The sequence below is a fragment of the Monodon monoceros genome, unplaced genomic scaffold, assembly GCF_005190385.1.
Source record: "Monodon monoceros isolate NGI ecotype Baffin Bay Population unplaced genomic scaffold, NGI_Narwhal_1 Super_Scaffold_7, whole genome shotgun sequence".
Classification (NCBI taxonomy): domain Eukaryota; kingdom Metazoa; phylum Chordata; class Mammalia; order Artiodactyla; family Monodontidae; genus Monodon; species Monodon monoceros.
In genome coordinates this window covers 85,102,284-85,169,376 of record NW_021703784.1, presented here as the reverse complement: position 1 = coordinate 85,169,376, position 67,093 = coordinate 85,102,284, and the positions used below count along the sequence as shown (strand labels likewise).

Genomic DNA, 67,093 nt, shown 5'->3' with positions numbered 1-67,093 from the left:
CACCATCATCACCATCATCACCACCACCATCACCATCATCACCACCATCACCATCATCACCATCATCACCATCATAACCACCACCATCACCATCACCACCACCATCACCATCATCACCACCATCATCACCATCATCACCACCACCACCACCATCACCATCATCACCATCATCACCATCATCACCATCATCACCACCACCACCATCATCACCACCACCATCACCATCATCACCACCACCACCACCACTATCACAACCATCACCACCACCATCACCATCACCATCACCACTACCACCACCACCGACATTTGTAGAGGAATTTCACTGTAAGTTGTTTTCAAACTGGGCTGTAGGAAACCCTAAGGACTCTGAGAAGGTAGCTGGCAGGTTCTGCCAACAATGAAAGACATGATGCCAAATAATGAGTATTTAAACTGCCTGTGGTAGCCAGTTATCAATTTTATATATCGATTTTGAAAAAGAACTCCAACTAACCAAAAGTGCAATTTGAAAACCATAACTCTACATGATCATTTTATTTTTATAACCACTCCCAACTTGCAGGTGAGGAAAATGAGATTCAGAGAGTTTACATGACCTACCCAAAGTCACAGACTAGACACGAGCTGCACTTTGGTATAAAACCACAGCATGCTCAGTGCTCTTTCCCTTACAATTCTACTACATTTGAGCACTGATGATGAAACACGTGCTGTAGCAATCTATTGGCCGTGAAGATTGTTTTAGTGAGAATGGGTCAGAGAACAGTTGATAGAAAGTTCTTAGAATTTGGGCTGTTCCAAGAAATTCACCAAAACATCTCCCTCCCTGAGTTATATTCAGCATGTGCTGTTCTGTGCCATGTGACCTGTGGGATCCCAGTTCCCTGACCAGGGATCAAAACCCACGCTCTTAGCAGTGAAAGCATGGAGTCCTAACCACTGGGCCACCAGGGAACTCTCCCAGGGGTTGCTTTAATGGGACATGTTCTCACATCTTCTCCTACAAGACTGCCACACCATCCATACCCTTTGGGTGACACTCAAAAACATCACCTGTAGCAGCCCCTATGGCTGCACCACTGCTGCAAAATAAAAACTTGCGACTTACGAAAACAAGCATTTATTTTCCTTATTCACAGGTCTGCAGATTGGCTAAGGTGACCCTGCTTCAGTCTGGGTTTGGATCTGTTCCATGCGACTAATCGTGGGATCCAGAGAGAAGGGGCACTGGCTATCCAAGTCATGCTCTTCTCATAGTGGTTACAAGGGAAGCCAGACAGTGTAAGCATTATTTAAAGGCTCTGCTAGAGTCATAGCCACTCACATTCCATCGGCTAAAGCAAATCCGTGGCCAAGCCCAAAGTCACTGGGGCAAGAAACATACTATGTCCCAAGCTGCAAGGGAGATGAGTGAAGATTTGCTGAACAAAACTCCAATCTATCACGTTAGCTAAAAGCGTGATTCCCAGGAAGCGAGGTCAAGTACATCTTCCCAAAGCCCTCTAACTCTACAAACTGATAATGTCTTATTAATCAAGTCAGTCCTGTAAGCTACCAAGAGGAGACCATCCCAAAGGGACCTTTCTTGAGAGACCCAAGGGGAATGTGAAATGGCAGTCTCCCAGACTAGAGATCACCAAGGTAGAAAGTATCTAGTTGAACTGGGATATTTTAAAAACCCACTACTTCAGTCCTCATGATCTGCCCTAAATCAAGCTTTCAAGACCCCCCCCTTCAGAGAGCATGGGACCTTCAGGCAGAGAGAAGAGGCAGATGTGGGTGATTCATAAGCTTCACCCTAAATAATCAATGCCTAGCAATGGAAGTCTTGGCCAAGATGCAGAACGGTGCAGTGGCCAGGAATAGAGACTCCTGAGTGTGACAACATAAGCTTGAATCTCTTCTTATGTGGATACTATGGGTTTCCTCACCCAGCTCCCCAACATCCATTTCCCCTTCTGCCTTCCAAGAAGAATCTTAATTTTGCTCAGGGAACTCGCCTCCTCAGGGAACAATGACCCACTTCCAACACAAACCTCAGACTAATTGACTTGGGGTAATTCTATTCCCTTTGCCAGTGATTGGTTTGAGAATAGGTAATGACCTGGAATGGGCCGATGAGACAAACACTGTGCCTGTGGGGAGAGTTTGCTGGAAGGAAAACATGCCTTCACTGTAAGGAGAAAGCCCTAGAAAGAAACTGACCCTCTCTTCTTTCCCTGAACCTTGTTATGTCTAGATGTCACTGCTAGAGCCCTCTGTCTTCCCAAAGATGGAAACAACCGGAAGATGGCAAAGCAGAGAGATGGAAAGAACAAGTGTCCTGAGGACAGCACTGAACTGCTGAATCAACCTCCCATGAATCTGGCCCTAACCATGTCCTCGCTCTTCAATGAGATCATAAAAGATCCCAGTTCCTGACTCTTGACTCACAGCTTAACCAGTATCGACCTCAGCCACTGACCAGCACTGTGTCCTTGGGCAAGTCACTTAACTTCTCTGACTCCATTTTTGCACCAGTACCTATGGCGTAGAATTGTTGTCAGGGTTAAATGACAATGAACATGAAGCATCTGAAAACTTGCAGTGTCTGGTGCCTGGTAAGGGTGCAAATGATTCACAGGCAAGGTTTTTATTATAGGGCTTTGGGATACCATCAAGCAAGAAAGTGCAGGCCTGGGCTAATAACTGCAACTTCTGTACTTCCCAATGTTTACAGTTGTCGCCCTCTGGCTGTTTCTTCTAGAAAGTTACAATAAAACCTGTCTTTAGGATGGACTGATAAATATAAGTTGTCCTACCTGAACCTCTGAAGACTGTGGGGGGTAGAAGTCCCTTGGTGAAGAGTAGAAGGGGGATACTTTTATGTTTTATTTTTTAAACATTATGTAATTAATATATTCTCCTTTTAATATGACAAAATGCAGATAAGCAATATGGGAAAAAGAAAAGAAAATTCACATGTGATCCAGTCACCCAAAGGAAACCACTGTGAACACTGATGCGTGTGTTCTTCCGAACTTCTTGGTGGTGACTTCTTTGAAAAGAAGAAGAAAAGAGAAAAACAGCCATCCTTGTATGCTACTTTTGAGGGTGAATTGGTGAAGACTGTTTTTGGAGGGCAACTTTGCAGAGTCTTTGAAAATTAAAATTTTTTTTAAAATGCACCTACACTTTGGCTTGACAATTCTGCTTCTAGGAATCCATTCCCCAGAAACAACAAGAGTGGTGGATACTTGGATAGAGCTTACAGAATGCCAGGCACTGTTCTCCACATTTTTATGTTATCTCAGTTAATCCTCACAACCCATGAGGGAGATACTATAGTTTTTATAACAGTTCAATTGAGATACAATTCACATACCATACTATTTGCCCACTTAAAGTGTACAACTCAATAGTTTTTAGTATATTCATAGAGTTGTGTAACCATCACCACAATTTCAGAACATTTTCATCACCCCCAAAAGAGACCCTCATTGGTAGTCCTTCCTCACTGCCTCAAGCCTTCAACCCCCCGGCAACCACCAATCTACTTTCTGTTTCTATGGATTTGCCTACGCTGGACATTTCTTAAAAATAAAATCATACAATATATGGTCTTTTTTGACTGGCTTCTTTCAGTTAGCATAATGTTTTCAAGATTCATTCATATTGTAGCTTGTGTCAGAACTTTATATCTTGTTAATGCCAAATAATATTCCATTGTATAGATACACTGCATTGTGTTTATCCATTTATCAGTTGATGGGCATTTGGGTTGTTTCTCTCTTCTTGTTAATATGAATAAAGCTGCTATGAATATTTGTGTACGAGTTTTTGTGTGGACTTGTGTTACTATTTATCATGGGTATATACATCTAAGTAGAATTGTTGGGTCATATGGAAATTCTATGTTTAACCTTTTGAGGAGCTGCCAAACTTTTTTCTAAAGTGGCTGCATCATTTTACATTTCCACCAGCAGTGTACAAGGGTTCCAATTTCTTTATATCCTCACCAACCAACACTTGTTATTATCTGTTTTTTGATTATAGGCATCTGAGTGGATGTGAAGTGGCATCTCACTGTGGTTAATTTGCACTTCCTTGATGAGTAGCGAGAGGTACTATTATTATATTTATTTCATACATGAATACACTGAGGCACAGAGAGGTTAACGATCTTACCCACGGTTACTTAGTAAGTGTGCAGACTCTGGTGGACACAATAGTGTATGCAGAAGAATGTTTACTGCAGCACTGCTTGCTTGGAAAAAAAATTAGAGCAACCTGTATGTCTATCTGTAGGGGTTTATCTCTACAGAAAACCATTATCCAGCTTTCAAAGAACGAGGAAGGCCCCTTTATTCTGACATGAAATAAACTCCAAGACATTTGTTGGTGAAAAGTCCAGTCACAGAATCATGTGTACAACATGAACCTACAGATACAGAACTACAGACATCGATATAGTGACAGATATAAGTGATATAAATATAGATTGGAAGGCTACACACCAAGCTCCTTAGGAAGTAAATTCCAGAAGAGCAGGGCTCTTTTCATTTTGTGCGCTGTTGTATCACCAATGCCCAGAACTGGATGTAGCACATAGTAGCAGTTAAATAAATATTTGCTGTTAAATGAGCAATTCTTTTGGAGAGAGGAATGGAAGGAAGGAGTACACACAGAAGAGCTCATGTTTCACTCTGCAGAGCCATGTCCTCTGGGCATGAATTCATGTAGTAGCTGTATCATTTTTGACACAGGAAAAAAAAAATAACCTGGATAAATATAGGTAGCAGCGCAGGGGTGATCTCTGCTTCCTGTACCTTGACATGCAAAAGGCTCTCCTAATACTCTACATTCAAACTGAAGAGGAAAATTGAAACCTCTAATGTAGCTGCTGTATTTACGAATATTAATGAATAAAAACTGCCTGGATGATTTAAAAAAATTAAAAATTAAAAAAGAATTTTTTTTAATCTGGAATTCTTGGGGCTTTTAGCAAGAAAAAAAAAATAAGGCCCCCAGAGTGTTGGTATGGAACTGATACGCAGCCTCAGTGGCTTGCTGGGATACACGAGGACCTTCCTGGGCCGCAGTGCCCCTCCCTTCAAGTGAATATGGCTCCCTCCCAGTGGCGCTCCATCTCTGGGGCTGATCACCTGCGGGGGATACTGGCTGCTCCTGCCCTGCTTGGTATTCCCTGCCTGGTCAATAAGCCCCTCTTCCAGTTAACAGGAATCCAGTGTCAAGATGCCAGCTGTGAATCTTGTTTTCATGCCTGAGAAGATCTTAAAGATCAATAAGCATTAGAAGGACACAGCCAAGTAATTTTCTTTCTACTGTTTTTCAATATTTGTTTAATTTGTCGGCCCTGTGAGCCCTCTGAAGAGTTCCAAGGGTCAAGGGCTGCTGGTGAAACAGCACAGGCGTTCACATCATTCAAAGGTAACAGCGTGCTGGGTGGGTTAGGAGGCAATTAGGAAACGGACCAGGGGCTGTGGCCTAACTGTGCTGGTAAACTTAGGGTACAGGACTGACCTACAGATTACAACAGTTGCAGATGACAAAATTCAAACAGTGAAAATCTCAAGCTGTACCAAAAAAGATGGTTAGCAGAGTCCAGGGCAAGAGAAATGTGAGTTGGACGTACAGCAGGCTGCTCCTCACAGATGAAGGGGATGTTAGGGGCCTACTGACACCCTCTGCATTATTACGAGAAGGATATCTCTTCTCTGACTACGGGACATCCTCTGTACGTCCCATGGCGCAGGCCAAGAGGGGGCGGGTCCTCAGTGGGGTAGGGTTTGGCACCATCTTGGACTCCCCCTGCACACAACTGTTTCATCACCAAGTCTTGTTGATTTCACTCCAAAATGACTATCCTGTCCATTTTCTCCATCTCCACTGTTACTGTTTTAGTTCAAGTCACCATCACCACATGCCTGGGCGTGTGCAACCACTTCCTAAGCAGACTTCCTGCTTTCCTCCAATTCCTCCTTCACACAGAGAGTGACAGGACTTGAGAGGTAGTACTGCCTAGGGGTTAAGAACATGGACTCTGGGGACCAGGAGATCCTGGCTCCCCCCGGCTCCTCCGGATCTGTGACCTTGGGCAGGTTACTGAACCCTACTGTGCCCCAGTTTGCCTCATCTCTAAAATAGAGATGCTGATTGTGTAGGTCCCTGGAACAGGCACAGTGAGGATTAAGTGAACTAATCTAGACGAAGTGCTTAGAACAGTGGCTGCCACAGGCTAACAGCTCAACACTCATTAGGGACATCTTTCTGAAACGCAACCTCCTTGCTCACACCAGTGTCAGGACAAAATCCAAGCCTTCCTACCGTCCCACAACTCTGCAGGACCAGCTCTCCTTTCCCATCTCACCTCTTGGTGACTCCCTGCTTCTCACGCTATACTCACATTCAATGTCTTTTTGTTCCTCTAGCAAAACAGACTACCAGGCCTTCACACGTGCTATTACGTCCACCTAGAACACTCTCCGGTAAGTTCTCCCCAATCCCCCTTGCCCATCGACAACTCATCTCTCAGGTCTTACATATTTTCTTTGGGAAGCTTCTCTCACCCATCAAATTCAAGTAGGGGCAACTATGGTGAATTGTTATCAGTTGTTGGGAATATATGAGAGTTCATTGTACTCTTGTACTGTTCTTTTGGCTTTTGACTTTTCTGTGTGAAATCTTTCATAATAAAAATTTAAAAATATAAAGTAGCAAGTGCATTGACGGGAAGTAAGGATACTGTGGGAACTCAAAGAAGGGCCCCTACTTGGATTTGACGCTCTCTTGTTTCCAAGTACATTACAGACATCATGACCTTTCAACTCTAAACATTTCAACTTGCACCTTCGAAAAAGAAAAAAAGCTGAGGGCTATTCTCCAACCTAAACTATAATACCATAATAACACCTACAAAAAATGAGTCATTCTCTAATAACTGAATACTTGGTCTGTATCCAAATTTCCCCAGCCTCTCCCTAATTCCCTTCTTCTGTCTTTCTGCTACATTGCATTTGAATTGCTCCTTTCCTTGGGCTGTGAGCTCCGAGAGGAATGGAATGTGTCCCTTTGCTTCCCTCACCCTGGCACTCAGCCCTCAGTAGGTATTTGTTGAGAGGAGTCCCACTTCCTCCTGCTAAGGTCTTCAGCCTCCTGCAGTCCCAGCCCAGCTTTCCCTCTCCACACACATGCACACAGATACAGATACACACACACACACACACACACACACACTCGCTCAGCATGTCTTCAGTGGTCCAAATCAGAAACCAGAGGGGCATTTCTAGAGGCTTTGGTTGACCTCACATGGCTCTCATATTCTCTCGGGCCAAACCCCTTCCCCTTTTCATTCTTTTTTATTTTTATTTTTATTATTTTTTTTTGCGGTACGCAGGCCTCTCACTGTTGTGGCCTCTCCCATTGCGGAGCACAGGCTCCGGACACGCAGGCTCAGCGGCCATGGCTCACGGGCCCAGCCGCTCCGCGGCATGTGGGATCTTCCCGGACCAGGGCACAAACCCATGTCCCCTGCATCGGCAGGCAGACTCCCAACCACTGCACCACCAGGGAAGCCCCCCTTTTCATTCTTGAGGCCAAGGATTCTGTTTGGCCCTTCATGCTGTCTTGCCCGGCTCCCAGAATGCTGACCCCTCCACTGCTCCTGTGCATCCCTGTCCTGCCTCTACAAGGCAAACCCACTTGGGGGCGTCTCTGTTGAAAGCCCTGTTGGGTTCCCACTTGGGCCCTCCCTCTTCAGCCTCAGGTGTAATCTCCCAGCTTCTCCCTTCTCCCTGTCCCTGCTGCTGCACCCTCACCCTTGATCTCTGGCCATTCCAAGGCGTCTGCTGGCCTCCAAGTGCATGATGCTTTTCCATTCCCTCCACCCAAAACACCCTCCTTCTAGCGTTTTGTCTTCCTCTGAGAACCCAGAGAGAAGCTCAGACTTCACTTTTTCCAGGGCCCATTCAATGACCCATCCCTTCCTGGCAGAGTGCCCACAAAGGCCTTGGGCATAATAGTTGTTCATTAAATAATTGCTCAGTGGATGAACAGGAATATCATCCTCTCCTTCCTCCCTGGTCCGAGTCAGCTGCAGCCCCAGCCCATCCCAGTCCAGTCCCCTGGGCCCCCGATGCCACCCAGCCCAGCCCAGCCCAGCCCCAGGCTGCCTCCAATGGACCCTGGACACAGCCTTAGCACGCAACTTCTTTTTTTTTTTAAACATCTTTATTGGGGTATAATTGCTTTACAATGGTGTGTTAGTTTCTGCTTTATAACAAAGTGAATCAGTTATACATATACATATGTTCCAGCACACAACTTCTGAACAGCTGCCAGACACATTTTTCATCCTCCCTTTCCTAGGAAATTGTGCAAGGATGGGCAATGGCAAGCCTGGACTTTTTATATTTAAAGAAAATAATTAAAAGTCTAAACAAACAAAAAAAGGTTTCTTAAAAATAAATTAGGAGTTTGGGATTAACCTATACACACTACTATATATAAAATAGATAATTGACAAAGACCTACTGTATAGCACAGGGAATTATACTCAATACTCTGTAATAACCTATATGGGAAAAGAATCTGAAAAAGAATGGATATATGTATAACTGAATCACTTTGCTGTACACCTGAAACTAATACAACATTGTAAATCAACTATATTCCAATATAAAATAAAATTTTTAAAAATATTTATATTTTAAGGTCTTTGTTAGGTAGAGTACCTCCTAGGAGACAGAAGGTGAGATGATATGGCCACTTCTGCCTCAAATAAGGTTTTCAGAACACAATATTGCTTTGATGCACTTCTACAAAAAATATATATATTCTACCCACGTCATGGTTCCACTGATTAAGTTATACTGGGGGAAGGGCAAGGGTTTCAAGCAGAGATCTTTTGGTACCTAGAGCTCATCTCACACTGGACCTGTGAACCTTCCTGGTGTACTTGTCACCCCTGGCACCAGCCCCTGCATTACAACTGGAGCACAAACAAGGATTTCACCTTTTTATCTTTATAACATTCTACTTAAAAGGAAATTTTTACCAGCACAGAACAAAATTCGGCAGGTAAAAGCTCTAAGAACCCAGAGTGGTGAAGGCCCAGAGAAGGGTTAGTAAAGTGGGTTAAAGCTGCAATCTACACCCCCTTTTCTCTGCTAGCTGAACAATCTAACGTGGGTAAGTTCCCTAAGCTTTCTGAGCTGCAGATCCTTCTCCTTCAGCTGTACGCGGATAATATTACCTTTCTCATAGGGACCTTTATGAAAATTAAAGGAGATGCTGTATGTGTAGCAGGATGAAAAAAATGATTTTAGTCTCTGTTTCTGCTGAAGCCACAAGACAATGGATGATGCATTCCAAAGTGATCTATGACACCATCATGTAGGACTTGTGAAAGAAAACCCTCTCCCCCTTATCCGACCACCTCCAGCCCACAGAGAAGGGTTGGATGAGGAAAACAGTGGGAGAGCAGAGGAGGAATTTTGGAGTGAGCAGTAGGTACCTTCCAAGTCCCAACTGCCCAGTCGTTACTTCTCAGGAGTGATCTCAAAGGCACTGTGTCCCTGGAGCTTGGATGTCATCAGGGGCTGGTGTCTAAATCATGCCTTAGAAACCGAGGATGCAGGAGAGATGGGTGGCCAGCTGGAGTGGGAGGGGGGACTTTGTTTTGGCCAGGGGAGAGGGGAGTTGAGTATTTTCTATAAGCCAGAGGTGTGCAACAGGCAACCTTGTGTGTTGTGTAGATCCTTTTAAAAGAACCACCAGGAAGAAACTTCCACAGAAAGAAACTGACAGCTAGGAATTCCCTGGCAGTCCAGTGGTTAGGACTCGGCTCAAGGGGGCCCAGGTTCAAACCCTGGTCAGGGAACTAGCATCCAAAAAAAAGAAAAAAGAAAGAAGCTGACAGCATCTGTGATGGCTAAATTGTGTGCCCCCCAAATTCATATGTTGAAGCCCTAATCCCCAGAACCTCAGAATGTAGCTACATTTGCTGACAGGGCTTTAAAGCGGTGATTAAGTTAAAATGAAGCCTGTAGAGTGGGCCCCAGTCCAATCTTTACAACAAGAGGGATTTGGACACACAAAGAGACACCAGGGATGCACATACACTGAGCAAAGGCCACGTGAGGACACAGGGAGAAGATGCCGTCTACAAGCCAAGGAGAGAGGCCTCAGGAGAAACCAGCCCTCCTCACACCTTGATCTCAGACTCCTAGCCCTCAGAACTGTGAGGACATAAATTTGTTGTTTAAGCCACCTAGTTTGTGTTATTTGTTTTGGCAGCCCTAGCTGACTAATACAGACTGCTCAGATTCTGGGAAGCTAAGGAAAGAGTCTTAGGCACCTGCTTCAAGGGACCAGCAGCTTAGAAATCTCCACAGTTAAGGAAGGAGGGTGTTCTCTGAAGTAGCCACAAAATTGTACCAAGAGATAAAGAAGCAGGTTTCACACCCACCAGGCCCAGCCAGTGGGATGCCAGCTTCCCACAGTGTCAACCGGGTAAGAACTTCCTGCTCCTCTCCCTGCCAGGGGCCAGAATCCCCAGTCAGCCAGATGGAAGCACAAGGGGGGAAGCAAGAAACTGACCACAGACCCCCTTTCCCAGCTCCAGGCCCCACTGGAGGAGGATCCACTGGGAATGAAGTTTGAAGGTCTGGGTTATCGCACAGACCTGGATGTATCAATTACTGACCTGAGACAGTGCTGGAACTAGAAAAGTAACCAGAAGAATCAAGGACCTGCCCTAATTTTCATCCCAGGGCAAGGAAAGAGTGGGGCGCCACAAAAAAATTCAGGGGCAGTGATAGACACAAATAAAGTTGGCTTCCTGAATATACCTGGTGACTCCTGCTTATTTAACATCTGTTCTCCTACATACGTGGCAGCTTAGCCTGTCTCTGGCCAGGTAAGCAATGGCATTCATTGAGCAATTATTATCATTCTAAATTCCTTCCCTGTCACCACTGGACAATTCCATCTTCCTCAAGCTCGGCAAATCTAAGGACGACAGGCAAACCATTTAAGAGCTTCTGCGTTCCTGGAGCTGACAACTCAAGTGCTGATGTCCTACAAAGCCACGGTCAGAACACCACCCTCCATACCTCATGACCCAGAGAAGGAAACTAACTCCAAACCAGCCACAGGGCTGGGCAAGCTTTAGAGTCAGCTCCAGAGAAAACCGAGTTCAAATCCTGACTCTGCCACCTGACAGCTGTGTGACCCTGGGCAAGTTACTTAATATCTCTGTTATTTCAATTTCCTCATCTATAAAATGGAGATGATTAAAGTACCCATCCCATAGAGTTATTACGTGGAATAAATGAGGAAATAGATGCAAAACATTTAGGACCTTGCCTGACACGATAGTTAGCATATACATAGTTACACACAGTTAGCATTATAGGTCAGTGCCCCTCAGAGTGAAACCTTGCAATAACCTCGGTTTATTGTAAGGAACATTACACAAGATGCATGGTGATGCAAAGCACAGATTCTAGAACCAGACTGCCTGGGTTTGAATCAACCAAGAACGGAGAGCGCATTGTATAAGTGTTTGCTATAATTGCTAGCGGTACAGTCAGATACGTACAGTCATACATATACATAGACAACACATAGAATAAGAGCTTAATTCCGACAGCTATTAGTAGAGAACTAGTCTTCTCAACAAACCCACATGGACCCTGAAGTTTCTGGTCACCCAGAGACATCAGAGGCATGGAATGGGGGTCAGAGGGGAAGAGTGCTTCCCTACTCGGGAGGTGGCAAAACTTGACCTCAGTTGCTTTTGCTTCTTTATTTGTTTACCAGCAGACAGTGGCTCTCAAGCAAACAGGGTATCTTGAAAGCAGAAACCCATCCTCCTCGGGCCGGACCTTCAGCCATGATCTCCAGCCCCCGCTCCCCGCCAGCAGCTCTCAGCCTCTCTCCTGTTACCTGGTCTGGTTCCTTCCTCCAGGGCAGGCCCCACCTGGCAGGGGAGAGGAGAGGTACCACGGCCTTTCAGCCTTCCGAGAAGGTGACATTTCCACGGTGCCCAGCTGTCCCTGGGGCTGGCTCTCCACTCGGTTCCCACTGCCCTGGGCCCTGAGGACCAGCGGGGGAGCAGATGGAAAAGATGAAAAGCTGACACCCTCCGCAGGAAATCATTGTTTAACTGATTCCAGGACTGAAAAAAACAAGTGTAACGTTGGAGAAAGGAGAGCAACGTGCCATTCAAGGCCATTGTTACAGCCTCCTCTCTGTGTATCCGGAAACAAAGGGGCCCTCTGTGTGTGAGCACAATGCTGTGTGTTACCAGCCACTTCTGTGTTATTCCTGGGGACAGGAGGATGGGAAACGGGAAACGAGGCCACAGTGCCCTCCTGGGTCTGGTGTGCTCTGGACTTTGCTAACACAGTCACCAGGCCAGTCAGAGCTGGGAGAACAACTTCAGACTCCCAGCCCATGGTGTTCTGCAGTGGGGGCCAGGGGCATCCCGTCAGGAGTGAGCTGGGTCCGTGCTAGTCTTCTAGGCATGGCAAACTGCCAAGTGCCCCTCCCCTCTCCCTCTCCTCTTCTCTTACCAGTTTTCAGAGACTCACCACAAGTTAGAGCTGAAAAGAATCACAGCTATCATCTCTTCAAACACTCCAGCTCTCAGCTTTAATGAGGGGGCACCTGGCCTGGACTGATGCCCGGCCACGTGGCATGTCAGCTGCAGTTGGTAAGGCCAGATGAATCGTTATGTGGTAGTATCCATGGGACCCCCTCACAGGCCAGACACTCCGTTATGATCAAGCTCACAAAGTGAGGCTCCTGCCTTTAAATCCTGGTTCCACCACTAATTACTCATAGATTGCGAGGGTTTTTTTTCTCTGAGCCTTAGTTTTCCCACCTGTAAACTGGGATCATCCTTGGATTACTGTGGGGATTAAATGAGTTAATACATGTAAAATTCATAGAACGTTACTTGGCCTGTAAAAATTGCTCAAGAGGCATGAATGACAAATTAGATGCTCATACCTGCGATTTGCTTAGATTCATGAGGAGAGGGTATGGGGATGGCTGGAAACCCAGGATCTCGAATACCCCAATTCAGCCTTGCCACCTACTATGGCCTCCGTTTGCCCCATTAGGTCCCTCACGGAAGCTGGGCACCAATAAATACCCATTGAGCACCCGAGCCAGTGTTTGGGAGCAGCCAGGCCTCAGCTCCGTGCAACTGTGGCAGCGTGGAAATGTGGCAATGGCATGGCCAGGCCTGTCAGTCTTTAAAGCAACCCAGAAACCTGGATTTTTATGTCAGATTTCCCAATTTTGAAACAGTGTTAGTTTCAAGGCACTGTTAGTGCAAAGCGAGCCTTGAATCATGCAGCTTGTGGTGCCTGGTCTGGACACACAGGGCATTCCCAGGCGAGGGCACGCCTGTCGTTTTCAGATCTACTGGCCTCTGTTTGCCTGCAGCCTCCGGTGAGCTGATCAGGCCACTTCACAGCCCTCCTTGAGTTGGAGCAGGCAGTGTAAGACCAAAAATGATGAGCAGCCCGGTCTCCCTGGATACCTGTCCTCACCTCAGTCCACGAAATGGGGGTGAGGAAAAGGGAAACCAGGGAAATGAGGGGGGCTCTCCCTCAAGGACCATGGTCCCTTGGCCAATCCACCCACTGCTGGCATTCCTCTGATAAAGGGCAGACCGAAGGCTTAAGCCCCCATAATCTCCATCAGTCACCTCCAATGAACGTAAGTATAGGTCTAAGTGACCAAAAGTGCTTACCGTGCAAACGCAACTTCAAAACAAGACTGCTTATAATGAGATACCACTTCACACCTACTAGGATGGTATCATCAAAAAGACAGATAATAACAAGTGTTGGTAAGGATGTGGGAAATTGGAACCCGCAGACGTTGCTGATGGGAATGTAAAATGGTGTGACCATGTTGGGAAACAGTCTGGCAAGTCTTCAAAAAGTTAAACACAGAGTTACCATATGACCCAGCAATTTCGCTCCTGGGTATATACCCCAAGAGAAATGAAAACATAAATCTACACAAAAGCTTGTCTGAGGGTGTTCACAGCAGCATTATTCACAATAGCCAAAAGGCAGAAACAACCCAAATATCCATCAAATGATGAATGGATACGCAAACTGTGGCGTTTCCACACAATGGAAATTACTCAACAGTCAGAAGGAATGACGTACTGACACAGGCCATAAGAACATTAGGACAGCCCAGGAAAACATTAGGCTGAGTGGAAGAAATTAATTAAAAGACCACATTTCATAAGATTCCATTTACATGAAATGTCCAGAAATAGGCAAATCTATAGATATAGAAAAGAGATTAAAAGTTGCCTAGGGCTGGGTGTGATGAAGAGAGTTGGCAGGATGGTAGCTAAAGGGTATAGTTTTTCTTTTGGGGGTGATAAAATATGTTCTAAAAGTGGTTATGGTTACATAACTCTGTGAATACACTGAAATCCATTGAATTGTTACACTGTAAGTGGGTAAATTGTATATGTTTTTGTAATGTAATATGAATTACATCTCAGCAAAGTCATTACCAAAGAAAGAACCTCAAAACTAAGATTGCTGCCCTTAATTACCTTCTATTAAAAAGAAACTCTTTATCCACGTCACTCTTTTCACCATAGCCCCACTGGAGAAGACAGGACAAGAGCTCTAAAAGGATGGTTTCCTCAAAGGCACAGGGCTCAAACGAGGGTAACCAACTAGCTTGGTTTACCCAGGACTATCCCACTGTTGGCATGGAAAGTCCCCTGTCCCGGGCAAACTGAGATGGTTGGTTGATCACCCTAATGCCAACTCTTTCCGGGAGCACTGGATAGCTCTACCCTTCAGTGCTGCCAATGGCTAGAACCAAGTCTCGATATAAATAATCCATCCCCATTTTGGGTACAAGTCATCCCTGAGCTCCCTCTAATGGTCAAACGTATTTTTATTATTGTTGCTCCTAACTTACAGATGAGGAAACTGAGGTTCAGCGATGAAATAACTCACCAGAAGTACACAGGAGCCAGAAATTGAACCTTGATCTTTTTCCAAAGCCCAAGTTACGCCTTCCACTCATCATCTTTTCTCTTACCATACCACTGGGTTGATTGTCCAAGAATACCATTAGATTTTTCTTGCCTCCTGGAGAAGGTAGTCAGACATCCAGACAGAAGAAGCATGAGTTTTCAGCTATAGCAAGACAAGGAGACATGTAGAGCTTGGTGGTTAACAGCACAGACTCTGGAACCGAACTGCTCAAGTTTGAACCTGGGCTCTGCCAAAATTTTAGCTGTGTGACCTTGGACAAGTTACTTAACTTCTCTGTGCCTCAGTTTTCCCATATGTAAAATGGGAAAATTATAGTACTGTGTGTGTGTGTGTGTGTGTGTGTGTGTGTGTGAATCACACAGGATTGTTATGGGAAGTAAATAAATCATTAAGTGTAAGAGCCTTAAAATGGAGTGTGGTATATTTATTAAATAAATCTATTTAATACATTTATTTAATAATACAAATTTATTAAATAAATGAAAGCAAGCACAGATCCATATACTCAGAATTGGAAAGAAATCAGACTAGGCCTAACAAAAACCAGGTAGTGAGACCAAATCATGGAAATTAACATTCTGTTCTGTTCTTTCCCACATAAATGTTTATGGATGAGGAATTGCTGGAAGCTCTCCAGGCCATAGACAAACCTTTAGATGCAACATGGCAGTGGCAATGCGGGCAGTCCTAGAACAATGGGATGACCTGATGCAGGGCTGCAGGCCCTGCCTGGCACTGATGGAGCCCAGGGTTTCCTCTCCTTTCATGCCTGCCCTCAAGGGCAAGGAGAGCTGGGTACCCTCCCACTGGGGCAGGTAGGTATGATCAACAGCATTTTTTTGATCAACATCAGCTTCAGTTGAAGTTCAAGAGGCTCAGAGAATTTTCAAGAATTTGTTCAAGGTTAAGTTAATAACATGTAGAGTTACATGTGGGATTCAAACTTAGGTTGAATTCTAAAGCCCCTATGCTTTTCTGCCTACATGAAATAGTTATTATTGCTCTGTAACAAATTACCTCAAAGCTTAGCAACTTAAAACCATGAACACTCATAATCACACAGTTTTTGAAGACCAGAGAGCCAGGAGTGTTTTAGCTGGGTGGTTCTGCCTCAGAATCTCTCATGAGGTTGTAGTCAAGATGTTGGCCAAGGCTACTGTCATCTCAAGGCTCTACCAGGGCTGAAGAATCTGCTTCCAAACTCAGTAATGGGGCCGTTGGCAGGCCTTAGTTTCTTGCTGGCTATTGGCCGGAGGCTTCAGTTTTTCACCACATGGACCTCTCTAGAGGACTGTTCCTAACATGGCAGCTTGTTTTCCCTGGAGCAAGAGATTCAAGAAAAAGAGAGCAGGCGAAAGAGAGTACCCAGAAGCTGCAGTTAACTAATTGCAAAAGTTAAACTAATTAGTTTACAACTAATCTTAGATGTGACATACCACCACTTCTGCCAGCTGCTATTGGTCACAGAGACTAATCCTGGCACAACAAGGGAGGGGACGATACAAGGATGTGAGTACCAGGAGGCAGGGGTCACTGGGAACCATCTTGGAGGCTGGTGACCACTCTGCCCATCTTTCCAAAGTAAGACAAGAAGGCACAGACCTGCAAATAATAAGGTAATATCCCTGCAGAAAAGTCACAGAAAGTAATTTTAGTCTAACCACTTTTGAGGGGTTTTTGTTTATTTAAGAAAACATTTACACCTACTAGAGAATGGACTTGAGGATATGGGGAGGGGGAAGGGTAAGCTGTGACAAAGTGAAAGAGTGGCATGGACATATTATACACTACCAAACGTAAAATAGATAGCTAGTGGGAAGCAGCCGCATGGCACAGGGAGATCAGCTCGGTGCTTTGTGACCACCTAGAGGGGTGGGATAGGGAGGGTGGGAGGGAGGGAGACGCAAGAGGGAGGGGATATGGGAACATATGTATATGTATAATTGATTCACTTTGTTACAAAGCAGAAACAAACACACCATTGTAAAGCAATTATACTCCAATAAAGATGTTAAAAAAAAAAAAGAAAACATTTACTTCAATCAAGGCACTGGGCTGGCCCTATGAATACAGGCAGGAGCAACCCTACGGCTTACAGGGACTTATGGCAGAAAACAAGAATCAAGCCATGTGGTCCTGGAAGAAGAGAAGAGGGAGAGGCCAAGAAAGAGAGCTGGGATCAGGACTTCAGGACAAGGTGGGTCTAAAGTCTTCTAGTCCAGATATGGGTTCATCCTCGGACAACCTGGGTTTATTTTCCTGGGGGGCTGGACAACATCCTCACAGAAAATGGGAGAGAGAAAAGAAGGGGAAGGAGTAGGAGGCAGAAAAACAAATGACCAATTCCCGGACTCGCACAATTAGACATTCTTTCTGTAGCTTGAATTTATCAGAGTCTGTTTCAAGCCAAATTTTGCTAAGGAACTGGGTATGGAAAAAGAAAGAACCAACTAGATCCTAAAGATGCATAGGGGAAATGTCAGAGGCTGGGGTTAGAAGGCAGAGGAGATAGGTTCCGTAAAACCAAGTTCCAGGACTTTACAGTTTGAGTCTGTTCCGAGGTAGGACCTCTGATCACTGGGCAAATCAGAGTCCTGGATTGCTCACTCAAAACCATCTTTACATTCATTATATTTACCTTGTTGAATAAATGAATTAAATCATTTCCATGAACTACCCCTCCCATCCCCACTATAGGTGTCAGAGGAACCTAGCTAGGTAATATCTTTCATTGGATTCCCTTTCTACTCTTTGTCCCAAACACTTCCTCACCTGCTCATCAAAACCGATCTCCCCTTGGACTAGAGAAAGTCATCAACACCCTTTCCTCATCTGGATAAGGTTAATAATACCAGCTCCTACCTACCCCAGAGACACAAAGAAAACGGTACACATAAAATCAATTTTACATTCTTCAAGACAGGCGGGGTTGGGGGTAAATTCCAAGAATTGCAATGATGTGCACAGCTACTTTAATTCTAAGAGGCCAGGTACGAAGATCACTCCAGAACAGCTAAGGCGCTTGTCAAGCCTGCAAATGCATTCCCCAAATTAGCCAGCCCACCCACGAGTCAAGAGAAAATCAGTTTCCCCTGCCCTGGTAAGTAGCCAAGCCAAGCCAAGCCAAGCCAATTTCCTCCCCCGAAAACCATCCAGCACCCGCGTCCTCCAAACCCCACGGTCCTAGAGTCCCCGCGCTGAGCTATCCAGCCTCCGCGCCCTACTCGGCTCCTCCCCATCCCGTAGTGCCAAGAGCCAGGCAGCTCCCGCCACCCTAAAGGACTACAGCCCCCGGCATGCCCCGCGCTGCTGTCGGAGTCTCCCGGCCGCGCTTCTCCGCGTAGCTAGGTCACGTGACTCGGGGAAGATGGCCGCGCTGACGGCGGAGGTCTTTGCAGCTCTCCAGAGCCTACTGAAGGTAAATGAGAGGGGTGGGGACAGCGCGAGGCAGGCCTTTGTCTCCGAGACTTTGCACAGAGCAGGAATTGGGAATAAATGGACCCCGATTTGGAGCCACGACGCTGCCGCTGCCTCTCACTGTGACTCCTAGCAGGTTGTTGCGCTTTTCCGAGCTTTTTGAAAGTACGAACAAAATTAATACCATTTTGACAGGATAGTGAGGAAACAAGACAATGGACCTGAAGGCGCTGTACAAATGTTCCCTACTAATAGCTTCGGGGGCTGGCTTTCGGGGTTGGTGCGTTGGGGTAGTAATCTCTAGATCCGCGTTGCCAGTTCCCCATTTCATCCCGCAGCCCATCTGCGCTCTCCAGTTCTCTCCTCTGCGTCCGCCCCCTGAGTCAAGTGTGCGCTCTATATTCTCCTGAGTCCTGGGTTTGTTTGTTTGTTTTGCGGTACGCGGGACTCTTCCGTTGCGGAGCACAGGCTCCGGACGCGCAGGCTCGGTGGCCGTGGCTCACGGGCCCTGCCGCTCCGCGGCATGTGGGATCTTCCCGGACCGGGGCACGAACCCGTGTCCCCTGCATCGGCAGGCAGACTCTCAACTACTGCGCCACCAGGGAAGCCCTCCTGGGTTTTTCTTATTTGCTGTGACCTGTGTGAGGGCCAAAACACTCTGCTGACAATCATTTGAGAAATTGTGAGGATGGAAGGTATGTATTTCATATGGCTTTGTAGGAGACTGGAATTTTTTGCTTAATTTATGACTTTCCCTATAGAAGAAGCGGCGGCTTTATCGTCCTTCGTAGAACTTGTTACTAGATGATATTATGCACCTGGTTGCCTGTTGTCTCCCTTTCTCACAAGAACGTGAGATACACGAGGGACCTTGTTTTTAAAAAGAACTCCAGACGGGGCTTCCCTGGTGGTGCAGTGGTTGAGAATCCACCTGCCAGTGCAGGGGACACGGGTTCGAGCCCTGGTCTGGGAAGATCCCACATGCCGCGGAATAACTGGACCCTTGAGCCACAACTACTGAGCCTGCGCGTCTGGAGCCTGTGCTCCGCAACGAGAGGCCGCGACAGTGAGAGGCCCGCGCACCGCAATGAAGAGTGGCCCCCGCTCGCCACAACTAGAGAAAGCCCTCGCACAGAAACGAAGACCCAACACAACCAAAAATTAATTAATTAATTAATTTAAAAAAAAAAACTCCAGACGAAGAGGGTTGAGTTGATTACACTCAGCAGTTCATGGCACAGCATCATCATTGGTCCACACAATGGTCCTTCTTTTGTTTTAACCGCCTCCCCAGTGTTCACTTGTATTCTCCAGTCTCTACAGGCATCTACTCTGTTATTCACAAATGTATGCGTAACAAGCGTATCCTCCACACCTGGCATACAGCATGTGCTCAATAAATAGCTGTTCTATGAATTAATAAATGTAGTAAAGCTGGAACTGGAAACCTAGAGCTCTCAACTCCCAACCCAGTGCCTTTTCACCCTTACTGTGGCTGCTCTACCCACAGCCTCCACCCCAACCCCTCTTCATTCTATGGGCTTTTTTCCTTTAATACACTTATAAAAATCATTATTAATGTGTAACACACATACAAAAGAAGTGCACAGATTATAAGTGCACCTTTTAATGATTTATTACCACAACCACAGTCAAACAATGAAATGTTACCATTACGGCAGAAGTCTCTCTGTTTTCCCTTCGTTATTTCCCTCACTCTGCTCCCCAACAGTAACCACTATCTTTACTTCTAATATGTCAATTTAATATTGCTCACATTTGAACTTCACATAAATGGAATAATAGGGCATATTTTTGTGTGTGTGTCTGGCTTCTTTTGTTTGCTATTATGTAGCAGTAGTTCGTTCATTTGCATTCCTATTGTCCTATGTACTTTCTTTTTAAAAAAAATTACATAAACTTTTAATTTTGAGATATAGGTTTACAGGCAGTTGCAAGAAACAATACAGAAAGATCCCATTTATCCATTACTCAGTTTCCCCCAATGGTAACATCTTGCAAAACCATAGTATGATATCACAACCAGGATATGGACATTGATAGTCAAGATTCTCAACATTTTCCAACACCACAGTGTTCTTCATGTTGCCCTTTTATAGCCACACCCCCTTCCCCTCTGCCCTCACCCCTTTTGTAACCTCTGGTATTCACCAATTTGTTCTTCATTTCTGTAATTTTGTCATTTCAAGAATGTTATATAAGTGAGGGACTTCCCCAGTGGCGCAGTGGTTAAGAATCCGCCTGCCAGTGCAGGGGGCACGGGTTCAGTCCTTGGTCTGGGAAGATTCCACATGCTGCAGAGCACCTCAGCTCGTGCACCACAACTACTGAGCCTGTGCTCTAGAGCCTGCGAGCCACAACTCCTGAGCCCACGTACCACAACTACTGAAACCCATGCACCTAGAGCCCGTGCTCCGCAACAAGAGAAGCCACCGCAGTGAGAATCCCGTGCACCACAAGGAAGAATAGACCCCGCTCCCTGCAACTAAAAGTCCACGCACAGCAACGAAGACCCAACACAGCCAAAAACAAAAATACTATAAAATAAAATCAGTTGTTTCTATACACAAACAATGAAACATTCAAAAAAAAAAGTTATATAAGTGAAATCATATAATATGTAACCTTTTGGGACTGGCTTTTTTCACTGAGCCCAATTTTCTGGAGCCATGTTATGTGTTTTAATAGTTCTTTCCTTTTTATTGCTAAGTAGTATTCTATGGTATGACATCTACATTGTTTCCAGTTTTTTGCTATTACAAGTAAACCTGCTATAAACATTTGTAGACAGATTTCTGTATGAACGTAAGTCTTTATTTCTCTGAAATGAATGCCCAGGGGTACAGTTCTGGATCATTTGGTAGTTACACGTTTAGGGTTTTGTTGTTGTTTTTATGAAGCTGCCAGACTGATTTCCAGAGTGGCTGTACTACTTTACATTCCCAACAGCAATGCACGAACGGTCCAGTTTCTCCCCATCCTCGCCAGCATTTATTGGCATCACTATATTTTATTTGAGCTATTCTGATAGGTGTGTATTTATATCTCATTGTGGTTTTAATCCAGAGTTCCCTAATGGTTAATGATGTTGGACATCTTTTCATGTGCTTGTTTACCATCTGTGTATCTTCTTCAGCAGAATATTGCTTTATGTCTTTTGCTCATATTCTAATTTCATTGTTTGCTTTTTTACTTTTGCATTTCTTTATATATTCTAGATAGTGGTCCTTTGTCAGATATGTGGTTTGCACATAGTCCTTCCTAGTATTTAACTGTCTTTTCATCCTCTTCACAAAGGTGTATTAATTTGCTAGGTCTGCTGTAACAACGTACTACAGACTTGGTGGCTGACACAACAGAAATGTATTGTGTCCCAGTTCTGGAGGCCAGAAGTCTGAGATCAAGGTGTCAGCCAAGTTGGTTCCTTCTGAGGGCTTTGAGGGACAAATTGTTCTGTGCCTCTCTCCTAACTTCTGGTGGTTTCTGGTGATATGTAGTGTATCTTGGCTTGTAGATCTCTGCATTGATCTTCATATGAAGTTCTCCCTGTTTGCATCTTTGTGTCTAAACTATCCCTTTTAATTAGGACATTGGTCATATTGGATTAGGGTCCACCCTATGACCTCATCTTTATGTTTTTTGTCATATATTTTTATATGACTATTTATAGTCATATAAATATGACTGTATCTGCAATAATCCTATTTCTAAATGAGATCACATTTTCAGATAGTGGGGGTTATGACTTCAATATATGACTTTTAGGGTGGACACAGTTCAACCCATAACAGGATCTTTAGCAGAGCAAAAAATGTTTTAATTTTGATGAAATACAGTTTTTCAAAAATTTTTCCTTTTATGAACTGTGATTTTTTTAATGAATTACGCTTTTGGTGTAAAGTTTAAGAACTCTTTGTGAAGCCATAGCTCTCCAAATTTTCCCCTCTTTTTATCTAAAAGTTTTATAGTTTACATTTGTATAACATTTTAAAAATATTTATTTTATTTTTGGCTGCGTTGGGTCTTCGTTGCTGCGCGCAGGCTTTCTCTAGTTGCGGCGAGTGGGGGCTACTCTTCTTCGCGGTGCGTGGGCTTCTCATTGCGGTGGCTTCTCTTGTTAAGGAGCATGGGCTCTAGGCACGCGGGCTTCAGTAGTTGTGGCTCGCGGGCTCTAGAGTGCAGGCTCAGTAGTTGTGGCGCACAGGCTTAGTTGCTCTGCGGCATGTGGGATCTTCCCAGACCAGGGCTCTAACCTGTGTCCCCTGCATTGGCAGGCGGATTCTTAACCACTGTGCCACCAGGGAAGTCCCTACATTTATATAACATTTAAGTCCATGATTGATTTTGCATTAATTTTGTATAAGGTGTGTGGAAAAGTTTGAGAATTTTTTTTTTTGGCCTGTGAATGTCCCCTTGTTCCAATATCATTTGTTGAAAAGGGCTTTCTTTCCTCCATTGAATTGCTTTTGCAACTTTGTCAAGAATCAATTGGGCATATTTACTGGGTCTACTTCAGGGTTCTTTAGTTTGTTCCATTGATCTATTTGTTTATCCCTCTGAGAATACCATACAGTCTTGATTATTGTAGCTATATAATGTCTTGAAATCAGATAGATGGATTCCTCCTACTTCATTCTTTATCAGAATTGTTTTAGCTATTCTAGTTTCTTTGCCTTCCTGTATAAATTTTAGAATGATCTTGGATATATCTTAAAAAAAAAAACTTGCTGAGATTTTCATAGGAATTGGGTTAAATCTGTACATCATTTAGGAGCAAATTGATGTCTTAATGTGTTGGATCATCCAATCCATGATCATGATGTGTCTCCCCATTGATTTAGATCCTTGATTTCTTTTATCTGTATTGTATAATTTTCAGTATACAAGTCCTGTACATGTTTTGTTAGATTTATACCTAAGTATTTCTCTCTTTTTTTTTTGAGCAATTGCAAATGATACTGTACTTTTAATTCCAGTGTCCACATGTTCATTGCTAGTGTGTAGAAATACATCTGATTTTAGTAGGTGTATCTTGGATCTGCAAACTGCTGAACTCACTTATTCTAATAATTTTTTTGTACATTTCTTGGGACTTTCTCATAGACAGTCATGTCCCTGCACATAGGGACAGTTTTATTTCTTCCTTTCTGATCTGCAGACCTTTTATTTCTTTCTCTTGCCTTATTTCAGTGGCTAGAATTTTCAGCACAATGTGGAATAACAGTGGTGAGAGCCCACATCCTTGCCTTGTTCCCAACTTTAGTCTTTCATCATTAAGTATGTTTTCTCTAGGTTTTTTGGTAGATGCTCTATGTCAAGTTATGGAAGTTCCCCTCTATTCCTAATTTTATGAGAGTTTTCATCAAGAATGGATGTTGAATTTTGTCAACTGCTCTTTCTGCATTGATTGATATCCAGTGATTTTCTCCTTGAGCCTGGTAATATGGTGGATCACATAGATTTTCAAATACTGAACTGGCCTAGCATCCCTGGAATAAATTCCACCTAGTTATAGTGAATAATCCTTTTTATATATTGCTGAATTCTGTTTGTTAGTATGTTAAGGATCTTTGCCTCTATTTTTATGAGGGACATTGGTCTGTAGTTGTTTTTTTGTTTTGTTTTATACAGTCTCTGTCTGATTTGGGTATCAGGGTAATCCTAGCTTTGTGAAATGAATTGGGAAGTGTTTCCTCCTTTTCTGTTTTCTAGAAGAGATTGTGTAGAATTAGTTAATTCTTTCTTTAAATGTGTGTTAGAATTCTCTGGTGAAACCATCTGGGTCTGGTGATTTCTTTTCTGGGGGTTTTAAAATTACAAATTCTATTTCCTTAACAGTTATAGCACTACTCACGTTTTCAATTTTATATTGGGAGAGTTATGGTAGTTTGTGTTTTTCGAGAAATTGATCCACTTCATTTAAACTGTCACATTTGTGTGTATAGAGTTGCTTGTAGTTATTCTCTTATTTTCTTTTTGAAATCTGCAGAGCCTGTAGTGATATGCCCTGCTTCATTCCTGATATTGGTAATTTGTGTCTCCTTTCTTTTTAATTTTGTCAGTCTTGCTAAAAGTTTGTTAATTTTATTGATATTTTCGAAGAACTAGTTCTTTGTTCCATTGATTTCTCCTTTTTTATGTTTTCAGTTTCTTTGGTGTCTGCCCTTTGTTGTTTCCTTCCTTATTCCTTTGGGTTTATTATGCTCTTGTTTTTCTAGGTTCTTGAGATGAGGACTTAGATTATTTATTTGAGACTTCTCCTCTTTTCTATTTATGCATTTAATGCTGTAAATTTCCCTCTCAGCACCATCTTGGCCGTATTCCCAGAATTTTGGTGTTGTTTTTCATTTTCATTCATTCAGTGTAATTTTTTTAACTTTCCTTTTAATCTGTGGATTATTTAGAAGTGTGTTGTTTAAGTTTCCAAATGTTTGGACATGTTCTTGTTATCTTATTGATTTCTAATGTGATTCCATTGTGATCACTGAGAACAAACTCTGTATGATTTAGTTCTTTTAAGTTTGTTAAGGTTTGTTTCTTGGCTCAGAATATCCTCTATCTGGTATGTGTTCAGTGAGCTTTTGAAAAGAGTGTGTATTCTGTTGTTACTGGGTAGTGTTCCATAAATGTCAATTAGATTGATTGATGGTGTTGTGGAGTTCTTCTGTGTCCTTGTTGAATCCTGTCTAGTTGTTCTATCAATTGTTGAAAGAGGGGTGTTGAAGACTCCAACTGTATTTATAGATTTGTCGATTTCTCCTTTCAGTTCTGTTTGGTTTTGCTTCACATATTTTGCAGCTCTCTTGCTGAGGGCATGCACATTCAGGATGTCTTCTGGTCGACAGAAGCTTTTACCTTTACCTAATGTCCCTCTCTGTCTCTGGTAATTTTCTCTGCTGTGAAGTCTACTTTATCTGATATTAAAGTAGCCACCCTTGCTTTCCTGATTAATGTTTGCATGATCTATCTTTTTCCATTCTTTTCCTTTTAATCTGTCTCTGTCATTATGTTTGAAGGGAGTTTCTTGTAGATAGCATTTAACTGAATCATATTTTTTAATCCACTCAGCCAATTTCTCTTTTAATTGGTATATTTAGACCACTTACAGCCAATGTAATTATTGAAATATTAGAACTTAAGTTTGCCATTTTATTTTTTGTTTTCTATTTGTTCTTTTATTTTTTGTTCTTTACTTTTACTGCCTTCCTGTGAGTTATTTGATCAATTGAACATTTTTTGGAATTCCATTTTGATTTATCTGTAGTGTTTTAAAATTCATTTCTCTTTATCACTCTTATAGTGGTTGTTCAACTTATTACATTTATTTACTATAACATCACAATCTCAGTGACATATCAGTGTCATCATTTTACCAGTTAGAGTGAAGTCATCCCTTTATAGTCCTACCCTTATTTATAATATAATTGTCTTAAATATTTCCTCTATATACATTTACAGCCACATCGGACAGTGGCTTTTCTTTTTGTTCATATATCCCAGACTTCGAGCTGAAGAAGGGGGCCACCCAGAACGCCAGTGGGTGAAAACAAACTCCAACAAATACTTGCTCTCTCTAGCCAAAGACCAAGAAAGGGGCGGCTTAGGAAGACAGAAGACTTTTAGACAATAACTGCTCTACTCCACCAAAACACCACTGAAAAAACTGTGTCCCCACTCCACTGTACATCAACAAAGTCTGAGAGCGAACACCCCCATCAGGGCGGTGTCAGAGGAGGTCAAGTAGGGAGCTGGACCTCCATCCCCACGAGCTGGTAACAAGTTCCACCACCCCACAGTATTAGTGGAAACTACTGGAGCCAGAACTTCCACCCCTGCCCAGTAGCTACAAGGAACCCCTACTTTTGGGTGTGAGCAGGAACCAAGTAGGGGAGCTGGACTTCTGTCTTCATTTGGTAGTAATGAAGCAACAACCCCCAGCCCTACCGTGCTCGTCCTGCCGCCTGAGCAGTGTCAGAGAAAGCCAGCTAAAATAGAAGATTTAAATAAGTTCCAGAGGCTCAGAACGTAATATGGCCATGTCATTCCTTTGTCATGAGGTCCCTAGCAGGTCTGTCTTCTCTTCTCCCCTTTAAGAGTCGTCTTACATTTGTTTTGTATAAAGTGCCCAGGGAATGTAGTTGTGTTTAGCAGGAAAAATAGGGAAAAGTACATCTATGTCATCTTCACAGAACTGGAAGTGTCCTATGCACCTCTTAGGTGTCACACCATGACGGAGACAGTATTACGTTCTAAAAAAAATGTATTTTCAGAGTCTGAGTTTGTTGCTTGTTTTGTTTTTTTCCAGGCCTCCTCGAAAGATGTTGTCAGACAGCTGTGCCAAGAGAGCTTTTCCAGTTCAGCCCTTGGCTCGAAAAAGCTCTTGGATGTTACGTGTTCCAGCTTGTCTGTGACCCAGGAGGAGGCAAAACAAGTAAGTGGGGTCAGAAATGACCTCTGGCCGCTGGCTTCGCGGCTCATTAGTCTCTTCCTTGACTTCCCAGTTGTTGCCACGTCCAAGAGAATTTTTCCCCTGAAGTGTCTGTTGACGTTATAGCAAACTTAAAATAGATGCTTTTTTCTTTTTTAATGTTAGTGAACTTAAAAGCCATTGTCTTTGAACCTTCACTTCCTTGTGATAAGTGAGGCGTGGATGGGAAAAGTATACCCAGAGTCGGAGCTCCTGACCATTTCCTCTTCAGACTTGTCACCTAGACATGGACAAGAGCCAACCTTGCTATGATTTTCTTTCCCAACCTGTAACTTAATAGTGCTGATGAATTGTTGGCTGGATAGCTTAGGCAGACTTTTCAGGGATGGTTGGGCAGAAACTCTGAGGCCTGAGTATGATTAGGGAGGATGTACTGCTGGACCTCACCTGATCTCAGGTGGCCAAGAGGACAAGGATGGTTATGTAGCACTCACAGCCTTATCTTTCCATGGCAGCTGTGTTTCCAAAACAGTAATTCATCCAAGCAGACCTATGTTGTTGTTGTTATTTTTTAATCTGGAGCTTGGCTCATTGAAGTGAGAGGCAGCAGCAAGGTTATGAAAGTGAGTTGGAGTCTTAGTTTGGGTTCCTCAAAAGTAGACCCTGAGGCAACGACCTGGCTGCTGGTAGTTACTTGGGAGGTGATTCCAGAAAGCATAAAGGAGGGAGTGAGGAAAATCAGACCGGGAAGAGAGACAAGCCAGGAGAAGGATATGTTAGGGAGCGGTCAGTGCTGCGGGGTCTGCAGTTGGGATCCTGTAAGAAACCATGTGGGTAAATGCCCCAGCACTGTCATCCTGGAAGGCAGGGAGGGTGGGGCGTTTATCCACTCACTCCCACCCTTCACCAGTAGAGGCTTACTGTCCCCTCGCCTCTGGGTTGTGTTTTTTTGAGCTGAGCAACCTCCCGTGGCATCCGGGGAAGTCCTAAAGCGGAGAAAGTTACCTCCAGAGTCCTGTTCTGTTCCGCTGAGCAGCAGATTCACTTGGAAGGACACAGGGTAGAACCCAGCGTCCTAGCGGGGCAGCGCCAGGCATTCCTTCCACAGGGAGGTCCGCGCAGCCGGCCTGGAGCTGTTTGTTTGCCTGGCTCGCCCCACCAGGTGACAGCCTAGGGGCGAGGACGGGACAGTCCAGCCAGCCTGGATGAGAAGCCCCAACTCCCCAGGAGCCAGGAGCTGTGCCAGCGATTCAGGAAGCACGGCTTTGGGTGCTGGCACAGACGGCGCAGCCACACTCAGGGAAGCCCAAGCCGCGGGCCCCGGTGTTTCTGCAGCCCTCGCGGTCCAGAGGCAGGGGGCTGGCGCGGCGTTGTCTAGTGACACCGCTGACTTTCCGCTTCTCTCACATTAAGAGGGGAACAGGCTAGAGAGTTAGCTTAAGGTCAGAGTCCGTGCACAGGGAAGGGGATTTATTAACCCTTTGCCCACAAGCAGAGACTTTCTGGCAGGTTGACAGCATCCTCGGTCAGGCAGCTACATGTCTTCTAAGCAACAGCTGAGCTTGGAGGTGGGCCGAGGCGCGTGAGCATCAGCGTCTGCACCAGGGGCCTCCGGACTCCTGGGATTCAGCTTGAATGACGGTGGCGGTTTGTGGCAGGCCCTCTTCCCAGCAGGGGAGATAGAGCCCTGTCCCCTGTCCCCCTGCCCCTCACCGCCCAGGGCTCCCCGTCTGTCCTGCAGCTGCTCCAGGCTCTGCACCGCCTCACCAGGCTAGTGGTGTTCCGTGACCTGTCCTCCGCCGAGGCAGTTCTGGCACTCTTTCCTGAAAATTTCCACCAAAACCTCAAAAACCTGCTGACAAAAATCATCCTAGAACACGCGTAAGTGCTTATTTCTTGGGAGTTTCTTGTAATGCTTGTATCTTTTATTCCTGTTCTGGAAAAAATATGCTTATTCTTGAAAAGCAAGCACAGGTAAGCAAAAAGAAGGAAACCGTAATCCCACCACCCAGAGGGTTAGTAGTGTTAATTCCTTAACGGGAAACCTTTTAAGACTGGTTTATTTTTTCCATTTACACATAGAGGGTTGGTTTTGCTTTTGTTTTTAACACAATGGGATCATGCCGTTTTATAACTTGCTTGTTTTCATTTAATAGAATTAACATTAATGATATTTCAGGTCGATAAATATTTACCTTCAGTATCATTCTTAATGGGTAAATATATTCCATTACATGAAGAAATTATGTGTAATTTAGTTAATAAATTCCTTAGGGTTGGACATTTAGGCTATTGGCAGTTTTCACTGCAGTGAACAATTTATTGTGGAACCTTTGCCCACATTGTGCTTCATTATTTCCTTACTGGTAAATGGTGGTATTGAGGCTTTGGCTTTTTATTATCAAGTCTGCCATCGGAAAGATTGCACCAACTACTCCTCCACCAGGAGGACGTTGATGTGCCACTCTCCCGACACCATCACCAGCACTGAGGGTGTTTTGTTTTGTTTTTTTACTTTTGATTCCCAGTTTCACAAATGGCAAATGGTACCTCATTTCAGTTTATATCTTTGGTACTAGTGATGTCAAATATCTTTTTCATGTTATTGGTCACTTTTATTCTTTTGTGAATTTTCTGTACATTTTCTAGCTGGGCAGATCCTTTTAGACGCATACAATTCAAGCAGAACTGATTAACTCCTGGTTAGCAGCAGGCTTGAAGAGACCTCTCTGATAGTAATACCTGATAATGCTTACTTCCCAAGGGTTTTGTTGTTTATTTAGAAACTTTCTCTTGCGTGACCACAGTTTACTATGACTCTGCTCAGCATCTCACTATGGCGTGACTTGTGTAGCATCAGACACGTCTGTTAGTGTTTGCATAAGACACGTCTTATGTGTTTGCATAAGATGCCATACTTTGCATAGTAGATGCTCAGTAAAAAGAGGATAAGTTGACCTTTTCTGCTTTGTCTCTGAGAACAATAGCACAGTTACAGTGCATTTAGCCTTTTCTTTTCCTAAGCCATGAAAACTAACAGCATCTATGGCCTTAACATCACTCAGTTCTGTAAAACAAGCAAACAAAAAACTGCTCCTTGGAGGGAGGCATTTCTGTGGTCCTTTCCTGTCAGGAGGTGATTATAGGTTTTAAGATCACAGAAGGAGCAGAGGCCCAGGCCCATGGGCCTCATTATCAGAAGACTCAATTCGCATCCCTTTTCCATTATATTTTTCTTATCTTTCCGTCTTACACAGATCTACTTGGAGAGCTGAAGCCCAAACAAATCAGAGTGAGTACCAAGAAACCTGCCTCCTCCTCCTTCCGCCTCCTCCCCAGCCCCAGCCCTAAATCTACCAGAGTTTTTAACTAAAGTCAAAGTGAATTAACCTAATCCCAAACCGAATAGTGTTTGTTATGTATTTCTTTTTAATTCCACTTTTTAATTTTTTTTCTGGCTATAAACCTAGTATAATAGAGGCATGTTGTTAAAAAACAAACAGTTATCCTAAGCAGAAAGTGAAGTACTTAAAATAACTATTTCCATCGGAAAACAAATTAACCATAATTGAAATTAGTGGGAAAGGTTGAATAAAAGTGGGTGTTTGATAAACAGCCACTAAACTCACTCTGAGCCGGTCACAGTGCCACAGACTCTACCTGCATTAACTCATTCAGTCCTCCCAACAGCCCTGTGAGCTAGGCCGAGATCATCCCCATTTTATAGGTGAGCAAACAGAGGCTCAGAGGTTAGACAGGTGGTAGAGCACACGTTCAAGCCAAGTCTGTGTGTCTCTCAAACAAAAGCTCTCTCCGCTATTCTCAAAGCTACACATTGCCTAAGACTCTGGCCACAGCCTCCTCTTCTCCACCTGCGTCTTCCTCATCCTGTCTGGACATCTGGAGGGTTGGGTGTTCAGGCAGAAGCCTGGAGGTGCTGACCACCACGAATCCGCACTAAGTGCAGGGGCCACGATCAGTGGTAAGGAAGACCTAGGGCTCGCTGTGGGGTCTTGGGCCCTGTCTGTCTGTCTCCCTCAGAGGCTTGCTGTGGGGATCACATGCATTACCCACGTGCAGCCCTTGGAGCTGCCTGTCGTCGAGGAAAGGCTTAGTAACGCAGGTGGCGTGAGCACTGAGCCGAGCTGTCCCCACACAGTCTCTCTGCCGCGCCTGGTCGACCTGGACTGGAGGGTGGACATCAAAACCTCCTCAGACAGCATCAGCCGCGTGGCCATCCCTACCTGCCTGCTCCAGATGAAGGTACGTCCACTGTCATGCTCACCAGAAGGGAAGGAGGGGCAGCAGGGACTTGGCGCCCCTGCGGGCCAGCAAAAATGCCAGACTCCAAGTTTTAGGATCTCCAACCCCATAAATAAAAAAAATTTAGCACCCCCAAAATGCAGTGTTTATTTAGAAAGTATATGTGTATTAACATAGTGCAGTCATAATAAAACATATACCGAAACTAGAAATTTCAAAACAAGACAAACACAAAATATAACTTTACAAAATAATTTGCTGATACCCAAAGGTTGTCTTAGACACTTACCGGAAGGTTTGGCTTTAACAATAGAAGCACGCACTCGGATTTCCAATTGCCGCCTTGAGAATTTTGGTGTACTTTTCCAAATTCTTCCAATCTTAGGAGGCTGTTGCCATTTGTACTGTGCTGAACAAGGGCTCCTATTAGCAGTTGGAGAAGTATCATTTCTTCATCTTACTGTTCTTCATCTTATAGCACAGTTACAGTGCATTTAGCCTTTTCTTGCTTTTCCTAAGCCATGAAAACTAACAGCACCTATGGCCTTAACATCACTCATTGGTGTTATCTTCACTTCACAGTTATTTTCAGGAGTCTTTTTAAGCCACATACCCATTTTTAAGGTTTGTTTAGTTAAAACTAGGTAGCATAATGCTGTATTTACTTAACCACCAGACACCCAGAAACTCAAGAGCTGTAAGAAAATGAAAGAGCAAGGATGCCTCTAACAACTAAGTTTTTAACTATTATTAAGGCTTACTTTAAAAAAAAAAAAGATACAAATACATATAACTAGAGGTTGTAATATTTTTCCTGCATCCCGGAGGATTCTTACATACCCCTAGAGCCCACAGCCTAAAGTACCAGCATGAACCCAGGATGTTTCCTCACTCGAGTGCCCAGAGAGAGTTGGGGGTGGGAGAGTGAGTGAGCCTGGCTTCTCCGACCCCTGCCCGGAGCCCCTGAGACAGCTCCCCTCTGACCCCTGCCCGGAGCCCCTGAGACAGCTCCCTCCCTGTCCCCATTTGCTGAGTGACTCCAGGGCTGTGACTCTCTGTGACTCTGAGCAAAGAGCCTCTCTTCCAAGCTTCGCCAGAACGGGGTAGGGCCTGCAGGTCGAAGAGAGGCAGCTCTGACTTTGGGGCAGTGTTCTCTTTTCAGATCCAGGAAGATCCCAGTCTGTGTGGGGAGCAGCCCTCTGTGTCAGCTGTCACCGTGGAGCTGAGTAAGGAGACCCTGGACACGATGTTAGACGGGCTGGGCCGCATCCGGGACCAGCTCTCCGCTGTGGCCAGCAAGTGACGCGGCCAGCCGGCCCCCAGCACATGCCGTCCTCGCAGCAGGCAGCGCTGGGGACATGGGGGCTGCTATCCAGAAGGTGCGGTTGGACCAGGCAGAAGCAGCCAGGCCCCCGCGCTGCTTTTTCCTCTTTCCAAAGATGGAGCAGAAGCTGCTGATCTCGCGAGGCTCCTGTGTGGGACTTAACGACCCCGCGGCAGCAGGAGGGAGCATTTGCTTGGTCAGCCGCCTCCGCCTGGCTGATTGGAAAATTCAGGCCCAAATTGTGGCGCTCGTCTTAATAAGTTCCTTTCACTCTGATGAGCTCATTTCCAGCTCTGGAATGCACGCAGGGAGTCAGGTGGGTGACACCAGCAGTTCTGCTTCTCTGTCAGAGAAGCCAGGCGGATCCCACAGGGCAGGGCCCCCTCTGCGTGCCTGCCTGCCCTGAGTCCAGAGCCTTCCCGAGCTCCCTCAGCCCTGCTGGACCACCTGGCAGCGAAGGAAGTCTGAAATGGGAACTCATTTCCTTCTCATTGGAACCAGAGGCCCCTTCCTTGATGTAATGCAGCCACTCAGGGTGAAGAAGTAGGAGTGATTGGAAATAAATAACAGTTCTAAAAACTTCATGATTCCGGTCACGCTTCTGTAGCTTCTGTCCTTAGCCCGAGTCATTTCCTTAGGCCCGTGCTGCCTCTCGTTTGTAAAGGCGACCCCAGCTTCCTCGTTCCTGGCTCAGCTCATCAGCACGGGATGACCTGAAACCAGGCCTGTGAACCGGCCCACCTTCCATGTATCCGTCCGTCACGTAGAGCAAAAGCAAGCGCGGCTGACAGCAGCAGGTGCTCGTCGCGAGAGCTGTGATGAACGCGCTCTTCGAGGACTTTAACCAGACGGAACCGTCTGTCACGGGCCTGACAAGTCCCGGGGGCTCAGTGTAAGGTGTTCCCCCTTCCTTCTCCAGATCACCCAGTAGCAAGAGCCTGCCTGCTCTGAGCGCTTTGTTTGGTGGCTTCTCAGGTGGGGTGTGTGGACGGGGTGGGAGGGTGGGTGGAGGAGGCAGGACTTTGGGTTAAGAGGATGCTCTTGAGCTCAGTTCCTGCCCACCCCAAGGTTTGTTTTGTTTTGTTTTGTTTTAATTAAATGGGAATAATAATCATACCTACTCTACAGCGCTTTTGTGAAGACTAAGTGATATAATGTACCTAAAAGCACTTCGCACTGTTACGGCAAATAGGAAGGACTGGATAATGCTGGCTTTGGTTACTAACGGGAAGCAAAGTAGAAAGCTCTCTGCATTCATTGCTTCATCTACTGTAAAGGGGTTGGTGTGACTGTGAATGTTATTATCCTCCCTTTATCAACGAGGGAATCAGCTCATCGAGGTGAAGTCCCTGCTAGTAAATGACCTCGTCAGGACTTGGGCCCAGATTTCTCTACCACACAGGACTCTCTGCGAGGGACTTGGCATTCTGTGATTTTAGCTCCATTTGGAAAATACTGGAACTGAAGTAGAGATGAGAAATCTTACTTCTCCCCGCCATCCCCCCACAGTGAAACGCTAGGGAAGTCAAGAAAAAAACCCCAGGCTCCTCTCCGTCTGCCATCTCCTGGAAGCTGAGCTACCTACTGTCAAAATGGCAGTTCTTTACCTGTTTGGAGCCATAACCATTCAGAATCTGATGGAAGCCGTGGATCCCTTCTGTAGGAAATGAACACTCGATTTTTCACATTCAAGGACAAGTATTCATGGACCCTGGAGACCTGCCCACTATCTCCAGGTCAAGGGCCCCTGGTCTCACCCTCAGGTTGAGTTTAGCCTTGTCATGAATTCATCCCCCTCACTTTTCCTTCCACTCTCTGTGACGCACAGATGGAGATCTCCAAAAGCCCATTCGCTGGGCTTCCCATGGGATTCCATAAGAAACTGACGAAGCAGGAAGCCTGCATAGGTGTCTGGACGGTTGAACATTCCTTTAGCCAGATCCACGTGAACAGAATCATCTGGTTGCATGACACATAGAGGGCATTCAAGAAATAACACTGATAAATGTTTGCTACCCTTCACCTCATGCGCTCGTTTAGGTGAGTGGTTTTCCTACTATTGGCAAGGATGGATGGTTTGTAGATACCATGTGAGTGGGTTGGCTTGACCCTATCTCAGAGAAAACCTAGCTTCTACCTCAGATGAAGTCCCTTCATTCAGGGTTTGTCTGGTCTCCCAGTAGTACTTTATGTAATGAGCAGCTGTCTGCAAACGTCCTTCCTGAGGGTGAGGCAAGGTTTGGGTGTCCAACCCCATTCACAGAAGGGCGGTGAGAGGTCTCAGTGGTGGCTGTCCAGCACTGTCCACCCACCCAGGCACAGGGGCGAGTGGATGGCTCAATCCTGACCGACGTCCGTGTCCCACAGAGATTGTCCCATGGTTGTACCTGACTCAGACTGGGCCAAACTGATCTTTCCCTAGGACTGTTCTGCCGGAATCGGCAGCGAAGACAGCCTCCTGCCTCTCGGCTCTGATAGTGAAGCCGGGGATGCTCGGGCCCACCTTCCTCACACGAAAGCCCATCTGCAGTAGGAGAGGCTAGCCCGGAGCGAAGCAGAACCCAGAGGCTGGGAAGAGGGTAAGAAAATCCAGTGTGGCTGATGCCAGTCCCAAATCTCCTCCTAGTGTATCCGTCAGGAGGGGTCAGGTTTGAGTTAGAATGGACTGGGATTTATTTTTATCAGGAATGATAAGACATGCAGGCACAAAAATGATGATCATAAAGAAGTTTCTACTCACATATCCGTAGAAGCAGGAGGCATGGAACACTGCAAGAGTGCCACATGGAGGGGGACCGGGGTCGGTCAGGAGGCGCGGAGGGCCAGGGAATAGCATGGCCCAGAGCCTTTCTTGGGGTTTTCGCAGGAAGGAATGGGCGAGGCAGAGTGGGTACGCTGAGTAAGCATAGGGTTGACTAGTTTGGATAATTTTGGCGGGTCTGGGCTACAGGTGTGGCCCCTAGCTGTCCAGTACCTGGTCCTGGGATGATTGAGGGCAGGGAGAATACTGGTTTGGGTGTGTGTTTGATAGAAGACATAGTTGGGGCTGTGGCTGTAGATTGGTTGGTTTGTGTACCAAAGGTGTGTTCTCACAGGAGCTGTTTGCTATCTCTAGGAATTAGCTAGCCCTAGGAGGTCAGTCTCTTCAGGGTCAAGGCCCCAAATGCCTAAGCATCAAGAATACAGAAAATAAGAAAATATAGTCAATGCAAGGTTATACTATAGTAACAAACGATCCCAAGATTGCAGTGGTTTTTACACAACTAAAGTTTATTATTGCTACAACAGTCAGTGCAGGTTGGGGACAAAGGGACAAGTGCTCTGCTCACCATACTTACTAAGGGACCAAGGACAGGGAAACTTCATCTCAACACACGCCTCCCCTGTCACCGAGGCAGGATGAGAGAATATGGCGGATCACAGGCTTGTACTTGAAGTTCTGCCCAGAAGGGACAATCCGGTCACGTGGTCACACCTGGCTTTAAAGAGGGCAGAGAACGTCAGTCCTTCCGTGTACCATGAAGGAAGAGAAATGGGATGTTTGCGATCAGCTGTTATAACTACTGTCCCCTGACATCTGAACCGAAGACTTCTTTTTGTCTAAACTCATCTGTACTTATAAACAAAAGAATTGTGAGTAACAACACACATGCCGTCTTGGCACCTTTTCTCACAATAAACCTCATCACCTGTGTGGCACTAGAAAGGTGTGAAACATTTTCCCAAATACCTTACCGCCTGTTCACCTTACCCTCCTGAAGTTGGTGGAGCCTCGTTCCCCGAGGATCTGTGCATTTTCCTGAGAAGGTGTCAGCTCCTGAGGACACGGCCAGGGCTGAGTTAGAACTCCAGTCTGGGTCTTTCAACTCAAAGGCTTATGCTCTCTCCATTCCTGCCTTGATCTTGGAAAAAGAAAACTTGGGTTCTTCACAGATAGCAGAACTTTACCCTTAATCCAGTGACATTCAGCTCCCTCCCTCATCAGTCCTGCCTTCCTACTTCCTGCTTCTGGTGATTTTCAGGTCCAAAGGCAGTGACCTGAGGACCAGACATTTGGGTCTTTCCCACACACGCCGGTTCTCTAAACACACACGGTGGGCACCATGTCTAATGGTTGTTTGTTAGTCAAGCTCTGTGCTCTGGTATTTACAGATATCCAGGAAGTGAGTCCAGTGTGGTACAGAGGGCTTTTCGTTATTTTGTTCAGTCAAGTGAGATGTTATCAGAAGTGAGAGAGGGTTTTTATTGCATTTTTAAAATATTTTCATCTAGAAACCATTGGCTACCTGGCATTTTGAAAGTTTTCCAGTGGTTGGACATTTACAAGAACTATTTTGGACCTGTACCCACTAACTTCTAAATACTGATCATTCTTAAACATTCTCTCACCTGCATGATGCTGACTTTTGTACAAGTTCTTTCTTTCTTTAGAGCCCACGTTTCTGTGGTTTAGTTGTCCTTTTTACAACTAAGAAAGAAGATTTCTTAGTAGCATTTCCTGGTTGGTACCAGAGGACCCTAACCTCTGAGGGGAGAGAACCATTCTTCATTTGAGGAAATGTTAAGAGCTCTGGGGAGCTGAGCTTCTACTAGCCCTGGGCTCTTGGGAAAGACTCTGATGGGCTTTTCCTACCCCATCTGTAAGTGGAGATAAGATAACTACTTAGGTAATGCATCTCATAGATTTATAGTAAACTACAAAGCAGACCCCTAGGCTGAAGAATGGGACTCTCTTGGCTATTGGTTTCAGTGCTGCATTAGCCATGTGACCTTAGACACATACCACACAGTGAAACACAATCCTGTCCCAACAGGTTAAATCATAAATGAATTCAGAGATGCTATGGAATATCAGAGGGCTCTGGGGTCAGTATAAATGTACACTGGATCCACAGCTCAGGAGATGGCCTCTGGTTAGGATTTCAGGAACTCTGATAAAAATCCTACTCCAAAAAAAAAAAAAAAAAAAAAATCCTACTCCAGGCAGGAGATGCCCCAGGAAATGTTCATTTGTGTCCCACCTTCCACAGACTCACACAGGATTTGACCTGTTATTAGTAAATGACGGTTGAATTATATCGCATTGATCAGAATGGCAGACTCGCGTAATTAACGTTGATTTGAATTGCTCTTCCTAAACCTACCTCAGCAGTGCCCCCTTTCACCCCAGCTCAGTTCATTCAAATCCCTGCAGAGGGACCTGTGGCAGCTGGGCTCCAACTCACCAACTGGGACCATTCTCCCCTGTTGCCACCACGCTTTCTGGCCTTGGCTGACTTCAGATCTGTGGGTGTGGGGAGGCCGCAGAGCAGTCTCCCAACCAGGCTAGTTTGGCTTGCGTAGGAGGAGGAAGGGATAGGAGCCCTGGCGGGAGGGTGGGAGGGAGTGCGCTGGCGGGGTAAGAGCGGAGGGCAGAGCTCAGCGCCTGTCACTATTAACAGAGTTCAGGGACCAGCGTTTCCAAGGGAAGGTGCTGAGTTCTCTCCAGCTGCTGGAGGGGGCAGAAAAGGAGAGACAAGCCCTGGGCCTGAGCAGGTTGGCAGCACAAACATCAAGGCCTTGCTGCGCCCTCTCTCCAGAATGTCCTCCTTTATCCCGGCTTAGCACCTATTCATCCCTCTGGCTTCAGGAGCAGGGCCTAACGGGGCCCTAGCTAGTCAACTTAACCACCTGTCTTCTCTGCCTGTATTCCCCCCATCATTGCTCTTACCGCACTGCATCTTAACCGTCTAGGTATTTGCCTCTGACCCCGCCCCCACGCGCTGTTCACACTGTGTCCCCATCACCTAAGTGCACAGGTAATAGGCAGCTCCTATTGGCACTGAGTTTCCCGCCACCAGCCGAAATGGGGGGTTCTGTTCGCAGGGTTACTCCTATGGAAGAGCTCGCTTGTCACTTGTTATACCCCCTTTGTTGACCCAAGATTCTTCTTAGGTCCAAAAGACACACCGCAGGGAAGTTTCCGCCTACGCCGCACCTGCGCGCAGCTGGAGCTTCCCCAATATTCCCAGCAGATGGCGCAGTTGCCCTCCTTATCGCCCCACCCGGGCTAACATGGGAAACAAAGACCGGCAAAGAATGGGGAAGGTGGGGTAGTGGGCAGGCCTCTCCTAGAACCCCGGCGAGGGGAGAAGCTTCCTGCACGGGAAGCCCGCAGGCCCAGGCCCCCTCCCCTACAGAACCCGCCCCCTCAGGCCCAGAGCAACAAGTGAGAGAGAAGGAGGGAGATGGCGGCAGGACAGGCCCGCCCAGGGAGCCCATTCAACACTGTTCCCGGGGCCGAGGTCGGAAGCACCCACTGCCTTCTCATCGCTTCCAGCTTCCACCTCAGGCCGGTGGGTGCCAGAAATCCCAGCCCTGGTGCTGGAAGATGCTACTCTTCCCAATAAGGTTTTGTTAGTGGCAACGCCCACAAGGCCTTGTACTGCATAACTTTCTAGCTAAATCCGTGGGCAGGTGGTGGAGCCTGGATTGAAATTCAGGTCAGCTTGGAGGCAAGTCTCAGTTTCTTCCTCTCCAAAAAGGAGAGATTAAGTTTAATTTTTCCTGACAATGCAGCTTGGAGGGGATTAATTATACATGAGGGTGGCTGAGAAATGGAAGCCGCCCAATCGGTGATGGATAAACTTCCAACACGTTCAGATGCCTCTGCGGGGGCGGGGCCTTCCGCAGGCTGGAGACGACTCCACCCTCTCCTGGGAGCGGGTGGGTGTGGCCAGTGGGGCGGCCAGGGGCCTCCTGATGCTTCCCCGCCTCCAGCCTCTCCGTCCTCCTCTCCTGGCCTCCCTGCTTGCCTCCTCCTTGCTGAAGGTGTCTTCTAAGTGGAAATCTAACGCCGTCCCTCACTTAAAATACTGCAGTGCTCTCTGTACTCTTGGCATAAAGGCCAAACTCAGAAAAATGTCATTCGGTGTTCTTTACAATCTGATTCCTCCCTACAGTTCAGGCTCAGGAAACAAGACTAAGGAAATGGACTTCAATCAGAATAAACAGCGTGAGGTCCAGGGGCTGAAGGGAGTGGGCGCTGGGTGATGACTCCAGACAACTCTGGGCACCAGGAAGGGAAGTGAGGACAGGGTGAGGAAGAAAGACACGAGAGGCCTTGGTGGCCAGCATTGTCCAGGCCTTGTTCTGTCTTTTCTCAAGGACAGAGACTGGTTGCCCAGCACCCGGGACACTGCCTGTCATCAGAGATGCTCAGTCAGTGTTTGTTGAATGCGTGCAGGCATGAATGAACGAGTGAATGAATGAATGCATGCATGGCAGGGCCCAGGGTCGACTGATTGACACTTCCTGTGTCCTACAGCCACTATTTTTTGCCTGTAAGGGGCTATACCTCCTTCTCCCCCACCTGCCGGGCTAGCCCCCCTCCCTGCTGCCTTAGCTGGCCTTCAAGGCCGGAAGAGGCAGTGCTGGAGGACAATGAGGCCAAGGAGAAGAGAGCTGGTTTCAGCCGTGCAGCCTGGGCCTGCTCTGCCCGTGGCCTCTCTCAGTGTTCCGTCCTGAACCTCACAGGAAGGTTCACCCTCCTTTTCCCCCGTGAACCCCTTAGTCAGCCAGGGGCATGGGTGTGGCTGCCCAGCCATCTGTTTCTGGACAGCCTTGTCCCTGCACAGATACTGCATGTCCTGTGCTCCCCCTTCCATGGCGCACAGCAGGCTGCGGAAGGTGTCGCATTGCCGCAGCCTCTTCCTGGTCTCTCGTGACCCCATTTTCCACATCACTGGCCTTCCTCCTCTCCATATGGTAGTTTCACTTCAACGTTCTCCCAAAGGAACGCCTCCCTCTGGTCGGCCTGCTCAGCCACCTGGCAGACAGAAACCCAGAGCGTTTGGGGAAGCAGAACGCTCTTCCGTTTGTCGGCTTGTTCAGCAGGGACGTGGGTTTTCCCACCATCCCCATGGCCACCGCTCTAGGTCCCCTCGTCATCAGGCTTGAACTGGGCTCCCCGCCCTGGACTTGTCTTTCCCTAATCTGGCCTTCACAATTCATTCCAGAAAGTAAATCCCATCTTGTTTTACCCTCCAAACCCGATCCCGCTTTTCCCAGGCTTCTCCATCTCAGCAAATACCAGCTCCAACCAGAAATGTGGGGGACATCACTGTCTCCTCCCTCTCCCCCCATTCAACCCACTCGCAAGTCCTGTTGGTTCTACCTCTGAAACGTATTCACATTGATCCATATCTCTTCATCTCTGCATTCACGGTACCGTCATTTCTCAGTAGCTCCTAAGCATGGTGACATCTGTCAGTTTGCCTCCTGATCTCATGTCACTTTCTTCATCACACCAACCATCAGTTCCAGGGGTCCTCGAAGCTCTTTCCTGCCACAGGGCCTTTGCATGTACTGCTCCCCTGCTCCCACCCCTACCCCTGCCTGGAACACTCTTTCCCCTGGTTTTCACAAGACGGGCTCCTTCTCATCTTTTAGGGCTCAGCAAGAAAGTCACTTCCTTAGAGGGGCTTTCTCAGGCTTCTCTCTAAAGAGGATTCCTCCTTTTATTCTCAGTCCCAGAATCCTGTTTATTTCCTTCCCACTCCCCAATATAAAGTTTTATTTGATGAATTTAGGTGCATACTTATTTAATTTGTCACTGTCTTTCTCCCCACTAGAAAGTACTGTGAGGGTGAGAAGCTTGTCTGTCTCGTTCAGCACTATATCCCGAGAGCCCAGCACAGGCCTGCACAGAGTATATGCTCAATAAATATTTGTTAAATGAATGTAATAAACACATTAAAGATCCATTGTGTTACTGCCTTACTTTGGCCTGTCAATGCTTCTCCACTGCCCTCAGGATACGTGCCAAACTCCCTGGGCTCCGTTACAGTTTCCTTACCATCTCACTTAAGCTCACCTGTCCTGGCTTCCTCGTCAGGCCTATGGGGAATGAAGATGGAAACGGTTAAACCAGGAGGTGTGCCATGTTGCAGACAAAGCACTGGCCTGGGAGTGAAAATGATCTTCATGATCCTAGGCACTGCTTCAATTCTATGATGTCTAATTTTTTTCTTTTTTAACCATAATAAGGATTAAACTCTGGACCAAGAAACCAAAGGTACAACTTGAGATCGGCAGAGACCGCTGTCTCGCTGTCTCTCGTGGCTGGGAAGGGATATGCAGATGGCCGACTCCCCAGTGCTGTCTCAGGCCAGGCAGCAAGAGAATTCTCAAGTCCTGGAAGTCAGCAGATCTGGGAGCAGGGGCCACATCCACTACTTCCCACTCCATCCCCAGCGCTTAGCACGGTACTTGGCACATCGTATGTCCTGGGTGACAAGTTGAGTGAAGGCATGTGCATGGGGACCAGAGAGCCTGTCCCACTCATGTCATAACTAAGATGCAGCAAGACTGCAAAAAAGCCCCCAGGGGTCATGGTCCCTATGAATGAGAAGCCTCTCTGGAGGGCAGGGAGGGGCTCTCTGGCCCACTTCCCCACCTTCCCTGCCCCATTAGAGACCTTGACCGAGCCTCAGGCCCCTGGTGAAGGTCTCCTTCTGGCCCAGCCTCTGCTCTGCTCCCCACCCTGCAACACTTATCGGGCAGATTAAACTTAGCTCTGTTGGCCGCTGGCAAAGTGGCTCTGAGCCAAGGTGTCTTGCTCTAGCTTCCAAGCCCGGCACCAGGCAGCTGTCAGGACTGAGGACGGCGTTTCTGAGTCTCCAGCTCAGCCCCCGAAGAAAACATTTCCTACGTGCCCAGTGTGTGGCTCTGGGTGTGGGCCTCCAGGCTCAGCCCTTACCATGGGTGTAAGTCCAGCGTCTGTGGTGGGAGCGGGGTGGGGGGAGGGAGTGGCATTTTGAGCAGGAGCTGGCGGTTTCTAGGTGCTTTTCCACGACACAGCCCTTCCGAGCAGCATGAACTTCTCCATAGCAAACTCAGAAACTGTTTTGTGTTTCTCATCAACCCATGGATCCACCGAGAGGACGGAGTGACCCCACTTCAATGCTGGCCATCTGACATTGCCACATAAAGCCTCTGGCTGGCATGTGCACGAAGCCGTCCTCAGGTCAGGAGACAGACTCCGAGATGTGAAATAACCCACTGGAGGTCACAGGCTAAGTGTCTTCTGGCCGCAAGTCGAGTGGTTTTCCATTTCCGGAAAAATTAAGGGGCAGGAATTTACAGTGTGACGAAGGATCATCCCGGGAGAATAGAAGTCAAAATCAAGGAGAAGATGTCCCCTGGGGGGTGGGAGTGAGGGTGCCAGTGATCTGAAGCTCCGAGCTCCAGGCTGCCTGTCCTGTCCCAGATGGACCCGAGGGTGAGACGGACCTGTGTAATTAGGAGCAGCTGGGAAGAGAGGATGGAAGCAAAGACGAACTCCGGGGCTGGGGCTGGGGCTGGGGCTGGGGACCAATATCAAAAGGGCTAGCTCCTGGAATCCGTGTTATTCCAGGCAACAGAGGGAAGGTTGGGGATGGGAGGAAAGTGGGAGGGGCGGGAGATGTGCTGACTTTGCGGGGATGTTCTTTGGCTCCGGGGGAGGTTTTAAACCGGTGCTTTACGTTGAGGTGCCTTTGTGGGTTTCTCAGAAGCCTCCACCTGAGGTTCCTGTCACATAGGCGCGTGTCTCCTCCAGTAGCCGCCAGCACTCCTGCCTGCTGGCATCTCACATACCGTTGTCTGAGTGAGTGAGTGAACGGACGTGTGTCTGGAGGGGAGGGCTCAGTCGGGGGCCTGCTGCCCCAGGGAGAACCGAGTCTCAGGTGGTCAGCATCAGTCACCGAGACCCTTCCTTTTCTCGTCCTCTCCTCCAACACAGTGGCCCCCAGGGATGCTCCCCAGTGCGTCCATGTGGTCCTCAGCAGCCCCCCTGCTGCTCCCGCCTGCAGGAGGCCAAGCCCGGCCCACTGGTGGAGGGTGGTGAGGACAGGTTGGCAAGTAAGATGTTCCCAGGGGACCCGCACTTCCTTCAGGCATCCTCTGGGAACCGGGTCCCTCCGGACTTTGCTGCAGGTGGAAAGATCCCACGGGATCTCTGTGCTCCGTCCAGACCAGGAGCTGAAGCCGCATGCATAACCCTCCCCAGGGCTGAGGCTGTCAGGGCCCAGAGGCTACCATGGCACAGAACTCTGGATCCCATGACACACATGTCCTGGCCTAATCCAAGGCTCTCCTCTTTTCTAACCTCCCAAAGCTGCTTGCTTCCAAGCTCTGCACCAATGAGAGGGCCACTCGTCCATAAGGAAGGCGGGACATCGGCTGCCCAATCCTCCCTGCCGCTGAGTTCCAGAATGCTGGGGATGGGACTGTAGCCAGGGACCCTCCCCAACCCTTTTCTTTTCTGGACAGTGCAGGACCTGCCTCAATCAGCCTTCCTTTCCTCAGGGCGCTACCTGTGCCATCATCAGGCCAGGGGCCGTTGAGGTCCATGCCCTGGGCGTCATAAGGAGAGAGAGGCTCCCTTCTCCATAGCTCTGGGGGCTCCAACTGCTTGCTTAGCTTGGTGGCAATGAGGGGTGCAGCACGACCCAGAGGCAGACCCTGTGCAGGCAGACAGCCCCCTGGACTCAGCCCCAAACCTCAAAACCTAAGTGCCTTGTCCTTCTCCTCAGCCCCCCACCAGTAACACAGCAAGTTCTCTGTCCCAGAGTCACAACACGGCTCCAAGCTGCTCAATCCCGTCAGTCCCACTGTGGACACGAGTTCGGGAGAAGAACACCTCTCACAGGGGACTCCAGGCGTCCCCCTAACCCGCCTCCCTGCTTCTACTGTTGCCCCTGAAGTCCATTCTTTACCTGGTAGCCAAGTCATCACTTTAAACCCATCAGGGGTCATCATTCCTGTACTAAAATCTGCCATGGGGCTCGGGGTTCGTCACAACGACAGCAGACCTTGTCCCAGCCTTGAGGGCCAAGCCCCCTCTCTGGAGGGCTCCCTGGCCTGAGTTCCCTCCGCTCCAGCCGTGCTGACCCCCCAGGTCTTCCTCAACCATGTTGAACTTTTTCTGCATTTTTGCACCAGCTCTTCCCTCTCCCCAGAATGCTCTCCCCCTAGATCCACGCGTGGCTGCTCAGGGCTCAGCCGAAACGTGAGCTGCTCTGAGAGGCCTCCTGGACAGCCCAGTGCAAGGCAGTGTTCTTTCCGTCCTATGTCACACTTGCTGAAATGATCTTTTTGGGTGTTGTCTGTCTCCTCCCCCAGAAGCTACCCTACAGGAAAGCCTGAACCTTTGTCATTTTCACTGCTGTGTCCCACCTTCTAGAACTTGAACTCCCTTCTCTGCAGAGTTCCACGGGAGTGTTTCTTGGTCACATTCCTGAATGCTTTCAACAAACACCTTCGTAGGCAGGAGGTCCAGCAACCCCTTAGCTTCTGATACTTGACTAAGACTCACGAATTAGAGCGCAGTTCCGGTCTCAGAGGGTGGAGAATCCTCCGCTGATCGGTTCCTCTTGCCTTTGATGTGGAGCCCTTTGATTTCCTCTACCTTCCCGCTCCCCGCCTCGCTCCATCTGCCTCCACGCCAGGCCCCTCAGCCCCAGTCTCACCTCCCTTGCCACTCACCCATCAAAGGAAGGCAAGATCTGCTCAGGAACCCCTGAGCTTGTCTGAACTGAGCAAAAGGAACTAGGGAAGGGAGACAAAGATGGAGAGCAGCATGGGGGTGGGGGGAGAGAACAAAGTCAGCCTAGGCGCGTGCCAGGGGGCTCTGAGGGTACCCACCTGGCTCAGGGACTCACAGCATCATGGACACAGTCTCCGTCAAGCTTACCCCTGTGTGACCACACTCTCAATCGAGCTAGAGAGTCTGGGGGAAAGTCCTGGAAGGAAAGTGACATTTAACACTAGCTCTACCTTGGAATTGTTGAGTCAGGGGCCACACATCTCTTTATTTCCTTGTTTCTTTATCTCGTCCTTAACGTTACTCCATCCCTGGAGGATTTGAGAAGGAAGAATAATAGTAGCATTTTTGAGCGTTTACTACGAGCCAGCCACTATTCTGAGCCTTTTAGATGCTTAGAATGTTGAATTCACACATTAAATATTCTAAGAACCTTGTGCAATAAGAACTATTATTCTTTCCATTTGTAACAGATGAGAAAACTGGGATCCAGGAAAGTTAAGTAACTCACCCAAGGTCACACAACCAGTAAAAATGAGAACCGGAATTCGCTCCAGGCAGCCTCATTCCAGACTTTCTGTTCTTTACAACCACCAGGTCTCTTAAGCAAGATGAACAAGCCATGTTAAATGTGACACCCCCATTTAAGAATTCGTTATTTATCACCCCTTCCTCCCTGGCTCCCAGCATCTCTCCATGTCTCTGACAGTATTTCTCTTTTTTTTAAGATGTTTTTTTTTTGATGTAGACCATTTTTTAAAAGTCTTTATTGAATTTGTTACAATATTGCTTCCGTTTTATGTTTTGGTTTTCTGGTCTCGAGGCATGTGGGATCTTAGCTCCCAACCAGGCATCAAACCCTCACCCCCTGCACTGGAAGGTGAAGGCTTAACCACTGGACCACCAGGGAAGTCCCAATCTGATGGTATTTCTACCTCAGGGATACCAAGGGACCCAGTGCCCAGCACACAGCCACACACATGGGTATTCAGGTAGATTCCACGCAGGAGAGCCTCTGAGGAATGAGTGAAGAATAGTAAGATGGCGGAGGAGCTGCAGCTAAGCTAGAGCTTATTGGTCATTCTATTAGTAATAAAAATAGCTAACATTTGTCGAGTGCTGATCACATGTCAGCCATCATTTGATGCCGCCCCACCTGGCATGTGGCCCCCACTGATCCTTACCTCCTGATATTCTTACCCTGTTGAGTTCCCGCCTACGTTGATTCAGGGCTGACCTGTGTGACCAGGAAATTTATATGATGGAAGTGACAGTGGGTGAAGGCATCACAGCTTCCTCTTTGGTGTCTTGGATCACTGTGTGGAAAGGAGCTGAGGCTTCTGGACAACAGCCACATGACTGCACTCTCTTGGAAATGGATCCTCCAGCCTAGAGCCTTCAGATGATGCAGTGCTGGCCAACATCTGACTGTACCCTCATGAGACACCTTGGGTGGGGACTGCCCGATGGAACACCCCTGAATTCCTGACTCATGGAAACTATAAGAGATAATAAAAAGTTCCTGTTTTATGCAACTGAGTTTTGGGATAATTTGTTATGCAGCAATAGATGGCTAATACATTAACTCATCCAATCATCGCAACAACTCCACAGATACTGAAATTACCTCACCCCAGTGTTCAGGGCAGCACTATTTACAATAGCCAGGACATGGAAGTAACCTAAATGTCCATCAAAAGATGAACAGGTAAAGAAGATGTGGTACATATATACCATGGAATATTACTCAGCCATAAAAAAGAGCAAACTAATGCCATTTGCAGCAACACGGATGGACCTAGAGATTGTCGTACTGAGTGAAGTAAGTCAGAGAAAGACAAATATCATATGAGATCACTTATATGTGGAATCTAAAAAAAGGGCACAAATGAACTTATCTACAAAACAGAAATAGAGTTACAGGTGTAGAAAACAGACTTATGGTTATTGGGGGTAAGTGGGGAGAGGGATAACCTGGAAGATTGGGATTGACATACACACACTACTGCATATAAAATAGATAACTAATAGGAACCTGCTGTCTACTCAATACTCTGTAGTGACCTACATGGGAAAAGAATCTAATAAAGAGTGGATATATGTATATGTATAACAGATTCACTTTGCTGTATACCTGAAACTAACACAACATTGTAAATCAACTCTACTCCAACAAAAATTAAATAAATATATAAATCACCTGAAGTTACACAGCTAGAAGGAGGTAAAGGCGGGGCTTCAGCCCGGGCACCCACCTCCATCTCCCACAGTCTGCCTGCTAGATGGTCACTTGATGGTGTCTTTATTGTGTAAAATTTTCTGGGAGATGTTGAGCAGACTACAAAGCCAGGCTCCCCAAACTTGGCCATTCTTCAATATCACCTTATTAAAAGTAAAGACTCCCGGGGCTCTTCCTTAAATATTTTGACTCACTAGGTCCAGAATGGGACCTTCAGGCGACTTAACACCTGAATATCTCATGACTCACTAATCTTCCCAGAACTTTTCAGTATATAGTGATGGTTATCCCATTTGGCTAGTCAGGGGAGGCTGCATTACACTGCAGTAACTAGAAATCTCAGTGGCTTTAACCCACCGAGGTTCATCTCTCCCTCCGATCTCAGGTTGATACTGGCTAGGTGGTCCTCCTCCATCTTGCGCTATGCCACCTTGACGACGTGGCTTCTGAAATCGCTGCTGCAAGTATGAGAAGGAAAGGAGGGCTCACATGACATATGTATAAGGGCCAAGCCTGGAAATAACCTCTATTACGCCCACCCACGTTCATGGGCTAGAAGCCAGTCACACGGTCCTAACATAACTGCAAGGGAGGCTGGGAAATGTGAAAAGCAAAGGAATATCTGGCGAAACACATGAACTCTCTGGCACACCCATGATTTGGCCTGTAATTATGTACTGTTTGAGTATTTATATGTTCCTCTGGATCCCTCCATTAGATGTAACTTCTTGGAGGTCAAGAGCAACATTTATTTCCCCCCTATAGGACTGAGCACTTAGATATTGCTAAATACCTTTTTCTGGATAAACTGGTGATACAATACCTCTAAGGAAGTGAGTAGTGGCAGTGTGATGTAGGGTCTCATGGATCTGGGTGCAAATCTCTCTTGGCAATTTTCTGAGCCTCGATTATTTTGTCTGTAAAATAGGAATGATGATGACTGCCTTATGAAGTGACTGTGGGGACTGAATAAAGTAACTTAGAATGTAAATTACCTGCCACACTTCAGGCAACATAGCAGAGGCTCGAAATGGTAACTATTATACTCTACGAAACAAGGGGCATTGAGAAGGATGAGATTTGGGGGGTCTGTGAGCCGCTCGAAATCACAGGCAAATGTTTTGCATATGCATAAATACACAGGGACATTTTCTTTTCTTTTTTTTTTTAACATCTTTATTGGGGTATAATTGCTTGACAATGGTGTGTTAGTTTCTGCTGTGTAACAAAGTGAATCAGTTATACACATACATATGTTCCCATATCTCTTCCCTCTGGCGTCTCCCTCCCTCCCACCCTCCCTATCCCACCCCTCCAGGCGGTCACCACAGGGACATTTCCTCACTCACCTTTATTTATAAAAGCACCCATGTGATAACTTTCACTGGAAAATGTTTAAGTGTTACAGATCATAATAGCTAATGCATATTAGTAATTCCTCTATGCTGGACACTCTTAGTTCTCGCAGAAACCCACGAGATAAGTACTGTCACGATCGTCCCTACTTTATCTATTTTGTTGATGAGGAAACTGATTCTCAGAGACTAAGTCATCAAAGGTCCCATAGCCAAGTAAGTAGTTGAGTTGGTTTCAACTCAAACCCAGGCAGCCTGATCCCAGATCCCATATCCACTAGCATCAGGGTTCTCAAAGAGCGGTACCCAGACCAGCAGCATCAGTATTACCTGGGAGCTTGTTAGAAATGCAAATTTGGGGGCTGTACCCCAGACCTACTGAATCAAACTCTATTTTTCAATGAATTCTTCCGCTGATGCTCATACACCTGAAAGGTAATGCCGTCACCTGCTCCTAACTCCTGTTCAAAGCCCTTCTTCCAGCATCTGAAGCGTCAGAAGGAAAAAAAATCCACCCCAAATGGCAAATGCCCTCCTTTGTCCTGCTGGGGTCACCTGCACCCTGACCACTCCCCGAACTGGACAATGCAACCATTAGAACCCTCACTGCTCAGAACTGAGCCAAAGCCCCGTGCTCCCTGCATACCAAGGCAGATGGTGGCTGGCTGTATCCCAGAGATGCTATTTTGATCCTTGCCCCAAACCATGCATCCCAAAAGAGTGTGCAGCAAACAGATTGTAGCTCAGGACTCTCCAGGCCATCCACCCCAGCTGTTCCTGCCTTGGCAACCGGGCCCTTCTTGTGCTCCCTCTGATATCCAGATGGCAGCGGACGCGGCAGTAAAGGCAGCTCCAGTCAGGCAGCTCCCAGGCCACCTGTGTATCTGATTAACCGGAGAGCCCAGAAGAGGCAGCTTATCTGCAGGGCTCACAAAGGCAGCGCACAGGCAGCCACAAAATCCCAGCGTGTTTTATCCTCTGCCCAGCCAAGGGAGTTGTTCTGAAGTATATTAAATGATGTCATAATGACAACCACTGAGACTGAGCACTTACTGTCAGGCGTCCTGTTTTCCAACCACCCTTTGGTGGAGATAGTGTTGTTATTCTGTTTCACATGTCAGGAAACTGAGGCTCAGAGTGGTGAAGTAACATTATCCAAGGCCTCAAAGCAGTAAGTAGTAAAGACAGGACACAGACCCGGGTCTGTGGGATCCCCCCATTCCTGTATGTCTAACCACTGCACTAGACAGAGCAAGCCAGCATGGCGCACTTGAACTTAGGACCGAGCTGGCCGACAGGAGCTCTTCATGCGGCTACGACCCACCTCTCCAGCCTCCTGGGAGCATCTCACAAAGGCCGCTAATGTTCACAGGTCCCGTCCTTGTTTAAAATTGTGATATTTTGTTGCCCATGACTTTTTTGCATTAAACGTGATTTTTAAAAAAAATATTGCATTAATATTTATGTTGGTTACTGAGCTTTCTGGCAACTTTTTAAATGTTTTTATTTTATATTGAAGCATAGTTGATTAACAATGTTGTGTTAGTTTCAGGTGTACAGCAAAGTGATTCAGTTATACATATACATGTACCTATTCTTTTTCAAATTCTTTTCCCATTTAGGTTATTACAGAACACTGAGCAGCATTCCCTGTGCTGTGCAGTAGGTCCTTGTTGGCTATCTACAGTATTTTAAATACAGCAGTGCGTACATGTCAATCCCCAAATCCCAGTCTATCCCTCCCCCTGACCCTTCCCTCCTTGTAACCATAAGTTCATTCTCTGAGTCTGTTTCTATTTTGTACATAAGTCCATTTGCATCTTTTCTTTTAGGTTTCACATATAAGTGATATCATATGATATTTGTCTTTCTCTGCTTGACTTACTTCAACCTAGGATAATCTCTAGGTCCATCCATGTTGTTGCAAATGGCATTATTTCATTCTTTTTATGGCTGAGTAATATTCCATTGTATATATGTACCACAACTTCTTTATCCATTCATCTGTCGATGGACATTTAGGTTGCTTCCATGTCTTGGCTATTGTAAACAGTGCTGCAATGAACATTGGGGTGCATGTATCCTTTCGAACCATGTTTTTCTGCAGATATATGCCCAGGAGTGGGATTGCTGGACCATATCATAGCTTATTTTTAGTTTCTTAAGGAACCTCCATACCGTTCTCCATATTGACTGTAGCAATTTACATTCCCACAAACAGTCTAGGAGGGCTCCCTTTTCTCCACACCCTCTCCAGCATTTATTGTTCGTAGATATTTTGATGACGGCCGTTCTGACTGGTATGAGGTGATATCTCATTGTAGTTTTGATTTGCATTTCTCTAATACTTAGTGATATTGAGCATCTTTTCATGTCCCTCTTAGCCATCTGTATGTCCTCTTTGGAGAGATGTCTATTTAGGTCTTCTGCCCATTTTTTGATTGGGTTGTTTGGTTTTTTGATATTGAGCCGCGTGAGCTGTTTGTAAATTTTAGAGACTAATCCCTTGTTGGTTGTATCGTTTGCAAATGTTTCCTCCCACTCTGTGGGTCTTGCTGGGAAAACAGGACAGATACATGTAAAGAAATGAAATTAGAACACTCCCTAACGCCATACACAAAAATAAACTCAAAATGGATTAAAGACCCAAATGTAAGACTGGATGCTACAAAACTCTTAGAGGAAAACATAGGCAGAGCACTCTTTGACATAAATCGCAGAAATATCTTTTCCGAGACATCTCCTAGAGTAATAGAAATAAAAATAAAAATAAACAAATGGGACCTAATTAAACTCAAAGCTTTTGCACAGCAAAGGAAACCATAAACAAAATGGCACCCTCTGAAATTTCGTGCCCAAGGCAAGTGTCCCACTCGTCTCGAACCCTAGTTCCAGTCCTGTCGGGCCTTTCAAGGTAAGGGCTGACACACTGAATCAATTACCCCATGATTACAGTTGGGGATGCTGAGGCTAGGGAGGGGGTGTAATTTACACAAGGTCACTCTGCAGGTGACTTGGGCTGGATTCAGTCCCAGGCTAATCTGGCCCAGTGCCTCTGTTCTTCCCACCACTCCAAGCTGCCCCCGGAGCATTTCCTCAGTCACTCAGGCGTGTAGCCCTCAGGAGGACTGTGCTTCTCAAACTGACTGCTCTCCTCTCAGAGCTGCCCACCGGAGATGGCCAGAGACCCACGTCAGGACCCTCCTCTACCAAATGAGCATGATGTGGTCACAGGTTCTGCAGTCCCACCAGGCACGCTGGCCCTGCAACACAGAGGTAAAGAGAGGGAAGGGCTCTCAAATCAGAAAGGCCCAAGGGAGGCCCCTTCAGCGGGGAGGGGGCCCCCTAAAGGTTCTGAGGCAGCAATAACCGCTCTGCCACCCACTCACCCAGCAGCCTGTGGAGGATGGAAACAATGACTCTTTTGTCTTTGGTTTCCCGGCTACTCTCTGAGGAGACAATCTACTGGATGGAAGCCACAGAGGAACCCTTTCAATAGGGATGCTTTCTTTGTCTCCTGTTTGAGGCCTCAGCTGGGTGTTTACTGTCCCCAGGGAGACAGCAGGTCTGGGGAAGAACGGGAAGATGCTTGGCCTCTGCCCCGTCCCTGGCTGGGTGAGTCTGTGTGCTGGCTCCGGCTGAGGGTCACAGGGCTCTAGGGTCAAGCTTCCTGAGCTCTGAGTGACAGGGTCACTCAGGCACAGTTAAAGAAATGAAATTAGAACACTCCCTAACACCATACACAAAAATAAACTCAAAATGGATTAAAGACCCAAATGTAAGACTGGATGCTACAAAACTCTTAGAGGAAAACATAGGCAGAGCACTCTGACATAAATCGCAGAAATATCTTTTCTGAGACATCTCCTAGAGTAATAGAAATAAAAATAAACAAATGGGACAGTTAATGTCAGGCACAGTTAATGCTCTAGAAAAAGCAACTACTGATCCTGCGCTCTAGAGCCCGTGCTCCGCAACAAGAGAAGCCACCGCAATGAGAAGCCCACGGACCGCAACGAAGAGTAGCCCCCGCTCACCGCAACTAGAGAAAGCCCGTGCGCAGCAACAAAGACCCGCCGCAGCCAAAAATAAATAAAATAGAATAAATTTAAAAAAAAGAAATAATGGTAGAAATGATATTCGGATATCATTTGGCTTAAGTACAGTTATCTAATGCTGCATAAGTGAGTTATCCCCAAACTTAGTGACTTTAAAACAACATTTATAATCTCACAATTTGTGTGGGTCAGGAATCCAGGAACCGCTCAGCTGGGGCCTCTGCCTCAGGGTCTCTCACAAGGCTGAAATCCAGGCGTCAGCTGAGGCTCTGGCCTCATCCGAAGGCTTTGCTGGGATGGGTGCACTTCACAGTTCACGTGACCGTCGGTAGGATTCAGTTTTCTGCTGTTGGCTGAATGTCACCCACGGTCCCTTGACACATGGTCCTCTCCAACAGGGCAAGCATATACGAAGAACCAGAGTGAGAATGCCAGCAAGACAGAAGTCGCAATCTTTGATAACCTAATCATGGGAATGACTTCCATCACTTTTGCTGTATTCTCTTGGTTAGGAGCGAGTCACCAGGCCCAGCCAACACTCAAGGGGAGAGGATTACACAAGGGCAGGGATACCAGGATGCAGGAGCCGAGCCAGAATCTGCCCATCATAGCTTGTTTGCACTGAACAAGTTATACTTCCATCTTTCTGGATGCCTTTAATTACCTGCAGGTGGCCCTGCTAGACATTGGCCATAATGGGTTGGACCGGGGTGATGCCTGACCAAAGACAGGCATGAAGGGGCTCAGCCCCATCAGATGCCATGTCTTGGCAAGTCTGAATGGAAAACTCAGAGAAAGGCAAAAATCATTCCTTAATCAAAAGTATTCCAGGCACTGGGTATACAATAGTACACAAAACAGACATGATCTCTGCATCACGGGGTGGAATGGGGAGAAAGGGAGAGATGCACAGAGCAAAGGCAAAAGGCAAGAATGAGGGAGCATCAGTGGCCATGAAAAAGTAGCAGCCATGAGGCTGTGAGAAGAGGGAGAAGGGAAAAGTAATTGCAGGGAAACAGAAGCAGAGGCACAAAAACAGGTGAGCCACCCCAGGGCAAGCCCAGGTATAAGGAGACATGGATTCTGCTTTCTAGCTTGGCAGCCAGCTTAACTCCACTGAAGAGATATCATCCTTCCTAAAAATTCTGGAGATCAAGGACACAGGTTGGGTCATTTGCCCATCATTGAACCAATGGGCTAGAGTTCCTGATCAGCTACCTCTGAGTCACCTGCTAGTCTGAAGGAAGAAGGGGATGGAGCTGAGGTCAGCTTCACTTGAACCACATGAAAAGACTCCAGAGGTACCCAGGTAGATTAAAAAAAACAGCTATCTGCTGTAGATGGAGGAAGGAAGGAAGGGCAGGGAATGTTGGGTATTAATGTCTGCCTGAGGGGCACAGCTGGACAGATTTTGGAAAGTTGTCCTTGAGTTTCTACACATCGTGAGGCATTCGTCCTTCCGATGTTTGCAACGCCTGCAGGTGATCCTTTCAACAAGCTCTGCATTCTGAGTGCACAGAGCACCTTTCGGTCTCTGGACCAGCAGCTTAAGCCAGATGTTTGTTTCCATTTTTAACTTATTTATTTCTATAGGGCTTCCTGTTGAGAAGAGTCTAAATTGGCAACTTTTCATTCCCATTTATTGCTTTCCGATTCTCTTATTTCAGGTCAGACGACATTAAAAAAGAAAATAGATTCCCTTGACTGTGGCTGTAGGTCTACCCTAGAATATCTCTGGAAGTTTCCTGAAGTCACTGTTGATTCCTTATTTTGTTTGCGAATCTGAATCTGGCCAAGCTAGCCTGAAGCAGTGTGTGCTGGAGCCAGCTTGCACTGGCTCTCGAGAGCCTCTCTACTCAATACTGCATTCAATGATGTCATGTTGTTAGCTTGGAATTGGCCAGCATGGGTAAATTTACACCATGGACATCTGCAAACCCTACAATTCATGGCTCCCCTTTCAGGTTGAGGGCTGGTGGCTAAATATTTACCAGCATACCACCGCCTATAATGAAAAGTCTTCTGAAATGGCCTTATTTTTAGTAACTTTCTTATTTTTCTTGCCCTTTCAGGGCCATTGAAAAAACTGTGGCACAGCTGGGTTATTTAGTTTCTCTCGCTCCTCCGCTGCTGCTTTTAACATTGTCCCTCACCAGGGGGACTAACAATTAAGTGAACTAAAGTTAGGTTGGTAAAAATCTGATAGCCCAGGACAATCAGTCTAGCAAAATCCTAAATTCTACAGCAAATTTCTTTCTTCCTGAGGTTTACAAAAATTCTATAATTATAGCCCTCAATTTAGCACTGGACTATAGTTAAATCTCAGCTCGTATAGATATGCCTTCTGATCTAGTAGTTTTAAGGGGATATTTTGCGATGCTATTGTGCCTTTCCTGAGACAAACTCACTTAGAAAGTGAGGAGAAAGAGCAGAAGGAAGAAAGGGACCTAAGTGGGTGGTGACAATAAAGTAGAGAGAGCAGTGCAAAAACGTCATAATCCTGAAAGCTTGGATGGAATTGAAATAGAAAGTTATGGAGACAGACTCTCTTGGAGTCAGTGTTTTGTTTTGAGTCCTTAGAATATCAATCAAGGAAGCTGACTATTGAATTTTTTAAATTGAAATATAGTTGATGTACAATATTATGTGAGTTTCAGGTATCCTGCATAATATATACGTACATTATGAAATGATCACCACAATAAGTCTAGTCAACCATCTGTCCCCATACAAAGTTACTGATTCTTGAATTTTTAATATAATTTCTCATAAATTTCTAGAGCTATTGTTAAATGTATTAATTTCCTCACTTTGACATGTCTCCTCCAAACAATCAATTATTCCACATGCTATGGGCTGAATCGTGTCCCCCTAAAATTCATCTGTTGAAGTCCTAAGCCCCACTACCTCAAAGTGTGATTGTATTTGGAGATATGGTCTTTAAAGTGGTGATTAAGTTTAAGTGAGATAATTAGGGTGGGCCCTACTCCAGTGTGACTGGCAAGAAGAAGAAGAGATGAGAACACAGACCCAGAGGGAAGACCACGTGAAGACCTAGGGGGAAGACAGCTATCTACAAGCCAAGGAGAGGGACCTTAGAAGAAACCAACCTTGCTGACACAATGATCGTGGACTTCAGGCTTCCAGAGTTGTGAGAAAATAATAAATCTCTGTTGTTTAAACAACCTAGTCTGTGATACTTTGTTATGGCAGCCCTTATAAACTAATACACCAAGTAAAAACAATATTTTGCCATTTACCCAGTTAAATGCAAACTCGTATGAGAAGCAGGAATTCTGCCAGGAGGAGGTTGAGGCTTTGACATAGCCAAACCCATGGCAAAAAGACCAACCACTACAGTTGGTCAAAAGTCTGTGTGCTTATGAATGGTGTTTCAGATTCCCCAACCAAACAAAGGCTAAGAAGGGGTCAGGTAAACAATAACCCAACAATTATTGACCTTGGTATAGACCGAACAAAGTGACTTCTTTTACAAATTGATAAGACAAGGAGTATCCTCATAAAATTTTGAAGGAGACCCAGACCAGAATTTGATCCATCGCTTTTACATGAATCGTTTGTTGGTCTCTGGATCACCAGCTTGTAGTCCTTGGGGCTGGTTTGGATTGGATTGGGGCCTATGCTCCCCGTGGAGCATTCTCTATGCATTCAAAAGACACAAGACAATTCAGGTCAAAACAAAGACACACAAGACAAGACTTTGTACAAATAGTCAAACAAAACCAAAAGCAAAGCAAGCAGGAAAAGAATAAGCCAATTAATGGCAAAAATATTCACCAAATGATACAGCTCTAAAGAAAGTTCTAATTATACAATGACTGAGGCCTAATTTCCTTGTACAAAGAATCATCTGGTTGCAAATTCTTGGATAATAAAATAAATTCAGCAAAGACATTTTAATGAAACATGTCAGGGAAATCTATAGAGTAACTACCCTTGGGCACAAAGGACCAGGTGAGTGTACCTGTTGGACTGAGGACTTTCAAAATAATTTCACTGGAACCTCCAGACTTATCAAAGGAGGAGACCACTACTTGAAATCCGAAAATATTTCTTAAGTTTAAGTAAAGGAAGAGCCATGCTGATCACACAAATTTCTCTGAGCAAAGCAGAGTGCTGGTCTTTTATTGAGTTGTTGGGAAGAGTGTATTTGGGGTCGTGTTGGTTTTAGAGGCAGGGATGGGTTGATGTGAGCCTTAGAAGTGTGTTCACAGAAGCCAGTCTACCAGCAGTGGGCTGGCTTCCACACCATGATGCTGTCACTGACTACCTGGCTTTCCGAGTTGTATTCATTGAAGTGAGTTGTCACTCATCGATTCATCAAGTATAGAATTGTCATTGGTGGATTAGACAGGTTGAAAACTAGTTCTGGTGGAAACTTGTGCCCATGACTATAGAATAATCAGTCCTTTCCTAGGAGTGCGGGACCACCAAGTAACAATCTTTCTATCTTACCTGTTTATTTTGTTTATGGCCTGTCTCTCCCCTGGAGGAGAGAGACATATACACTCCAGGAGGGCAGAGATTTTTATTCACTTTGATCCCTGCTGGATTTCCAGCATCTAGAACAGTGCCTAGTACATAGTAGGTACCCAGCAGGTACACGACAAATATTTGTTAAATGAACAAATGATCCTGACCTCCAGATCTTCACCTGTATGATATACGGGGAAGGTGTGGTTTTATATTTGCATTATTTTAAAAAATACCCATTATCACAGACACTGGGCTGGATCTAATCATGATAAATGCTTTTGAATTGAGGGTGATTAATGAGCTGTGGGATAAAGCTAAGTGTGTGGTGTGTCTCCTGCCTCTTCAGATCACGTTTCGCCTCCACTGTTGCTATACATGCAACGGATTTTGGACACTGGTGGCATCACTTGGATCATTCATCTAGAAACACTCCTCCTCTGGCTTTTGTAGTCCTTGGGGATTTGCTGGTTTTGGTCTTCTGGTCCTGGAAAGTGAATTCCAGGAGGTGGTATAGCACAGTGACCAAAAACTTTCTTGGTAGTGGTGTCACCTTGAGAGGCCATGCAAATTTTCCAAGCCCCCATCTCCTTATCTTTCAAATGGGAATAATAATAGAACTTACCTCATGTGACTATTTCTATCACCACCACCACTGTCATTGGTCACCATCATCCATGGGGCTCTAGTGAGTTCCCTGTGTCCCAGCACTGGCTGCTAGGCCCCCGGTTTCACCGAGGATGAAAAAACAGTCATTTCCAAAGAGCCAACTTTGCCATGGGGGTTAGAAAAGGTGAGATGAAAGTTGCTGCTACACATGATCAGCCCAAACCAACTATATTTCAGGCTCACATTCAATGGGATCCATCAACCAAGTGAATCCAAGAAAGGTGGTGACCGATGCTTTTGTTTGATTAACGCAATACTTAACGTCTTTCTCCATTGCCCAGCTTCACTATAGACTAGAAATGTCAAATATTTTCTTTTCCAGCCTCCCTCACTGCTAGGGATGGCAACATGACTATTTCAGGCGAATGAGATAGAAAAACTTGCTTTCCTGCTAACAGGCACAGGAGTTATTGGTGCTATCTTTTCCATCTTCCTCACCTTGAGTTTGGACCTGATGCCTGGAGCTGGGGAAGACACCTAGTGATTATGGAGCAAAAACATTAAGTAACTGTCAAGAGACTCACAAAGATGCCAGCCCTGACATCATGGAACCATGGAATGAATGCCAGCAGCCAGCCACCTAGAGACTTTTGCTACTAAGAAAAAAAAAACATCGAAAACACTATTTAAGTCAGGTTTTCAGTAGCTTGCAGCCTAAAGCATTCCTAACAGATCCAGTGCCACCCTACTCAGCAATGGAGCCGGTATTGGACAAGCCCCCTCTGTATATCATCTTAAGACACACACTGTGTTTGTCTTCAGACGGCAGCCATGGTCCACAATACCTATAGCAGACCTCCTGGGGGCTGAAGCGGTTTGGCTATATGAATTTTGCATGCTGATGGATATCCAGTTCTGGTCCCTGGGAGTTAGGGGTTAGGTTTGAGGTACCGGTCCCTCTCTTCCTCTCCTGAATTCTGGCCTATATCAATACAATGAACTGAACAAAACGGGGCTCAAACATCAGCTCTGAGTATGGGCGGCCCTGACCTGAGGCCAAAATGAGACTTTTTAGCAACTCTACCTGCTATCCCTCCATAGAACACGCCACGCTGACCGTTCTGTCTAGTTCCAGGTGGAGGAGCCGGGGCAGGAGAGCAAACACCAGGCTCAGGCTTCCAGAAGCGGCCCTGCAGAGGGTGCTTTCCACCTGAAGACTGGGAGGGCGGGGCACGCCCCCTGCACCTGTTTCTAAGGGTCCCGTGGACTGTCCATTCTCCTGAACTCATCCATCAGATAAGGCGTCCTCCAGTGGGGAAGAGCCAGTGAGGGGGTGGAGAGAGAGCAGATTCCCATGTCAACGAGGCAATATGGGGATATGGGGCTGGGAGGTGCAGGGAAGGAGGAGATAGCTGATGATCAGGGAGAGACCAGATTAGCTGCTGGAAGGCTGGGGTCTTGGGTGCGGTGCATGGGTAAGGTGGAAAATGAACTTGGACCCTTACCATTGCGTTCACATCCTACCTACTGCCATCACTTCTGAGCTGTGTAACCTTGTGTGCAGTATGTAACCTCTGCATCCCAGGTTTCTCATCCGTAAAATGGAGATGGTGAGTGTGTCCACCTCATGAATCTACATAGTGGATCAAATGCGTTCATGCCTTGAGAATATGTGGCCCAGTGCCTGGCACATAACAAGTGCTCATTAAATGTTTGTTCCCTTTCGCACTGGGACGGAGGAGGAGGTGAGATTCTGAGACCTGAGTCAGGGGCTGAATTAGCTGTTACCACCAAGTGCTAGCAGGGATCAGCGTGGGCCATGAGCCAGGGACGCAAACCAAGAAAGTGTCCCCCAAACCCTTCCTCCACCCTGCCCCTGGAGCTGAGGCTAGAGTAGACGGCCCTCCTCCCCTGAGGGCCTTTGTCCTCCAGGGGCAAGGCAGAGGACACGCCCAGCATGAGGCCACCAGCCACCTGCCAAGGGCCTGCCGCCTGCCTCCTTGCTCAGACAGATCACTCCTGTCAGGAGTGACAGCAGCCTGCTTCATCACTCTAATTGCAGTGCGGTTTGTGTTCATCAAGGAAACAGCAGGGATTCCAAATTAAATGCCAATATGCAATTTATCCAAGATATAAGGCCTACTGAGAGACTATGTGCAGAACCCCCTGCCTTCCCTTCTGGAGGTAGGATGGTCCTGCTGTCAGTGCTGCCAGGTCCCAAGCTTGTCTCCTGGGGCCAAGGCTCTCAGGAATGAGGATTCCCCCTGGGCTGCTGGCCAACTGCTTTCCCATTTTACAGATGGGTTTGCTGAGGCATAGAGGAGGGACTAACACATGGAAATAGTCCTGGGGACACCGAGGCCAGGACTGGCGTGGGCTTGTCTGTCTTTGGGAACTAGATGTGACAAAGCATCTCTCTGGCACACCCTGAAATGACAAATGAGACCATTCTGAGTGGTAGTAAGGGCCATGGGCATCTCATTTTGAAGATCAGAATCATTCTATCAGCGTTCATTTGCCTGGAAGAGGCTTCTGCACAGAGCCCAGGCACAAACTTGCTCTCTCAGGCTTCGTACCAACGTGCCAACCCCTTCCTAATAGATAGATCTGCCAGGGGCTTGCAGACTGGCTCCCGCCACCTGTTTTCCCCAGCCCTGAAATGTTTTATGAATCATAGAGACAACCGAACTAACATGGCGAAGTCGATTGAAAACCACAGAGGTGAGGATGCGATTGAACCAGAAAGGCGGCACGGCTGGAAGTGTTCATCCTCCTAAGTGGCTGTCCTCTGGCTCCCTAATTCCTGAGCTCTGCGCACAGGCAGTGAGTGGGTGCCCGGCCCCGGGAGCCCCTCTCCACGGTCTGCCGCTGTTTACTGTCAGAGACTAATCCATCCCAAGTAAGCTTTAGCCTCAGGTGAGAAAGAGCAAAATGCTAAAACATCCTCTGGGGCTCAGGGCTCCCTAATGTGGCTGGTGGGAGGATGTGGTGCAGGGACACCAAAGTGACATGAGTTGGAACCCTGGACACACGTGCTCCAGAGGGAAGTGTCTACAAAGTCAGCCCTGGGACTACCCTGGCGGTCCAGTGGTTAAGACTCCACGCTTCCAATGCAAGGGGCATGGGTTTGATCCCTGGTTGGGAAACTAAGATCCCACATGCTCTGTTGTGCGGCCAAAAAGAAAAAAAGCCAGCCCTGCCTGGCAAAGCTGCATTTCTCCCAGGTCCCTGGATTCAGCTCCCAAACTGGCAGAGATTTCCAACCATTTACCAGATAGATAGCACCGTGGCTTCAGGGAACCAGCAAGGCAGCAAATAACCCTTAGGGAAGCAATGTCCAGTTTAGATGGAGAACCTGGAGGCAGGAAGTGGACATTCCAGTCCAGAGCTGATGCCGTCCTTTGAAGTTGGAAGGTGGAAACTATGGGTCACACACCAATTTCCTCAGAGGCGAAAGGAAATGAAAAGGAGGGGACACCACTGTCATAAAGTGATGGAAAAAGTTAAAAGTTAGTGGTTGGAGCATGGTCTCTGAGTGCAAATCTGAAATTGAGGGCTTTCGAGATTTAGCTCTTAGAACAATCTTTTTACATCTCTGGCCCTTGGTTTCCCAATCTGGAAAGTGGGTAGAACAATAATACCCATCTCTCATGCTTCATTTAGAGCAAGGGTCAGGAACATTTTCTGTAAAAGTTGGGGAACAAATATTTTAGGCTTTGGGGGCCATGGGAGCTCTGTTGCAGCAACTCAACTCTGCGGTCGTTGGAATGAAAGCAGCCATAGAAATAGTAAATGGATGGACGTAGCTGTGTCCCAATAAGGCTTTATTTACAAAACAGGTGGTGGGTCTGATTTGGCCTGGGACTGAGTCACAGCTTGCCAACCGCTGATTCAGAGGATTATACGAGACAGTGCAAACGATAGCAAAGTGCTTGGCACAAAAACTAACCAATAAATATTAGCATCTTCCTCATCCTCGACCGCTCCCTCTTCTTGTTTTTTGTTTTTTGTTTTGTTTTTTGCGGTACGCGGGCCTCTCACTGTTGTGGCCTCTCCCGTCGCGGAGCACAGGCTCCGGACGCGCAGGCTCAGCGGCCATGGCTCACGGGCCCAGCCGCTCCGCGGCACGTGGGATCTTCCCGGACCGGGGCACGAACCCGTGTCCCCTGCATCGGCAGGCGGACTCTCGACCACTGCGCCACCAGGGAAGCCCCGCTTCCTCTTCTTTATTGGCATCACTGCTCTGCATTTGGATCATCAGGTGCTGTCTAGTAAATACCTCATCTCATCTCCCTTCCTTCACCAACGTGTTAAATTTCCAAAAAGGGCACTTACAGGGGTACCTCCAATTCCTGGGTGCAGGCGCATTCAGGATTTCGCCTGCATGATGCAGATTCTCAAATCGCTTAGCATTTAAAAGCAAGGGTGTGTTGGACCCCCAGTGAAGTAACAAGGATATGACTCCCCGTTAGAAGTTTCTATGGCCCTTCACAAGGGATTTCCTGTGTAACATAGCACAGATTTCTCACTGCTGCTTGAAGAAGTAAAGGCGATTACAACCATTTTGCAGGCGAAACTGAGCTTTGGTAAAACAGGTTGACGTGTAAAGTCAGGCTGAGAATCAGGAGCTGAGCGGATGCTGGATCCCAGGTCTGTGGACTCCAAATCCAGGGCTCGTGCCCCGATGGCACGTCTGCACTGAGTATTGGCTCAGTCAGGATCTTTGCTGCACATGATAAACTGGCTGTTTTAAACAGAAAAGGAATTCATTAAGTAAGTGGCCTGGAGAATTTCCGGGAGGAGCAGAGAATCGAGCTAGAGGCTGTTGAGGGGAAAATACAGCCCCGTGAGAACGCCTGGTGCTCGGCTGCAGACACTCCTGACACAGGAGCCACGGCTGGCCCGACACTGGGTGCCTTTAAATGCCTGCCCCTGCTGCAGCCTGAAGTTCAGTCCTCTGCCACCTCAGAACCAGTCCTGCACGGTGCCCCCTTCTACACGTTACTCTCTTTCAAATGCAAGTCTTCAAGTGAGGGCCCTATTGGCCTGAGCCTCGTCATGTGTCTGGACTCTAGTTCCCAGGTGAGTTACTGACTGCTTCCTGGCGGGGTGGGGGTGGGGGTAGAGCTCAAAGGAGGAGGGGGATTCCCCAAACCCAGGAAGGCTGTGCCCAAGGTGCTGAGCCGACTCCACCCTGGGGTCTAAAGCTCACAGAAGTGAAGCAAGGAGTCAAAGGGATGCCTGCACACCCCTGTTCACAGCAGCATGATTCACAATAGCGAAAAGGTGGAAACCACTCAGATGTCTGTGTATGGCTGAATGGACAGATGAAATGCGGCCTATCTGTACAATGGAACATTATTCAGCCTTAAAAAGGAAGGAAATTGACACACGCTACAACACGGATGAACGTTGATGATATTATGCTAAGTGAAATAAATCAGACACAGAAGGACAAATATGGGGCTTCCCTGGTGGCGCAGTGGTTGACAGTCAGCCTGCCGATGCAGGGGACGCAGGTTCGTGCCCCGGTCCGGGGAGATCCCACGTGCCGTGGAGCGGCTGGGCCCGTGAGCCATGGCCGCTGAGCCTGCGCGTCCGGAGCCTGTGCTCCGCAACGGGAGAGGCCACAACAGTGAGAGGCCCGCGTACCGCAAAAAAAAAAAGAAGGACAAATATGGTATGACTCCACTCATATGAGGTACCTAGAATAGTCAAATACATAGGCAGAAAGTAGAACGGTGGTTATCAGGGACAGTGGGGAGGGGAATTATTGTCTAATCGGTACAGAGTTTTAGTTTGGGAAGATGAAAAAGTCCTAGGAGTGAATGGTGGTGACGGTTGGAAAACAACGTCAGTGTACTTCATGCTACTGAACTGTACACTTAGAAATGGTTGAAATCGGGACTTCCCTGGTGGCGCAGTGGTTAAGAATCTGCCTTTCAATGCAGGGGACGTGGGTTCAATTCTTGGTCAGGGAACTGGATCCCACATACATGCTGCAACTAAGGGTCACACGCCACAACTAAGACCTGGCACACACACACACACACACACACACACACACACAAAATGATTGAAATGGTAAATTGTATGTTATGTATATTTTATCACAAAGGAAGGTGCTGGGCATGACAGATATCCACTCTAAGAACTTAAGATTTCATTTTTGAGAAGGGGCAAAGGAGGCCCAGAAAGTGACTGACTGGTGGCAAAGTTGGCAATCGTCAATCTCAAGTACTTGCTCCTTCCAGAAAGAAACTGTTGGTGACTGTTAGAAGTCTGGTGACGGCTCCTCAGCCTTGCTCCCCAGGTTCTAACGAATAGGACGGGGGCCAGGAAAGTGACTCAAGAAGTTGAGTAGGTTGGATGGGAGACAGCAAGGAGAAGGGGTGACTGTGATGCGCTGAGGAACACAGGTTCTGTCTGAACAGGGCAGCTGCCCCTCAGCTCTGGCTAATCTGACACGTGGGCAGGGAGCTCAATGCTGCTCTATCTCCTGGCTGAGCTATCTGTAATGAGGTGGGTAGACCTAGAGTCTGTCATACAGAGTGAATTAAGTCAGAAAGAGAAAGACAAATACCGTATGCTAACACATATATAGGGAATTTAAGAAAAAAAAAGTCATGAAGAACCTAGGGGTAAGACAGGAATAAAGACACAGACCTACTAGAGAATGGACTTGAGGATATGGGGAGCGGGAAGGGTAAGCTGTGACAAAGCAAGAGAGAGGCATGGACACATATACACTACCAAATGTAAAATAGATAGCTAGTGGGAAGCAGCCGCAAAGCACAGGGAGATCAGCTCGGTGCTTTGTGACCGCCTGGAGGGGGGGGATGGGGGGGGGGGGAGGGAGAGAGACACAAGAAGGAAGAGATATGGGAACATATATATATGTATAACTGATTCACTTCGTTATAAAGCAGAAACTAACACACCATTGTAAAGCAATTATACTCCAATAAAGATGTAAAAAATAAATAAATAAAAAATAAAAAAAAAAGAAGCCAGACATCCAGATATTTATGTGAAATCTCCTGAACTTTAATCGTTGGCAACAGATTCAAATAATATGAGTCTGCAAGCTGGTGGAAATCTACCTCTGGGTTGGATGCCACCCTTGGGCTGCTGGTTTGCGAACTCTGTTTGAACCCAGGGGCAAGGGCCAAAGATAACATCAAGATGTCAGTCTTAATAGTAGAGGCCCAGAAAACTTTCTAAGTACTGTACAGGGCTCCCAGGAAAGAATGATAAGAAAAACATAGCTATTAACTAAAATCAAAATGTGAGTCGTGTATTACATTCTACTTCCCAATCTAAGCCTTCAGATCTTCCAGTGGTAGAGTTGGGACTGCATATTAAACTCCACGGGCACTCAGCCACCCTGCCTGTCCGAGAAGCAGGAAGAGCTCTGCCTCTAAAACTCATTAACCAGGGAATGGGGGGGGGAGGGGAGGACAGAGCGAGAGGGGCAAAGAGGACAGGGGAGGATGAGAGGAAAAGGGTAGGAGGGAGAGAGGATTTTCGGCCTTTCCTCAAGGCTGACTCCTCCTTCTGGAATCTCTGAAATGCCGGTTCCCAGTTGGAGCAATCGGTTCTCTGGCTAATGTGGCCCAATTGATATTTTTACCTGGTTTGACTCTTACCTAGTAAATTTGCTCTTGTGAGAAGGGTGTCAGGAAGCAGGAGAGAGGGAAACCGTGGAGAGGGGGCTGGAAGCCTTACACTTTTCCATCTTTTCTATTCTAACTCATTTGGTTTGACAGCCTAATCTGTGGTCCACCTACTGGCGTTTCTCTCAGGGCAGGAGATGAGCATCTTATTCCCATCTTCACGAAGTTGCTTACTCAACACCCCCAACTGTCCCTTTGTGAGTCTCCCTGGGACCCAAAATGGGCAGTAGAAAGTTCTGTTCAGGGTCAACACAGATCATCAATAAAAGTCACTCCGACGCCATGCATTTCTATTTCCCAGCACAAGTTGTCCAACCAGCTTATCAGAGATTATACTAAATAATAGATTCATTCCAGTTTTGAAAACTATGAACTCCAATTATCAGATACACCTGGAAAAATTAAAGGTCAAAGATGAAATTCCCCTTTCTGTACAATGGAACATTATTAGCATTTAAAAGCAAGGGCGTCTTGGACCCCCAGTGAAGTAATAAATACAAAGAAATTAAGGTCCAATACTCATTGAGTCTAATTTGCTACATGACAAGAACTCTTTCACTGGGAGGAGAGAGTATCTGTTCTGGAAACCACTGCATGAACCAAGATCACGGTCCCCGGGTGGGCTGGATGCCTGTTGTCTCCACTCTCATCTCAGGCTGGGAACCATGCTTCCTGGAATCCCCTTCCTTGTATGGTTCTAGGGGCGAGTGTGTCAATGAAAGGAGATCACGTGAGATTTGAAGGCAGAAAGGCAGAGAGCCATTACTCTGCACTGGGGTGATCCGTCACAAGACTTTGAGTCCTCTCCATGAGCTAAGTCATTGCTGTACCATCTTTGACTTACTGTAGTGCCTTCTTGGTCACCTTGCAAGCTCTCTGTTCTCTATTTGCCCTACGCTCAGGCTGGTGTCATTGGTAACTGTGTCTAGGATCCTCCTGCTGTAGCCTTCCAGGCGTCACTTCCTACATCAGTGTAAGCCCTAATGTCCATCTTCAAACCTTTATTCCTGCAATAGCAGTAGTGGCTCTGACTGATCCCAGCTGATACACTGGGCAAACACAAACATCACTTTCATGAAGAGCCACTTATCGGATCTAAGCCAAGCCAGCCACTGGGGTCAAGCCACTCACATTCAGTCATTTCCTGGTAACTGATTCCAACTGGAGGGACGAGTTATTTAAAGTTTATTTTTCACTTACAAGGAAGCCAACCCCTTCTTCTCTTTCTATAATACCCCGATAACTCATTTTCCTGCTTGAACGAGGTGTCAGTTCCTCATCTCTGAACTGGGGCTGCCATCCTCTCCAAACAGGATCTGTGGTCCTAGGGAGTTTCTAGGCACATCTGCATGCCCTTAGCTGATTCACGGACTAGCGCATGAGGAACACACTCCAAGTTGAAGGTCTGGCTCAAGTTCTTTTGCAAAAGAGTCACACTTCATGCAGGGTCACATGGTGGGCTTGTGTTCAAGTACCACCTCAATCCCTAGGTCCTCTTCTGCACATTCCAGTGTATTATTTCTTAAACTGACTCACCTCCTGACTCATGGATAACATTTGCATTGGTCCAAATTAAGTTTTCATACCA

At 46.5% G+C, this 67,093-nt stretch overlaps 1 protein-coding gene and 1 long non-coding RNA gene across 4 annotated transcripts; both read left to right on the top strand.

Annotated features, from left to right (window-relative positions):
• Positions 1 to 18,412: 18,412 nt before the first annotated feature.
• Positions 18,413 to 33,496, top strand: COMMD9 (COMM domain containing 9). 3 transcript variants are annotated; one of them, XM_029208935.1, is made up of 6 exons: positions 18,413 to 18,474; positions 26,800 to 26,925; positions 28,664 to 28,803; positions 30,180 to 30,214; positions 31,082 to 31,185; positions 32,348 to 33,496. In XM_029208935.1, exons 1-6 carry the CDS (start codon positions 18,424 to 18,426, stop codon positions 32,486 to 32,488), a joined length of 597 nt encoding a protein of 198 aa, XP_029064768.1. In that variant the 5' UTR covers positions 18,413 to 18,423; the 3' UTR covers positions 32,489 to 33,496. The 3 variants fall into 3 exon arrangements, with proteins under 3 accessions (XP_029064768.1, XP_029064766.1, XP_029064767.1); XM_029208934.1 differs by having other exon boundaries at positions 18,424 to 18,474; positions 28,643 to 28,803; XM_029208933.1 differs by lacking the exon at positions 32,348 to 33,496 and having other exon boundaries at positions 31,082 to 32,340.
• Positions 33,497 to 33,527: 31 nt separating this feature from the next.
• Positions 33,528 to 36,848, top strand: LOC114887328. Its single transcript, XR_003791531.1, has 3 exons — positions 33,528 to 34,549; positions 34,932 to 35,088; positions 35,908 to 36,848. It is a non-coding gene; the product is annotated as an uncharacterized LOC114887328 (long non-coding RNA).
• Positions 36,849 to 67,093: the final 30,245 nt, after the last annotated feature.

Bases quoted from the DNA above. Each gene is read 5' to 3' on its own strand.
- COMMD9 (XM_029208933.1), top strand. From the start codon at position 18,424: ATGGCCGCGCTGACGGCGGAGGTCTTTGCAGCTCTCCAGAGCCTACTG. The intron at 26,926-28,663 runs GTAAGTGGGGTC...TCTGTCCTGCAG, and splicing joins CCCAGGAGGAGGCAAAACAA to CTGCTCCAGGCTCTGCACCG. The intron at 30,215-31,081 runs GTGAGTACCAAG...GTCCCCACACAG, and splicing joins TGAAGCCCAAACAAATCAGA to TCTCTCTGCCGCGCCTGGTC.